General features: G+C 45.2%; 3 long non-coding RNA genes across 3 annotated transcripts; 1 reads left to right on the top strand and 2 right to left on the bottom strand.

Annotated features, from left to right (window-relative positions):
* The first annotated feature begins 26151 nt into the window (after positions 1-26151).
* Positions 26152-28371, top strand: LOC146184848 (uncharacterized). The gene is made up of 3 exons (XR_014708602.1): positions 26152-26193; positions 26291-26453; positions 28256-28371. It is a non-coding gene; the product is annotated as an uncharacterized LOC146184848 (long non-coding RNA).
* Positions 28372-38048: 9677 nt separating this feature from the next.
* LOC146184847 (uncharacterized) lies at positions 38049-39656 on the bottom strand. Its single transcript, XR_014708601.1, has 3 exons — positions 39589-39656; positions 39315-39448; positions 38049-38178 (listed from the first exon to the last, which is right to left on the bottom strand). It is a non-coding gene; the product is annotated as an uncharacterized LOC146184847 (long non-coding RNA).
* Positions 39657-39695: 39 nt separating this feature from the next.
* On the bottom strand, positions 39696-40304 carry LOC146184846 (uncharacterized). The gene is made up of 3 exons (XR_014708600.1): positions 40197-40304; positions 39881-40027; positions 39696-39738 (listed from the first exon to the last, which is right to left on the bottom strand). It is a non-coding gene; the product is annotated as an uncharacterized LOC146184846 (long non-coding RNA).
* Between the last annotated feature and the right edge of the window lie 31785 nt (positions 40305-72089).

The following is a 72089-nucleotide window of genomic DNA, read 5'->3' as shown; positions in this document are numbered from 1 at the left end:
GGTACCTAATCTGTGGTGCATCCTTTCTTTGTGAAGCATACAGTGTGAGGTCATATCATTTGGTTTCCATCATCCTACAGTAAAATTGAAGGCTAGTTATATAAGCACCTTAGAGTAGTGCAGGTGTCCAATGGAAGCTGCACACGACATTGTGCCTACCTCTCGGTTAAGCAGGTTGAGCACAGAATACAAAAGTTTTTGTGGAATGAACAAGTAGTTTTAAAGGCCCTTTGCAACTGTTTCCAGGTCGACGTTTGCTGCGATGGTTGCTCTGCTATAGTGTTCCTCCTAATATTGATTCCCCTAGTGATTTCTTCCTGTCTCAAGAGGCAGCACCACTAATGGAGGGGCTACTTTAGCCATTCTTTAGGCTAGAGGCACGTTCCTTCAGTGCCGCGAGTTTCGAAAGCCATCTTTAAGGAGGTGTGCTGGACACGGATACCTTAAGCTTGATGGACACGTAGTCCTGACTCCAGCGACATACACAACATGCCTTTCATAAAAAATGCCATGTTTAAAAAAATTCATCCTAAATATTTTTGGTCTCCGAAGTGAACATTTTCACCGGAGCCACTTTTTCGTGCAGGTAATTGCGACCAACTACCGGGCAATGCCTTATGGGGACTGAGAAAGCGAGAAGCAACACAAAACCGGAACTTATGCACGAGCAGTGGAAGATGAGCGGCTAAGCCTCCGGCAGAAAAGGAGCACCATGCTTTTGACAAAACAAAAACAAGGTAAGAAAGCCTTGCATGATTGTGCTCGAGTGCGCTATCAATGGCACTAGTCGTCGCGGCGAGCAGCCATCTTTGCTTTTTAGTATGTAGTATCTTTGCAGTATGCTTAATATTTAGAAAGGAAGCGTAATAGAAGGGAACGCGAGTATTTTAGACTGACAGATCTGGAAGTTGTTTTCGTGGATATGGACTAACAAGCAGTTGGGTTTATCCACGAAACATCAAACAAAGCATGGTCGGTCTACCTTTTATATTTACTTCAAAATTTTATATCTTTGTCCTGTTAGGACTGGAAAGAGGAGATATGCAATTAATTGGTTTTGCTGAGAAAAATTGTTTCTAGGCACGGGCAATTAACGTGACGAAGAGGTTGTGTGTCGCGCTTATCTTTTTGCGGTTTTGGCCAGCTTTGTTAGGGATCACCCAAGATATATAAACTAAGAGAGCTGAAAATTTTCCAAATATTGTAAAAGAAGGCTAGGTCGAGACGGTGAGGTCGTGACGCCAAGGACAGCCAAGCCTTGTCTATCGTTTTAATCCGATCACGATCTCAGGCGCGCGCCGGAGCCGGCGCCGCGGGACGATGATGATGGTATGTACAAATGAAAGAAGAAGATCATGGCATGTACAAATGAAAGAAGGTCCACAGAAGGCTCACAATATTTGTATGTTTTTTTTGTATTGTCCTAGGAATGTTGGTCGAGGAAACGGAATTTTTACCGTCAGTTTAAGCCTTTGTCTCAAGAAAGCTTTGCGGCAAAGCAGCAGTAATACCGCAGGATGTTGGCAGAATACTTAATCTGTCAATTTGCTAAAGCATATATTTATATGTCGTTTTAATACAGAGATACTATCGCGCCAATATCAAGCAAACAGCGAACAATGAAAGGCTCTGAGGACAGTTAAAAAAAGACCTCATATTATCTGATGCTGGAGCTATCCCGGGCTTCTTCTGTTACTAGGCCGATAGTAATTGAGCAAGAAGCAAGTGGACACTTCTGCTTGCTTGCAGTGCGACATATTACAGGCCCAGCAAACCGTTTTGTTAACTCCTGCTGTTCTCCTTAGCACAGAAATTATGGTTCAGCATTAACACCATGCTTTATGCAAATCGACAGTCATACCTAGCACAAGCGAGTGTGAAGGACTGGTCCAGGCCGGTTAAAAATGGGGCCAAGATCAATATACCCACACTGAAATAATACATGTAAGCGGGGGCTCTTTTTTCACATGCGTAATGCTCTTGCAAAACCTTCCTGTTTCAGTGAATTGTACGCGGTTTGGGCGTTTGTATGTTTACAGAGGGCAGTGTGGGGGTTCTATACCTGTGTTATTCTAGGGTGCTCAGCTAAAGATATTTATTTCTTTGGTAGTGTTTACAGTATTTGATAGCCTTTCAGGGGGATTGCATCATGAGACTGTGCAATCTTTTTCAGCCAGAGCTATATTACGCCAGGTTTTCAAGCCGTCAGCGTGGTTGCGCGGTCTCAGTGCTGGTAGGCTGTAGCTATCAATAGACATTATCTAGCACCTGGTTGCTTGACAAAACGTTTGGCAGGAGCTACCAAATCGGGCCTCTTTCCTAAGGGAGGATATCTGAACTAGGTTGTCAGGGCTGTTGCATTCACCTTGCCCCTAGGCCACGCCGACACATTTACAGTGCTTGGTGGAAGGGGTACTTTATATATCTGTGTTGGTAGCCTACGATCTCGTGTCATACCCTTTTAGGCGGAGATTGTGTCCCCCATATTTAAACAAATGTTTCCGACTTGGATGAGGACAATGTTCGCTGTGAAAAATTGCAGATAGTGTAGATTCAATAGCAGATTTCAGCTAAATGAAAACAATCCGGAAATCATTTGGGATGGCCTAATATAGGCGAGGATACTCCTCAGGCAGATTGTTACCAAAAAGCCTTTTTAGGCAGTTATAAATGTTTTAATGTCAAACATAGGCGAGGACACTCCTCAGGCAGATTGTCACCAAAGAGCCTTTTTAGGCAGTTCTAAATGTTTTAATGTAGATAAATCGAGACCTTTCATGCATACATTTTTTGGGCAACTTTGCGCATGAGCGAAGCCAGCCAATAAGTCAATAAAATAATATATGTACAGTGAATGATTTATGTTTCTTGACGTCAGTGAATTGCCATTTGTGGTGCTGTGACCTCCAGCAGTTAAAGTGCAGCATTAAAGTTCGTTTCTTTTGCTTTGAATTGTTTTTGACCAACAGATGCTGCAGTGCTGGACGTTGGTAAAACACCATAATTATGGTTAACCGCTCCTTCTTGCATAAAACATGGTTGAACCATGCACAGGTTTCATAATAACACGTCTTTGACAGATAGTGGTGACTGTAGTCTGGTCGGTGTCTTTCTTCGGGAAACAGCACAGTTGGCACAGTACTAGCTTCGATTGTTAACAGCGACTGTGACGTAGTGTCCTCCTGCTCGAAGGCAGCACGAAAGAGGATGCAAACAATGCAGCCACTGGACATAGCAGAGCACACTTATCACAGCTGTATGGTTTGCGCGTTGTTGAGGAGCCAGCAACTGATGCGTGGTCGAAGGGAGTCACAAAATTATTTGAGAGACCACTTTCTCGAGCAGTGAGAGGTGGGTCGATAAGGTAGAGGTGTGATGGACCAATGATTTAGAATGAGTGCAGGTTAATGTCGTTGTTATTTTACCATCTTTGGAGGTACATTTCGAGGAATTGTGCACCGTCTTCAGTTTTCAAATCCGAAAGCAAAGTGAAACATGTTACACACTGCTACACTGATTCTCGTATCTTCATAAATATTGATCTAACTTTGCAACTGGTTGGGGTGAAATACGCATGGAAGGCATGCATTGCAGCTGTAGCTGGCTAGCAAATCTTGTGTCTGTAAAGTGACGCAGTCTTCACGGCTCTTTGCGTACAGCCAAACACCAGCTTCCTGGGGAAGAAAACTGCGTTTCTATGGTGGATCCCTGATTCGCCACCCTCACATCGGTTCAGGACTCGCAGCAGAAGTGCATCTTACGGTGAGTATTCCCTTCATACGAGCACTTCTCACCGAAGATGGTGCACAAAGAGCAAATGCTGACGGAAAGTGGGAGTCGCATTGCACTAATGCGCACATTTTAGAACACAAGCCAGTTAAGTGGAAACCGGGAACATTTTTTCAACGGTGCTGGAACTGGAGCGGAGCGAAAATAATCTCTAAGGGAAAAGGCCCCGGTGCAGCTAAAGTCACAAATAAAGGACAATGTCGGTTGAAAATTACAGGACGGAAATAAGCTGAATCATTTCTTTAAGAGCTCCTGTACGACTTGGCTCATCTTAACTTATGACATTGCTCCTCAGCACCAAATTGTTCTCTGTGCAGTTGCTAACCATTTGGTCAGAATAATTTCAATGTGCACAGTCATCTTCAAGCACCCTGCAGCGATGGAGAATATTTAGTATTTTATTCCCTTTACGCTCAATTCTGGTTCTACTGTGTTAATAACGTGGAATGGTTAAATCGATTTATTGAAAATCTTAGGATACAGTGTAGCAGTATGCACTCATATACCAAACCCCACCGAGCTCCCATAAACAAAATATTCATTATGTTAAATGGCACTCCATGCCCGTGTAAGAGATGGTCGTCCTCATAAAATTGCCGCATTCATCGCAAGCGGGAGCAGTGCCATGTGCATCCTTGAGTGACAGTGCTAACCACGTGGGGATATAATAAAAGGCTTTGAACGTCCGCCTCGCGTGCAAGAGGACCATGGTACGAATCTGGTTGCGAGCAATTTTCTGCAAGATTGCAAAAAAAATACGGGTGTCGGAGGCGTTGTGTATCTGGTCTGGGGTGGGACTTCATCTCTGCGGACAAGTCCGAAAACGTCCTTTGTCACTAAAACTTGACTTACAACAGCCTCATTATGAATTACCGATTGAAGGTAGTTCCATTCTGAAATGTTCTTGTTTGCGAGTGCCTTCAGATGCTTTCTTGGCTCGTAATTAGTGTACCACCTGTGTGTGGAGATTTTATCCTTTTTTGCTGATAAGCATCAGTAATATCCGTATAGCTTCCTAGACTGTCCCTCTTCAAAGTGTATTGATAATCACAGCATACCCGGAAGGTGAAAGAATGGGCAAGCTTATGAGCTCCCTCATTTCACTGGAGCTTTGATGGGCTGGTGCCCATATTAGCCGGATTATTCTGTCATCCGGACATGTTTCCAGTACAATTTTTGCGAGACAGACACTTCCATTGACAAAATTGCCTATTGCTGCTTTTGATTCACTTCTAATTTTAGTATATCGGAGGAGCTATGGCCAACTATTTAGCTGTGTCAACTAAGCTCGTCCTGATCAAACCACTTATTCCTAGGTTTTGTTGATCATCTGTTAGTACCGTAACCATAACATGCCTGTCATCTTGTTCGCGGTGTCGACATATACCACATCTTGTCTTCCTTGATATATCTTCTTTAGCGTTTTCGCCCTTCTCTTCTTTCATTCCGGATGATGCTCTGGATACATGTTCCGTGGCAGCGGAGGGATCTTTTGTCGCCTCCTCGCTTTAATTAGGTTATCCGCTTTCTGGGCCCCATGGCTTTCATACTGTCACTTGGCGGTGACAAGACCGATGACAATAGATGAAGAGTCTGGGAGTGCACTGAAGACACTGTATCGAGCTGACGTGCGTCCGCAAAAGAACTAAGCAACTCGGCTGCGGCGATAGCAACAATCGTGCTCGACGGTCGTCGAGCTAAGAATGCAGTTTTAGTCGTCAGTGCTCAATTTAAAGGCGTCGAAGAAAGATGTAGATAAAACAGCGAGTAATGACGAGCATACTCTGGAACATTGTACAAGCGCACGTGCGTGGCTGGAGTATTTCCAGATAAATCTCAAATTATCTGCCGCAACAAGAAAACAAGGCCGCATCTCGCGACGAGCATGACAAAGAATACAGAAGTGACCCGTGCGCTATGTTCGCAACGATAACAACGCATGCCGGTGGCTGTCGGAAAATAACAAATATTTTAATGGTTGGAGGCAATATCGAATGTCTAGTCTTAGTAGTATGCTTCTTGCCGTGCCAGTCGTTGCCAATCTTGCTATCGGGAGATTTGTTTGGCCTATATCACTTCTGCCAGCATATTGGCGCGAACCATTCAAAGCCCTATTAGTCGTTTTTTTAGTACCGGCCAACAAGTGGCCTTACCAGTGTGATTGTAGTGTGCGGACCGTATATTTTTTTGTTTGTTCATAGCCTTTGTCGCAAGATGCAGCGTTATAACGTCTTTGTTTCGGACGGTGCTTCGAGATGCATCTCAAAGGATTCGAGCCACGTTGTTTTGTTTCTAATCTCTACCAGGTTATGCTAGTTGTCATTCACGGATTTATCCACATCTTTCTTTGCCGCCTATAAATTGAGTGCTGACAAGTGAAACAGGCATTCTCTCTTCGACGACCAGCGAGCATGTTTGCAGTTACTGCCGCCGCCAAATCTCGCAGTTATTTTGCGGGCGCCAATCAACCCAATAAAGGGTTATTAGAAAGGCTGTCACCAACAAAATAAAGCGAATGCTGCAGGATACACGCGTGCCGCATATAGCAAAACTCTGCAACTTATTGCGTATTGGTTCCCACAGATGGAATAAAATTTCGCTGCACCAATCTGCGCCGAACACACCAAACAAAACTCTCCGAGCACAGCTGACTTCTCTTAAAGAAAGGTGGATTGCAAAACGCGAATCAGAAAGAATTTGTGGACACAAAAGTGGGAAGAATTTCGGGAGTGCGCATCACCAATGCAGTTAGCCTATATTTTGCCCGAATTTACAAACACTATTATCCAACCTTTTTGAAATCAATAAACCAAAAATACCTTTTCTAGAATAGAAAAATGACTACATGTGATTCAAAGTCAGCAGCAATAGCACGCAACCAGTTATAATTACGGGAGCCCCAGTTACCGTAGTTAATTATTTGAATAGCATTTATTGCATATTTAAACATTTGTGTAAAGCAAATTTTGCAATTATATATGAAGAGCATCGGCGTTAATGTTTTTTATGCCTAGTGAAATAACTTATCGACATCAAGCAGTTAACTTAAACATCACTTTCAAGATTCGGGAGAGAGTTGAAAATTGTCTTGCGCCAAATAAATGCTCCTCAGTTCAGTTCAGTTCAGTCGTTCAGTCATGTCCGACTCTTTGTGACCCTATGGACCATATCACTCCACGCGTCTCTTCCTGCTTGAAGGCAGCGTGAAAGAGGATGCACACAATATAGCCATTGGACATAGCAGAGTCCACTTATCGCTACTAAATTGTTGTTTGTGTGTTGTTGAGGAGCCGGTAAAAGATGCTTGGTTGAAGGGGCCGGATCACGAAATAAGTTACGAGTGCATTTTCAAGAGCAGTGAGGGCTGGGTAGACAATATAGAGGTGTGATGACCAATGATTTGGACAGAATGAGGGCAGTGTTAACTTCAGTCTCCTTGTACCACCTTTGGAGGAAGATTTCAACTAATTGTGCACAAGCTTTTTCAGAGCTCTAAAAGTGGAAAGTAGAGTGGAATAGAGTACACCCTGCTCATTTAGTTAGTCCACGCAAGTTTTTCTGAATATATTTCATGCAAATAGCGTTTTCTTTAAACGTTGCCCAATCCACTAAAGGCAGGTTTCAGCATTGTGGTTTCATTGGAAATGCTGGAGCGGTGATGATAAGTTAATAAATGCTGGTAAGTGATCACTCCCGTATGGATTATCTAAAAAGCATCCATGTAAAATCGACAAAAACAGATGGTGAACTAAACGACAGGTCTAAACAGCTCATTTCCCCGGATGATGCAGAGCAGTACGTGGGTTTACCGAAATTTCGCAAAAGTCATTGGAAATTGTATATTCCTCTAAAATTTTACATCTGCTTTTAGGTTTTTCACTTCACCAAAAGGCAGAATGCGCGTTAATATCTCCACCTATCAAGTATGGTTCTGGTAGCTGGTCTAAAATGCCATCCAATTATTGTAGTTATTTTCATATGGGTTGTAGATGGTTTCAGACCTGTGCAAACTTACTTCAAGAAAGCAAGAGCAGTAGCGTGATACGCCTGAAGGAATGCCGAAAATACCCTTGGAAAAGTTAAGTGTCGTCTCAAATACGTCAAAAAATATGGGGGTGGGTACAGAAGCTAAATTGCAGCTTCTCACCATTTAAAGTTTCTCTTATTATCCTGTATTCAAACAACTCTACAATAGCAACCAAGCATATTAGGCGAATACTTTCCAGCAGCTTATATATCTTCGCATTGCACTCAGTCATTTTTAAAACACAAAAACATCACTGAAAAATAGACTTCCAACAGCTGGTTGACGTACAAAGCTTATAACAGCCAAATTACTGTCCATGAAATCAACAGAGTATTATCTGCTGGAAAACAAACTGCCCCAAGGCCTGAAAAAATACAATATGAAAGGTTGGCCCATCTTTCAGATTCTGCTGTACATGCACTTTTGAAATTAACAAAATGTGCATCTCACAAATGTTACTACTGAAAGCTTGGTAAACAGCTGTTGCAGTTCCATTTCTTAAACCGGGAAAGCTGGCAACTTCCCCTAGTAGCTCCTGGTCTGTAGCCCTCACAGTTGCCTCAATAAATCTTTTAAACCACTTCTAAAACGTGGCACTCTGAGTGCCAATGCTGCATTTGTGTTTGCACCTTTGCATTTGTGCATTTGGTCAATGTAGGTGTGTCAGGCATAGATAAACTGTGGAGAATTCATTCGTGCCAACTCCCATTGTTTTTTGCAGCAGGTGGTGAAAGGGATTCTTGTGCTGAAACCCAGGCACCCTTAAATCTTCCGGACATGTATGTTAATTTTTCTTCCTCCTTGCGACCTGTTTTCTGCGTTTGACATTAGGTCAACCTTTGTTTTTGATTCACGTAATATTCTGAACATTGATCAGTGTGGTTTTAAAAAAGCATGCGCAACGACAGACCATCCTCTTAGACTTTAAAATGCTGTCCAAGAGGCATGTATACATAAACACTGTCTTGCCATCTCCTTCAACATGAAAAAAACCGTATGACACAACATAGAGGTTCGGCGTACTGCGTGACCTGGCAGACTTGGTTCGAGGCCAGATGTTAAACTGCCTGAAGGAATTCCTATCAAGCAGTTCACTTAAAGTACATGTGGGCTCAATCCTTTTGGGGGACTTTGTTCAAGAGAACAAAAATCATGGTGTATTTAAGTACTACTTTCTTTGTGGTAAACCTTCAAACAATAGCCGTGGAGATCCTCAAATTGATTATGCACTCACTTTGTGTGGATGATCTCCAGATTGCAATACATCCAAACAACATGCGAGTGGCAAGTACAGTAAACCATAGATAGACTACCTACATGGGCATTCTATATCTTGGCACCATTGTATTCTAAATGCATTTGACTGTAGGTATTGTGACATGGTATTCGGGTAAATTTACTATTAGTCCCATTAAACTGATTATTAGTCCCAGGTCCTGTTTGTCTTAGCTGTGATTTGAGGAGTACATGGACAGGAGATCATTGTTTCAATACTGTACTGATCACTTTCTTTGTCTTTAATTTGTATGCAACTGACGGGAAATATTCTCAGATGCTGAAGTAGTGTCCGGCTAGAGGCAGGTACCTTTCAGAAAGTTATTCTAGAATCACTGTATCGGGAGGCTAATGACCCAGTTTTGTTTTATAGCTACAGCAAAATTTCTCTCAGCAGTGTCACAAGTAACTGTGTGCAAATTGCATGGCTCTTAGTAAAGTATGACAACCAAACACTAATTTAGAGAAAATATGTGTACTTGCTGCTTTCAGTGCATATTCGATTTCAAGCCAAGCCCAAACAATTTGTGTGAGCAGAATTTTAAAATGGTTGTAGAGATAGCTTTAAATTGACGCAGCTAATACCTTTGGAGTGGAACGCTGTATGATTTTTTTTTGTGTTCAGAGCGAGTAGACTGTTAGTGATCATCTCAACACTCATGTCCTTGTTTATTATGCCGTCTAGTTCCTGTATTGTATCCTATATTGTATAGTAACATTCCGTATCCTAGAGCATGAGAATAGGTCAAAGATGATAGATAGCAATTCATTACACATTTACAGAAAGAGCGGAGTCAAAGTGCTGAGCCTTGAGGTACACCAAGTAGGATTTTTGGGGGGACTGATGTGTAATTTTCAAATGCAATGCATTGTGACTGTTGAGATAACTAAATCGTGTTTCCCCTTAGCTCCTAAGTTATGTTTCCTCTAATAATATAAATTGCTGGACTGTATTTATTGTCGGTTTATTCAAAAACACGTGTTTATATGGCTGCAGAATAAACTAAGATGACTGCAGTGAAATACTATATTAAAAAAACTGTGCTGGTTCAACTATCCGAGAAATCTGCAGTCGCTCCTGCAAACACCTTTGTTACACAAGAATTACACAATGCCCATCTAGGGCACTGTTTATTAATAAGCCTCAAGCAGTCAAGCCACTCCTACTTCGTTTTGAAGGGAAGTGCACAGAATTAAACTTACTCAATACACTACCAGATGTTGCACATTGCCCCCACCCACTGCCACCCTGGTACAGTTTCTCCGATGTATGTGGCTTAATACTTAAAAATTCCACAAAAAACGGACATCACATGAACACCTGTTACAAGAATTTTTGACCCTCAGTGATAAATGCAGAAATTATAAATCATTTTACACTGATGGCTCTAAAACAGTATATTATATAGGCAGTGCCATAGTGAAAGACAAAAAAGAAAAATAGTAAGGTTACCTCAGGGCGCTTGCATTTTCACTGCTGAGTGCTACGCGATCGCCGTGGCAGTAGAAAAAGCAATAAACGAGAACTTGAAGAAAAGTGTCATTTACACTGATTTCTTAAGTGTACTCACAGCACTTCCTCTTACACCATTGATTGGAAATATCATACAAAACATAGTAAAAGCCACAGCACAATGACAGAGCATAATACTGTGTTGGGTTCTATGTCATGTAATTAAAAATACATCCTTGGTGTACTTGAGTGCAGTTTTATATTCAAGGGCCGCGGCCTGATGAGCAGTCCAACGCTCTTGGGAACCGGTTAGTTTTGCAGAGCGGAAAATGCGTTTTTTCTTATTGCAAAGCAGTTTTAACGATTGAGTGAACCATGGTGATTGTCGATTACAGGTGATGACTAAACGTGGAACATATTTTTCAGTGAGCGCAGCAACTTTTTCTTTAAACAAGCTCCAGTTTGTATTCACGCAACGATCGTGAAAGCTTGGTAAGTAATCATCTAGAAAAACAGAGTTCATGGTTAATGGCATCAAAATTAGCATTTTTATAGTTGCGGATACATTTTTTGTGGTTACTCTGATGAGGTACGGTGCAAGATAAAGAAAAATGAAGCAGGAAGTGATCACTTAGCCCTGGTAGGAACGATGAAGGCTGAAAAAGATCGGGCGAAGTAGTAAGAATTAAATCAAGGATGTTAGAAGTAGTCGACATGATCGAGTTGGCTGCATCACAAGCTGGGACAAGTTGAAATCGCTGCACAAACTCAAAAATCTATCGCCTTCACTGGAAAAAGGATTACAATAAGAATTTACATCACACCACACAATGTTAGGTAAATTGAAGTCGCCTAGTAAAGTGAAGGGACTGTTTGGATACTGCACAGTAATCATGGATGACATCATGAAGGTCGTCGGCAAAGGTTGGTGAACTGGAAGGCGGACGATAGCAAGTACCCAATATCAATTTCTTGGAGCACGTGTGAATTTCAACCAAGACTAGTTCTAAATCGGTTGTACAAAGGATAGGAAAAGACAAAATAGCATCACAGATGGCGATAAGCACGCCTCCACTACACCGAGCACCCCTGTCACATCGATAAATGTTGTAGCGCTTTTGACAGTCAGAGTTCACTGCTATCAACCTTCGCAGACAGCCAGGTTTCAGTAAGACACTATGTCGGCATCACAAGCATTGATAACAGAGCAAAGATTGTCGCGTTTTGGAAGTATGCTCCGTATATTTGTGAATAAAAATGAAAGTTGGTTACTGACGGGTAACTTTATTCCACTGCCCCTCGCGTAGTGCTAATCAGTGATGGGCTGAGCGGATGAGGTGGAAGGAATAGATAGTGCATGCATGTCATCAGAAGATTCGACCAGTGGCGTAGAGACACTGGAAAGTACATGCACGCAATCATCAAAGGGATTGTAGGTGTAACACGTTTTGTTTATGTACAATTTATTGAAGTGAAGTTTGAAGGTTAATTGTTGGGTTTTGCCAAGTTCAGCCAGTTTCTTCCTAGCAAGACGAGTAGCGACGGAATAGTCTTCACTAACTCCAATTTTTTCTTCCTTCAGCTTAGAACTAGCGAAGAGTATTTTCTGCTTAAACTTGTAAGACGAAAATTTAGCAATAAGTGGCCTGCATATATTCGGAGTACAGTAGAATCTCGATGATACGAATTGCAAGGGAGCACGCAAAATATTCGTATCATCCCGAATTCATATGATTCAAAACAAGTCAACATCCACATGGGAATGAATTGAAAATGAACCAAAGTTTATTATGGTGAACAACTTGCGGCCGAAAAAGTCCGTAATGCTTGTCTGCACTTTTTTGCTGTTGATGTCGCGGACAAGCTCCGCTTGAAAGGCATAAAACCGTGCCGCGGTTTCGTCGCTCACGCTGCTGGCACTTACGGTGCGGCGCAGAACGTCCAAAGCGTGAAGAGTATCTGCCTTTGATGGTGGCTGATCACACTCGTCATCAGCGTCACCATCGCTGTCAGGCTCACTTTCGCAATCATTCGCTTCATTGACCAAGTCTTCAATAGACCGCAGCCCACAGGTCGCGACGTTGTCGTCCGCGGTAACGAAGTCCCGAACCGAAGCTTCAGTTTCCAGATTGTCCCAGCTATCAATCATGAGGTCTTCGTCTGGCTCTTGACAATCTCCTGCCGAAGCCGCAGCAAGTCCGATGGCAAATCCGCACTTTCTAAAACAGTTCGAGATTGTGTCTGAAGTTACACTATCCCACGACATGGCTAGAAAGTGCAAAGCATCTAAGAGACTGATCCGCAAGTTTGCTTCTTTACGGTCAATTTTTGCCAGCAGACGCCTCACTAGAAGTCCTTTGAAATGATGTTTCACATTTCTAATTATCCCAGCGTCCAGTGGCTGAAGATGGCTGGTAGCGTTCGCCGGCAGGAACCTGACTTTCACGTTATTGAATGTCATTTCCTTTGGGTGGGCAGAGCACTGGTCCACGAAAAGCAAAATTTTCCGGTTTCTTGACGCCATTTTTTGATCAAGGCTTGTCAAGAACTCGCGGAAAAAATCTCGTCATCCACGTCTTTCGGTTGCCTTTGTAAAAGACAGGCAAACGCTCCGCCGATCGGAAACACCTCGGTTTCTTCGACTTACCGATGACTGTAAGCTGGAGTTTCTCGGATCCATCCGAGTTGCAGCAAAAGAGTACTGTTACTCTCTCCTAGCTTTTCTGGCCGCCCTGGCATGCCTGGCCTTTTACGCACAAACTTCTTTCTAGTTGAAGGTTGAAAAAGAGGCCCGCCTCGTCGGCATTAAATATGTCACGTGGCGCGTACTCCGAAATCAGCGCCGGCAGCGTGTTCAGCCACTCATCTACAGCTGACTGATCCACTTTCTTGCCTTCACCTGAGACGACCCGGCAGACAAGTCCGTGCCGCTCCTTAAACCGGTGCAGCCATCCCCCAGACGCTTGGAAATTTTCAATTCCAAGCGAAAGCGCGACGGTGTCTGCTTTTTCACGTAGCACCTTGCTGTCCACGTTGACGCCGGCCGCTGTCACTTCGCGGAACCAAGTCAGCAGAACCTCTTCCAGCTTGACATGGGTCGCTGTTTTAGCCTGCTTCACGTTCGCACCGAAGTGCTGCACATTCTTCAAGATGACATCTCGCTACCCAACAATGGTGCAGAGTGTTGACGGTGCCAACCCTAGCTCTTTTGCTAAGTCGACACTCTTCTTCTTAGGGTTTTCGTCGACCCTCTTCAGCACTTCAAGCTTTTCCTTAAAAGAAAGGGCTTTACGCTTCCGCGACATTTCGGCAGCAGCAAACGCTTGCGTCTTTCTAACGTTTGGGCAGTTCACGTCACAGCGAACGACAGAAAAAAGCGGCGAACGGAGAACCGGAGAACTACTGTAGCGGCAGCCAGCGTCACAGTACTCCTGGGAACAGCCGGCGAGACAACTTTTCGATAGACCAATGAGCTGCCAGCGAATGAGTGACGTACACGACTGGGCACGTGTTTCGCCTTGGCCGTCCTTCTCTAGTGCTCGTCGGTTTGCGGGTTTGCTACGAAAGGGAGGGGGGAGTAGGGTGGCTAGTGGGGTGAGAGGCGTTGGAGAGGAGAGGCAGCGGCCGCGGTGGGTACCCTCTCCCCCTGTGAGCTCTTGCGCTGAGCTGCTCGGTGGCTTTGTGCGTTTGTACAACGTTCGTTCCTATCATTCGCGGCGGGGGGAAGGGGGGGGGGGGAGGGAGTTAGCGGCGGCCGCGTCGGTTATGTTACCCTCTTGAGGCCAGCCGCGCCGGCCCGCTCGCATGCACGACTGGTTTGCACGTTCGTATCAACCGCGGCAGGTTCAGAAACTCTTCGTATCACCCCGAATCTTAACGTATTCTATACAATGTAGTCCGTTCAAAGCATTCTTAAAATTCGTATCATCCCGAAATTCGTACCAGCCGTAATCGTATCATCGAGATTCTACTGTATACACGCCGAGCCTGTCTGCTCTTTCGACCAGAATTTCGGTGGGTGGAATTTTCAAACAGGACGAAAGCATGCTAACCAGTTTTTCCTCTGACTGAGCCTAGGATTCAGATTGTGTGTCTGATAGGCCGTAGAAAAGAAGGTTGTCTCGCCGCTGCCTGTCTTCAAACTCGGCCTGCTTAGACAGTTGAGAGTTTTCAGTTGAAAGACGATCAATCGACTGGCGAAGACGCTGTAGCTCCTCCTCAACTGCCTCAAGGGTGATGGTTTTGCGTTCAACCCCTGTTAGCCTTCTTTCTATATCTGCCAGATTTTCTTGAAATTTAGCCTGTGTTTTTTTAAGATCGTCAACAGACTTATTAAATCATTCTGATCCCTTTCCATTTTTTCAGTCCTTGTGTTCACAGTTTGCAATATTGCAAGTATATTGTCCATATGCGTAGAACCAGAATCTGACGGAGACTCCTGCGCCCTCGATTTCGTGTTCAGCGAAGGCCCAGGGTTGAGCTCAACATCACCGGACAACATAAACAGATGGGTCGTAACATCAAAGCATTCACTGAAAGCAAAACTCCCGGGCTTGGGAACAGCAGCAGACAAACGTTATTCGATTTCTTAGCGTATAGAGGTGTAACAGGACTAACCTTGACGAGGAAGCAGAGCGGGTTAGATAACCGCATTGTCGTGCTGTTCACACGCCCACTAAAGGCGCCGTGATCCCACCAGCTCTTCATATAGGCAGCAGAGGGTGATGTTGCCGTCGATCCGGATCTTTGAAATGATGGAGGGATGACCGTGAAAATCCGGGTGTCGTGAGGCCAGGCGGATCCAATTCCGTTGTTGAAATGACAGGGCTTGCTGGCGTCAGTGGTGGGTGAAGATAGCGGTACGGCGCTGAAGTGAGCCCATGCGGTAACCTGGACGAGGAAGCAGAGTGGGTTATGAAACCGCATCGTCGTGCTGTTCACACGCCCACTAAAGGCGCCGTGATCTCACCAGCTCTTCATATAGGCAGCAGAGGGTGATGTTGCCGTCGATCCGGATCTTTGAAATGATGGAGGGATGACCGTGAAAATCCGGGTGTCGTGAGGCCAGGCGGATCCAATTCCGTTGTTGAAATGACAGGGGCGGATCCAATTCCGTTGTTGAAATGACAGGGCTTGCTGGCGTCAGTGGTGGGTGAATGGGTGAAGATAGCGGTACGGCGCTGAAGTGAGCCCATGCGGTAACCTGGACGAGGAAGCAGAGCGGGCTAGAAAACCGCATCGTTGTGCTGTTCACACGCCCACTCCCAGTTATAGATTTTTTAACCAACTTTTTAGACCCATCACATGCATAACAGCACATAGTCGTGCTGCATGTTTCATTTTGTTTATTTTTTTTCATTTTACTTTGTGCCTTTGTATTTGTATTATCCACTTATGTATTTGTTCTGCTTGGATCTGTACATGATCTGCAGTATGAAATAAATAAATAAATAAAATAAGACTAAACCTCGCGCCTGGCGCCTGATGGCCTTCGTAGCCTATGTGCCATTAAACCACACTAAACTAAGCAATCTTGTCTCACTTCTGCTTTTGTTAAGCTTCTCGGTCATAAACATTACAAACCAAAGTTTATTACCAACATGTGCGCAACAAATCAACAAATCGTTTAATGCTATCCATAACCTAATGCATAAAATGGTTAAGCCACAATGGCCATTTGAAGAATCATTGGAGGTATATGCAAAGGTCATGGGTGTGAATCCGGAGCGTATGCTATGACTGAACTAGTACTTTTGTGCTCTGTAACATGTTGAATCGTTTGAAGCACTCCGAACATTCTGCGCACGGTGTTCCACAAATTTGTTTATAGAAATGGTGGTGCTAAGTGGTCCAACAGCAATGGTTCACAAACCGGAGTATGTATCGCGGAATGAAAGTGCGAGCAGTAGAGCTAACAATCTGAACCTCTTTCTCCAGCTATCCAAGATGAAACCTGCCACTGCTTTGGCCCAACCAACCACTAGCAATCAAGAGGAGACAGGACTAACGCGCACATTCAAGATGAACACTGTACCTTTTCTTTCTCATATCACAGAAATGTAAATAAATGTAAATATGTAAATACATTTCTGGCCACGTTTCCACATTGCTTATGTCTCCACGTTATAAATACTTCCACCGCAAGTATTTTGTAACTTGGTCCAAAAAGAATTGTCCATCAAATTCCACATACTGCGTTTCATATTGATTGCATCGTATTAGCCGCTGCTTTTCTTGATGACTTGCTTGCACTCTCGCGTAATGACTCGCATGATGCATGCCATAATAAATGCATCGGGTGGCACAGACGCATGCCACTGCATTTACTCGTCTGGAGCTTAGTGGACAGAGTACAGAAGAAAAACACTGACAAAGGGCCTTGTGTTATGTTGGCAAAAGGCTCAGGGGTAAGAGAAGACAGTCTTGCAGTTGAAGCTGTGTGCGCCACATTGTCGGTCGAAAGTCAGAACAGCGACAGTTGACAAGAAAAAACCTTAGGCCATTTTAAATCACCAATGAGTGTCCTGTGTCAATTGCCAAGCTCGTTCCACGTCTTGTAGCCAGATAGTCGGTTAAATCTTCTACCAAACACTTAATGCCATATCAGGCCAGGTTATAAAAGACGCCCGTAACCGAATTGATTGATTGACCTATCGCGTTGAGCGCCTGTCACAAAATTGGCGGACGGCCGTTGAGGCCACCGGGTGAGCGAAGCTGCAAAACTGACCATGCCAGTAAGGTTTGCTTCTCCCAATAAAATGGGAGCTTGGCATGAAGGAAGCCTCCTCAGGACTATGAAAATGAGCCGCTTCATGAAGCGATATGAATGTAACTGCCGAATGTGCATCCCTGACCCGCTCCCACCAAAAGCCAGCCGCAGCAGCTGCGGATGAAGCATCTTGCCATACTGAAATGCGATAAAATTATGCATATGTGGCGGAGAAGGGTAACGAAAAACCACTAATATTAGTTACACACTTTTAAGGCAATAAAAAAAACGAATGTGTGTATAGGCCAGAATTATTTGCTTTTATTTGGTCTGTCCGGTAGCTGGTGCGATGTCAGTGCACATTACAGAACCCCAGGTGGCCGAAATTTCCGGAGCCCTCCGCTACGGCGTCTCTCAGCCTGAGTCACTTTGGGACATTAAACCCCACAACCCAACTCAACCAGTTAGTCAAAACTAATTAAAATTTTCTACCCTTGCCAACGCTACCAAACGTACTGAAATACCTCCAAGGAGAGAATATTAAATATTGCATGGCGGGTTTCTGCTGCACTTCCCTGTTAGCTTTTACAACTGACCACGAAGTATGAATAAATTGCGATGCGTAAATGTGAACGGCCATCACGAAATCTGCGCACATTTTTAGGCCGGTGAGGCGCGGGCCTCGCGCCTCGCCGCATGATAAATTCCTCAAGATCAAGAAAAACCCTTCCCCGCGCGAGAGAGCGCCTAGCTTTGTACGCGTCACCGTCGCCCTCTTTCTCACCACCCGGCGTTGAAGGTGACTCACCGTCTGGAATACGCCAGAACTATCCAGAAATTTCTAGGGGTCCTAGCCAACAACAACGCGCGGCTCGACGGGAGGAAAAGGGAGCGCTCTAACCAGCGAAGCTAAGTGTGTGCATGCGCTAACTTTGGCGCGTGTTAACAGACGCGGCGAGCCTTATTTAAAGAGACCACGCCGCTTGTGTAGTAAGTCTGTCAGTCAGTCAGTCAGTGGTTGCGGCGTGTTCGCCAGTGCTTCGGCTGGACTCCCGGGGATCACCCGCTGCTGGCAAGTCCACGGACCTGCGAGGGAGCGGCGCTCGTCTTGCATGGCAGCCACATCGTGACTCTCGAGGCGTTGGGCTGCAGCAGTGCCCGGTGAACAATTTGGTGTTTGTTTTGTGACTCTTGTGTTTGATCTGTTGTAAATCCTCTGCGTTATTGAATACCTCTGTAATTGCATGCTTAGCATTCGTATTGTGTGAACCTCTCGTCTGTGCATTTCAAATGTTCTTGTGTATTCCTTTGTATCGTCTCTTGCTGTGCATAAATTGTGTTTTGTTTGTTACTTCTGACTCCGAACCTTACTCTGGTTTGAACCAGTGACAGCTGGGCACCAAACGGCCACCCCCTTCTGTCACTACAAGGTAGTTGAATTCCGGCTGAGCTTGCCACGCAAGTCGAGGGCATCTCCTTTGCGACTGGAACAGCTACCCCCACTCACTCTAAGAGTGTCTGGGAGTGTGAGCGCCGTAAAGGGTGCATCGTTAATAATACCTTCTAATTATTAATGGGTGACAACGGCATGCCGTTTGTAAACGTAGGCCGGAAACGCATTAATGCATGAGAGCTTTTTAACTGATTTATAATAAATGCTCCACCAAAACCTTCCTCAAATTTGTTGCGCATTTCTTCGTCGATTTTTTTACGATTCGCGAAATAGTCGAACAGGTCAACTACCACTGAACCGAGCTGTCGCTGATTTTTCTGTTTCTCAGTCTGCCATTGCGGCTATTAGTGCTTATTTCGTCGCCCGTAACAGCAAACGTCCGGATGCTAAAAAAAAGGACTGCATTTATTGCCAGAAATTTGCCTTTGGAGCTCTTGCCAAAAAAGCGAAAGCCTTCGAAGGTTAATATTTCAGACTGCGGTAGGACCGTTTTGCTAGTGCTTTACACGATGGTTGGACGTAACACACAGAAAATAAAGCTTTTTTCCTTCACTGTTTGATAATTATGCAAATTTACACTCTAACAACAACAATTTCAGTTGCATTTTTCTCAGTGGCGCAAGAGAGGCCACAATGCACTGAGTCCCTGTTTCATCAAAAGTTTTTGAATAAGGGAAAATGTACACCGAAAACGACCAGTTTGATAGATGCCAGTAATTTCAGTGTCCTTATATCTCGGCTTATATGCCTCTTTCTGGCCAGTTCAAATCTACAGCTAAATCTGTGCTGCAAGAGGTGCAATTCTTTCTGCTTGCGCTGGAGTTTTCCGCGTACCGCCAGCGCCGTCTATTGGCCGTCTCGCCACTACCTTGGTAGGACAGCTGAGACTGCCGCGCCTGGAGGCGCTGAAGAGCGTCTACTTTATTGTGAAACTAAAGGCATGCTGCTGCGTTTAAAAGCGCTCGGTTACAATAAAAAGATTGCTATGTGCTCTATTCCACCGCAGCTGTACAAAACACAGTGGCGGTAGAACTTAACTGAATTTGGGAGACATGGGGGATTGTTGAGTTTCTCGTTTGTGCGCTGCTCATTGCACTTCATCAATACATCAATTGCGGAACCTGATGAGAATGTTTTGTGAAAGGCGCCTTTTAGAACTGGGCGTGAGTGGAGCCATTGCAAGATGGACGACAATTTAAAGTTAACAAAGGGCGAGCATAAGTGGCATCCCGACATGCATATTGCGATCATCTAGATGAGAAATCGAGAGTTAACAACCTATCCGAATACGCAGTGTTTTGTCAGAATTGAGTTGCATAATGCATTAACCGGCACGCTTTCACACTTCTTCCTGCACTAAACTATCGGAACTCACCTAGTAACCGTTCTACAATTTTTCAATGGGTCAGTAACTGAGTTGTGATTTAAAAACGCCCCACAATTAGAGAATTAATCTTTTGTTGTTTGCTTCGAATAAAAGACTTAAGAGAAAGCGCTTTTTGTTTTAAGTTGGATTATTTATTTTGCTGGCTTGAAGCACAGCCGAAAATATTCATGCACTATTTGTTTTAGCACACCTACAAATTAATAGGTAGATATTCTACATAATCAATCAAGAACATACCTATTGTAAATATCGCGCTGTACGATCTAGCTGCCTCACCATGAATGATTGCTCTAAGGCACGCATACTGCTAGCTGACCATGATTGCTTGAGTCGTTTATTTGAGCACGGAATAGTAGATACGCTGATCTCCAGTCGCAGTCGGTGCACGGGGAGGATGGAAGGGGAGGGGATAGGTCAGTGCATAACTGCTAAATAGTGCCTGTTACAATTAATTCTGTCATCATCGATACTAATCCCATCCTTCGGTGTAGTTCATTCTTGGCTCTTAAGATAGAGTGCGGGTATAGACTAAAGAGATTCAAGGCATGAAAACTCTCCCTCACGCTCTTGCATTGTAGGGCACCGTTAATATCCGTCCAACGTTTATGACTAGGAAAGTTATGGCCACTTAACTTTTTACAGTGCTAGCAGTGTGAGCCTTCAAGATGCATGCTTCGCAGCAGATCTCGGCATTATTCGCTTCGAAGAATAAGACAAACCCATCAGTTGCTTGTCGTTCATTGACGTAAATAGGCAAGTGCAGAAACGCGACTGCATGCCTTTGTTTCTCTACAGATGCGTTCAACGGCATCGCCCTAAAAACCGTGCATTATATATATTTCGCGACGCATGAGGCACCATTTTAATCGGAAAACTTTCTCATCGCGAAGCTAGGTGAATCATTACTGTTCCTCAAATGGGGAGTAGAAGTACTTCACATGTTCAATGCTCTTAACTGTTAATACAGCAGTGAGGTCGTTTCATTTTGCTGTGATATATTTACCCTCCACTAGTGATGCTTCATCGCAGGAGAATCTTATTTGATAGAAAGTGTGCCCGTAATTCACCGTGCAAAGGCGCTGTACTTTGCAAGCGCCCCATAATAAGGAAAAAAGAAAGACAACTCACAACCGTTTCAAATCTACGCTTAGAGACCGTCGCTTCCACAAGGCAGCAGCGGTGCAGCTTGTAGCCAAATTGGCATGCAGCTGAAGAGGTCAGGTTGCACCTTCAAGCAATTAAAAAGGAAATTCCAAGTTTTTCAGAACAATAAACTTGCGATAAAAGTATTAGGCACGAAATAGAAAGCGTCAAATCCTCCGATGGGCGTAGCCACGGCACGAGTGGCGTGCTCCGTCCTACTATACGCTTGCTCATTTTAAAACCAGGCGGCGCTGGGTGTCAGACTTCAAGCGCGCCCCCTGGTCAGCGCAGCATCTTACAGTCCGAGGCGAACTAGCAGATAGAGAAAAAGATTCAGTTCACTTCTCTTTCCGTTGCGGAATAAGATATCAGTGTTCTGGACTTACCACTGTTTTTAATACCCTGCCGTCATCATCACCACAGCTGTCATGCTGAATAAAGCGTCCAGTTTTGGCTTAAATTGTTTCGGGGCCATTTTATTACAGGCACAGGGATATAGATATCTGCCATCGCATGACAAGAAATATTAAAATGGTGCAGAATATCAATACGGTGGCGAAACGTATGTGTAGGGTTAGTTGTATAGGAAGAGCTTGTCATCTCCAGTTCTCTCGGACTGTGCCTTCTTCTCTGCTCCCGAAATTAAAAACAAAAGTATGGCGAAAGAAAGTCGCACATATCAGCGACAGAATAGATAAAGTTAGTATCTTGAAAGAAGAATATCACCAAACTTCAACACTCATACAATAGCTACCCCGCCGGGTTGGCGCAGTGGTTACGGCGTTCGACTCCTGTTCCCAAGGATGCGGGATCGAGTCCTGGCCTCGGCGGTCGCTTTTCATTGGAGGCGAAAAGCAAGGCGCCCGTGTAAAGTGCACGTTAAAGATCCCTAGCTGGTATAAATTTTAGGAGTCCTCAGTTACGGCATCTCTCATAGCCTGAGTCGCTTTGGGACGTTAATCCTAGAAACCAAAACATCATGCAATAACTCAAGTTATGCAGAAAATTGCTATTCTATAAGAGTTGGACAAAAGAAATTCAGAGAAATGAAACCAGTGTTTAAGGGGAGATGCTCCTCGAAGATACTTTTTTCTTAATATTCAACCTATGATTATGAAACTTATATCATTGATAAGGATTTTAATGCAGATTCCAAATATGGTTTTGGTTTTTATGTAGCATGCATAGTTTCTGTGTAATAGAGTCTTCAAAAGTAAAATATAGGGCTTTTTGTGCACACTTTTTTGAGGATTAAATTTATGTTTAGAGTAGCTTGCAATAGCTCATTTTGCATCTTGAGTTTAGTAGTATGAGCAAAACTACTTGAAATTTGATTACAATATCCTGTATTTGCAAAAAAATTCACTAACATCAAAAGTGTACATTCTGGGTGCTGCTAGTCAACATTTTGAATTTTTGCCAAAAAATGTAGAAAAGATATTGACAATCCAGATAGATATGCCCATTCTGCATACTTTGAAGAACCTGTGTGCAAAATTTTATCCAAATCTGAGAATTCTACGCACTTGAAAGTTTGTGCACAAAATGTAAAAAATGCTGAAAATTAGAATTGGAGAAAAACGCATCTGAAAGTTTGAAACATCTGCATTCTTAAAAAACATGACACAAGCACATGAAATTTATTCACAAAATACAAAAATAAAAAATACAAAAATACGAAACTGCAGGAGATGCTGTCGGAGAGAAGAAGGCTTACTCTTCCTCTCCAGGCAGACGGCAATGGCGGGCGCTCCAGCGTTCTCGAGAGGCAGGCGCGCGAAAGTTGACGATGTGCGCGAAAAATTGCAGTTTCTCGAGTCACCTTGGCTCAATAAAATGGATTTTTTATTAACTTCGCGTTCGAATTTAGCCTTGATTTTTGGGGGGATTGTAGCTGAATGCCCAAAGATAATTTTGCAGTAAAAAACCGAAAATTGAAAAATGTCGCGAAAAACTTGCTTTATCGACGTGCATCTCCCCTTAATAAAGAAAACTGCTAATACAGCTCAGCTGTCGCAACACTAAAATTGGGATGTAACAAACCTCGTAATGAATAAGAGGAGCTCAGAATGGTAAAATTTCAAACCACAGCTCAAAATATTTGCGATGGGGTCTGAAAATGTTCACATGCATGGCAGAAATAGCTCTGAATTCCTTACGTCGCCTGTAAGAATTGCCATAAGTGCCGTAAGAGGCACATCACCCAATGGCTTGCTATACTGAAACAGGATAAAGGAGGGGCTTTGAGCTCTTAGTTAGTCACTGTTAAGGATCTGGTAGGCAAAAATATATCAGGAAATGTCGGTGCTTCATAGACCATTCGTTCCGCAGGCTGTAATTGGGATCGTGTCTTCTTTGTGCACAATCAGCTCTTCCTCCTCGATGCCAAAAAAATAGGAAGAAAGTGGATCTGGTATAGGTCCCGGCCTACTATGGTCTCTCGGGTAACGAGGCCACTCACTAATATGCGCGAGGTTGTGTCAGCCGAGCTGTGAAGGTGTCTCGGACGTGGGTGCCTCAAGAAGTGAAGCACTGGATACGTATCAGGCGATTGCCAACCCTTACAGAGAGCTTAGAGCGAGCCTGCCTCTTCTGCTTGATTCGCTCAGCCAAGGACAGGCTACACGTGGCAGCGCCTCCGAACTCATTCGCAGCCACACCCCTGGACTTAAAATATATTTCCTGAGCTAGTAAACCCGTTCTGCCAAACGTGCAGCAAGCCTCCCACCTTAGACCATGTAATCTGGGACTGTACGAAAGATCCCCCTCGGGCAGGTCTGGCAACATATCTCTCGCTTGAAAAATGGGAAGCAACCCTCGCCAGTCAGGACACAGACATCCAGTTCCGGGCCACGGCAAGAGCGCAGCAATTCGCTGACAGACTTCAACTGCCAGCCACTTGGAACCGCTGTGAAACTATCATTTCACTGACAAAGATTTCTCTCTCTCTCCTCATATACTTGACGAGCTCATCATAGAGTGCAGAACCGGTATCACTGATAAGGCGGGACAGATACTGAAGTTTTGATATAATTCGTCATTTGGCGCTGCGCATTACGAGGTATAATTTTTGTCATGCCGTGAAATTTACTTTTGACAACGTAATTACAATCTCACTGATATCTATCTGCTTTGCACTCTCTATGGATATGGAATCTGTGCATGTACTAGCAAAGTGGCCAAAGCTTGTTGAAACTCTTAAAGGAACAAAGGTATACTAGCAATTCAGCACAGCGTTCTGGCTGATATGCTCCGTTGGTGTGGAGAGTGCAAGTTCGTTGTTTTCAACCATCCTTTCAAACAGATTGCACGCTTTCCAGAGCGTATTGTTTCCATACACACCTCATTTTATAGTCACTGGCAATTCAAGAGCAACGCGGACTGAACTGCCATCCAGCAAATGTGCTTGAGTCAAGTATGTAGTGTCACGTTTACTCCCTTTTGCCGTGTTTTAAGTGCTTATTCGAATAGGGATGCATACGGAGGCGCTAAATCCCGTCGGCATCATAAGCCATTCATAATTATATGCATCGACCAAATATCGACCTTCCTTGTACCCTTTACAGAAAAGATGGAACTGTTCCAAAGCGACAGCCGCTGTTCCTACGATGCGAAACAATCTAGGTCTGTCGACTAAGGGGAAATAGCGCACGGTCAGAGCGACATCGTCCGCCCCACATACGTGCGGCATCTTTAGCGTGAAGGTCTGGGCAACCGCTGCTGCAAGCATTAGCAACATGTCCTAAAAATTTCCTGACACGTCTGGGGGCGCTCCTGCTAAATGACCACTTAACAGCACCCTAAATGAACCAACAATGCTGTCACAACCCTAAACATATCCAGAAGTTCGTGCAACAAGGCCCGCGAGAGACCTTACTGCTCAGCTACAACCTGGAAATTCAACTCGAGGCCGTGGCCCAAGATGTCGCCGCCAGCATCGACTGACGGTCAGCTAGCAAGCTATAGATATACAAGCCCACCATCCATTAAGTGCCAATAATATTCTTACAGTCCAAATCCAAGACGAAAACGGACTGCCATAAATTGTTCCCGGCTTTCTGTTCGTCATCGCATGAAACTATGCGTTATCTATTCCTCTTAAAGGGCCCATGAAAAGCTTGAAGCCGTGCTTAAAGGGCCCATGAAAAGCTTGAAGCCGTGCTTAAGAAAGGCGCACGAGCGGTCGGCGTGCCTTCACTAGTCAGCAAAGCGCAAAAAAAATTTAGGCTAACATCTTTAATAGCGCAGATATTCCATATTAAAAATGACGCTCCTCCTCTCCCGTCACTGTAGCCCTCAACTCATACACGCCGATGCGCCGGCAAAAAAAAGAAAATGTCCGGGCCGACGCCCCGCCCATAATGCATCACGAAGTGACGCCACCGACTCTCGGTTTGTTTACTTCCGGTAGTGCTCCGATTTCTTCCCCTTCGTGTTTGCGGGTTTGCGGCGGTTCGCGTGTCGGTCGCCATGGATCGCATGGATCCCAAGCTCGAAGCGAGGCTGCGTGAAGCCGCTGCCGAGCTGGACTTTGATCCATATGATTATACTCCGTTTCGTGATCCGCTAGACAGCGACGACAGCACCACGCCATCGACTGGCCCTTCTGAACCACCCGCTGGCAACGGAGACGACGGCCTACCATGGTGCGTTCCGTGGCGCACGCGCCACTGCACATAAGTTATTACAACTTTCTTATTTCACGAAATGCCGTTTCGTGTTTGCTTCGCGGCCTTTTCACATTTTACTTATGCGCAGGTGCCGCTGCGAAAGCATGCCCACACCTGAAGAAGATGCGTACTGCCGCAGCATGCCGGAGGTGCTGGCGGTGTGCCAGCAGGACGGCGGCTGCAATACGATCCACCCAGCGTTCCAAAGCGTCCGAAGTCCTTCGGGCTGTGCACATTGCACTAGAGGAGGAGGGAGCGAACATCGATGGAGACGGAGATGTAAACAAGTAGGTAGTGCGGAAGCGTCAGGTGACAGATTCGCATTATTATTATTTTGTGTGTGTGTGTGTATGATCCGTTTACTGTAAAGTGTGGTATTTTCAGGCAGCACCGCTTCATAGCCTACCGCTTGTTTACCAAGTGGATTTGGGGCAGGCTGGGCGAAGGCAACAGGGTGGTCCTGCCAGCCTGCGTCGTTTACCGGGTTCGGCGTGAATTTCCGTCGGCGAGCTACGTGGGATTCAGGCACCCTCCCCTTTAATCTCAGGTGATTGTCGCTTCACTGAATGCTGTATTCTAAACTTTATCACGTGTGCCAGGCGCACTGCTTCGAGTGGTGCATGGAAGTGCGTTTATTTTTAAGGTGGAAAAATAGAGTATGCTATTTTATGAACGCCAAGTTATGCACTGCGTCAATTGTCTGTTTTGTGGTACTGTTTAAGAACAGACATCTCATTCCTCTAAAGTGCCAGAACTTGTAGATATCTAATCAAGAAAGGTGTAGAACTGTTAGTTAGTGAAAAATAAAGCCTGGGAAGAAAATTCAAATCCTAGTAAAAAAAAAGATACACATCCAAAAGCAATCCAGAATGGAGACAATTCTGAGCATCACCAAGTCTGCTTGAGCACATGCTTCCAAGCATCTACCATAAACATTCATTTATTTGGAATGGAATTTTATAGAAAAAAAAAATTAAAATCGAAACACAGAATGCTTGTGCCGAGGCAGCGCAAGCATTCTGTGTTTTGAATCATACCGAGTGTGTGAGTGCTCGATACTGACACAATGAAATGAGTGCTTGAAGGTTTGTTTATTGATACTTCTAGCCGTGAATACATGACAACAGATCGCAGAATACATCCATTCTAGCAGTGGAGTAATACAGGTGAAGCACAGATCAAACCACAACTCTTGTTCCTGCATTTGCTGATCTGAATTATTAATTTGAATTTATTTACAGTCTAATACGCTTTCAGAGTGTTACATTTATCTCCAAGCTGCAGTAATAGCTGGTCCCTTTCAGGTGTGTTTGCCAAAGTGTAGGGGCAGCACTGCATTTTTCAAAACGTTGTGCAGGTTCAACCGTCCTTGAACCAAATTTCATGAGCGTTAGCCATTGGCCGCAGTCACAGTTGCTGCTGCCACTTCGATCTTGGCTCGCTTGCACTCTTGCTCAGCTTTTTGGCAATGGGCTAGTCTGGCTTCTCTGTTCAATGGTCTCGGCAGGCTGTCTGGCACGGTTGCAACCTCCGTCTATAGTGAGGTGGCGTATGTGCATGGTGTATTTCCGTAAGTTTAATGAAGGAGAAGGAGTAGATGAAACATTAAGACGATGATCATTGTAGCACACGAAAATGTCTTGCAATTAGAAATTGATGGAGGCGATGTTTACTGACAGTGCGAGTGTTGTAGTTTTACTACGAGGTGTGATAGGTTGTGGCAATAGCATAGTGCTCTCATGTCAAAGCTATAAAGATGACATTGTTTGCTGCACAGCGTGAGAGTTCAAAGTCAACATTGCATTCACTTTGAGGTTTGTGCACGGGAGAAGTCGAGCGAATGCTCTAAAAACCTTATTTTAGCTGTCTCGGCTATCACCAGCTGTCATGCCTGGACATAATCCCCTATTTCTTGATTATCAGCTGTATCTAACTGTGCATTACATCGCTCTCCTTTCACAGTGAATATATGTGCACGAATTCTGCCAGCTAAGGTAGCCACTGCTTCTCATTTTGTGGCCTGTACCGCAGGAATCACTTAGTTGGGCCGGGAGACCTTGTCATTGCCTGTTCTAATATTTATCCCTCGGGCATTTTATAGAGTGAGGAGCTTCTTTCATAATTCATTCATTTGACACTGTTGATAAGGATGTTTTTAACTTGTTCTCTTGCAATTTCTAGGGCCTGAACTTTGTCGACAGCTTGGCTTATAATCTTGCTTCTTTGAGATCTGTGAATATGTTTCTAGTTTTTACTGTCGCTTTTCTATCCGCATATCTCCTCTTCTGTGGCTTCTTTTCATGGTCGCTTTTTCCAGTGTTGGTGTTTACATTTTATTCATCTGTGCAGGATAGTCAAAGGAAAACGAAAGGCAGTATAGAACAGAGCACCAGATAGAAGGAACAGAACTGAAGAATTTACAGCTTTGCAGAAAAAGACCACGATGAAATTTGCAAGGAGAGAAGACGGGAGCACTTATCCAAGGTGAAGAGGTCACCTGCCTTGGGGCAGAGCATTCCGACCAGTTACGTGGGTGTGTGATGGTGGGCAGTCGGCTTTGACGGTTCCAAGCAGCCTCCACTGGCTTCTGCTTTGGTTATGTGGGCTGAGGCATTCCCCGTCTACGGTACGAGCAATGCACTTTGCAACACACTCTCATGCTGTGCAGTAAGCATCATTCTCTTCATCAAGTTCAAACTACAACATACTGTTCAGCTGTGTGGCAAACATTGTGATCTTCATGAAGTACCATCTGCACCACTCCTTCATTTAACCTGGGTAAATATGGCATACACGTACGCCATCTGGACAAGTGCGGCCGAGGTTTGCTAGCGTAATGTCGGACCAATTTAAGCAGTGTGACATAATTCGCAGTGCTTTCACATTACTGCACCTAAGCAGAATTGAGTGCACTCGTGCAATTTCTTTTGGAGGGGGGGGGGGGAGGGAGCAGTTCTTTTCACTGCACTAGAGTATGCAGGTTGTGCCACAAATTTTTCTCAAAGTTGGCAAATCCCATGAATCCTTGCAGCTCATTGACCTTTTTGTAATTTTTTAGCATATGTAATACCTTTCCTGCAGTTTTGGTCTGTTCTATATTGTCACAAACCACGCCTTAACGATTAACAGAGGCGCAGCATCCCCTTTATGGTTACCCATCGTCCCTCTATGAGGTTTGAGAACACAGTTAAAAGTTAGGCTGGTCAACCAGTGAAGTGCGTGTGTTGGTGTGTGATCAAGGAATAAATTTATACGTCACTTTTTTAACACACAATGGGAACATATATAGGTAGTAGTCCAAATTACACTGCATAAAAAAAGTTAATAACACACCAGGACATGATAGTAATAAAAAACGACTCAATAAATGACAAGAGAAAAAACCGACAATGAACAAACGCTGCGATAAAGAAGACTATAAAATAACAAAGCAAGTATTCCAGAGATAGTAAGTAAGGGCGAGAGTTACACAAAAACACAGCGTAAAATACTAAGCCAGGTCAAGGTTTAAACAAAGGCAAAAAGAATATTCAATTAACCAACAGTCTGTAGAAAAACAGATTCTCACAGCCTTCTTATCTAATGAGGTATCGTAATCGCAGAGTTGGTCGGTAGCGGCGGCCATACAGGGAGTGCGGACGACAAGTTGGTTGTGGGCTCGGTGAAAAAAACGACACTTTCCTGGAGCAAGCAGCCACGAGAGTAAACTTTTTTGTATAGCAGGCCATCACATAGGCATAGGCAAAACTGGCTGTTCGAGGTGGGTCTTGAGCAGCAGCTAAGAACGACTCCAGATGCTGATCGGTGTGTTCCTCGGTGCAAAAGGTATGAGTATTTGGAAATCTCTGAGATAAAGCAGTGACGTAATGATCAAAGTTGTCCGCGTCGCATTCCGTCGTGGCAGGTGGCAACCAGGAGAGGCAGTCTCCATCTGCGTGCCGTCGGCCACTTTTGTATGAAATGCTGTAGTCGTATTCTTGCAAGCGAAGTGCCCAGCGGTCTAGGCGACTAGACGGATCACAGAGATTGAGTAGCCAGCATAGGGAATGGTGATCGGTTACTACTACGAAAGGCTCTCCGTACAGGTAGCAGCGAAACCGCTGCACGGCGAAAACAACCGCGAGACATTCCTGCTCGGTGATGGTGTAGTTGTGCTCAGTCTTGCTTAGAGTCCGACTGGCGTAAGCAATCACATGTTCACAGTCGTCATAGCGCTAAACGAGGACAGCACTGAGGCCTATGCCACTTGCGTCCGTGTGCACTGAAGTTGGAGCAGAAGGGTTGAAATGCCGTAAGATAGGATGTGATGTTAGGAGGAACCTCAGTTGTCGGAAGGGATGAGTCGCATTACCTCACCGACTTGAACTTGTGCAGTGTGCAAAATGGCTCCATTCTGCACAGCTAGTACACTGCAAGTCATGTACTTTGTGCTGTAGCCTGGCGAGTCACAGCGATCATCCCCTGCCAGGTCTGTTGTTGTCCCTACAAGCTTACTAGCAAGTTCTGCTTCCCTTTGCTGAAAAAGCTGCAAAGAAGGAGATGTTCAATTTAGAGGCTACAAACTTGCAGTCATGTGGTTGCCTTAATGCATGTTAGGATGAGGGGGGCAGGTTTCAAATGCTGCATTGCTTTTCACTTTTCTCACAGCACATTTACAAAAAAAAATATGCAAAAATTATGCCTTCAGTACTAAAGCATGCAGCTGGTCTATTAAACATGTAGCCAAAGGCAACAGAGATGTGCAGTAGCAGGTGCATTGCACTGCAATGCCTCCGCTGTTGCATATATGCTGCATTTTATATGTTTTATATCTTTCATTGTAGCTTCAAGTTGTCATGAAAGGATGCGACATCTAGTTATCGAGTTAATGACATATACTTTGACTTGAATGTTGTATGAGAGATATCCTTATTGTCAAACCTCATTTCTGGCAGGTAGCAAGTATGCCCGTTGGTAGTTGTAGTAGGTCCTCTCTGTGATGCCTTGCACCCCAATGGATTGCAGGAACCGAAGAACTGAAGCTATACCGCAGCCAGAGAACAAGATGCCTGCAGTCAGGAGGACATTTCTTGCTGCCTTTCCTTCAACCAGTGGTTGGCTTTTCCAGAGGAAAGAATGCTGCAGTGAGCATGTCCCCTTCACAGTCACAAGGCTTCCCGCTATGCTAAAGTAAAGGGTTATTGTTTGCCCGCACATTGTTCTGGTCTCAAGAAGCTGCCGCAGGCAACCCTCGAACACAAGGAATTTTCGCTCTTTGTAGAGGGGTTCCTCAATCGCTGACTGGGCCGTTTCATCCTGATGGTCGCTGAAAAAGAAGTGCAGTGATGTCAGCGATTGGTGTCATGTGATTGTTAATATTATGAACTAATATGTAGCAGCCGTGAATGTTCATCTCGGTATGTCTTGGCTGTAAAATGTGCTAAATAAAGCTGCTCTCAAAGCTTATAGTAGGTATGCATTCTTTTTTTTTCATTCTATCAACAGGGAACAGAAAAATGCCATGGCAAATTAGGTACACTTTAGGGCTACGCAACTTATATTTTTTTCACAACAGAATCAAATATCCTTGTGCATCTTAGTGACTTGTTCAAATATTTGCGCAAAATTAAACTTCAAAGTGCATGTGATGGCTCCACAGTAGCTCTAAAGACAGCACTAATGTACACTAGGCAGACACAGCATGACCATATTATGTAAGGAAAAATTGCCCTTTTGCTACCTGACGCAACTGTGAATATCCTAACACCACGTCCGAGATTAGTGGTGTGCAAGGTATGTATGAGGCATGGTCTCTATAGACTCATCAAGGCAATATTTGTTGACCCATTGTGAGTATTACCACATCCTTAATCATGTCAAGCCATGCATGAGAGTTATGAATGCTATCATTCGAATGGACTGTGTCACAGGGAGGGTATATTTGCAGGTTTGAATGAGTGAATATGTGACACATAGGTGAGTTATTTCGTCACATTTTCTTTTTTTTTTGCCTAATGAACAGTGGTTAAATGACAAATTTTCTTGCCTGCCATAGCCAGCAAATGCACAAAAGTGGATGAAAGAAGTTCTGTTCTAACGAGTGGCCAATGATAGCAGTAACTGGCCAGTGATAGCAGCCTGCCACTGACTTCTCTGGTGGCAGGCTTCTCTGCTAGAACCTTGGTGCTGACTAGAAATTTAAATCCAGTAGACAACTGTGTGCCTGGAAAAATTTCATATATTTAAAATTAATCGCAAGCACCCCATCTACGTTTAATGTAATCAATCATAATAATAAGCTCTTTAATACATTTTCACAACACTACAACATCTTTATCAATAATGACTTACCAACAGAATGGCACTCCCACATTGTGTTGCCACAGTATGCATGCGAGTAGTTGAAGGCCCCGCTGGTGATGCTTCCTGCAGACAGATATTCATAATTATAATGATGGTTGCTGATTTGAAATTTTTCATGCTTTCATTTTCAGGTGCTGTATAGAGTGAACTGCCCGTAACAAAATGCAAACATTGTCAACTTGCTACACATACACAAATATTCTGAAAGTGGAGAACTGATATGACTAAAAAATTTGCACAGACAAGCTGTAGTTTGTGGAGTTTCAAGAGCCCTGAAAAATTTGGAGGCATGTTAGCAGCACAAACAAGACACAGTGCAGGACAGTCGACTAATATACACTGTTCCATGAACCAATCCAGCAGCTCATTATTTTTGAACGTCGGGTCTCCCATATTAATCCAGTTAATATATGCTCCGAGTTTCTTGTTTTGGTGCGCCAGTGCACACCAAAGCCTTGCATCATCCACTAAACAAAATTAACTATTTGAACTCCAAAATAATCTCATCTCTACAAGGAGAGCTACATTTTAATTGCTTCCAGAAGGTGCCTCAAGCGGTGATTGAGCTTGTGCATGGAAGCAGACATAACATTTGCACTAATTTGCATAGCTTACTTACTCGGGCAATAGAGCCATCATATGCAATATAATACAAAGCTGTTCAGTACAGTTGAAAATTAAGCATGTACATATGTCAAAAGACTTGCATCATCCACTAGACAAAATGACCTATCCAAAATATTCTCACCTCTACACGAAGAGATGTGGTATTTGGATCACCTCTGGTAGGTGCCTGAAGCAATGGTTGGACACATAACTGCATGAAAGCATAATGACATAGCAACATTTGTGCTAGTTTATATAGCTTCTAGCAATAGAGCCATCATATATGAGTGCAACATATTCCAAAGTTATATATGTTGCCTAAATATACATAAATATAAATATAAAAGTATATATACATTGTTATTAATACCATGATAACAGTACTAATACCTGTCCAGAGGAAACCTGTGTAGTGCTGAGGTCTTTCGGGCTCCCTGGCGATGATGGTTTGCCATGCTAGGAAAAGAAAGGAAATTTGTGTGTAATCAACATTGTGTTAATGGCAGTTTTATTATTCTGCACATGAATGAGAATGAAAGGAGACAACAGTTTGCAAGTGCAAGGTAAACATAGGGGATACTTTCTTTCTTTTTAACTATATACCACATGTTATTTTTCCTTCCACTTGGTATTTAATTATCTTTCTGCCTAAAATCGTTACAGGACTAACTCTGATCAATATCAACCACAAAAGTATTAAAAAACAACCTACATTTACCTTGGACTCAACTGTTGGCTCCTTTCATTAATTGTATCATAACGAGCCAATTTCCCCTTCAATTTTCCTTTTCATGAATGGGAAAGACATGCATGTACAGGTGCTAAAAGGCAAAGATCAAGAGTAGACTAAACGCACTGTAAAATAAGCATATCTTTGGGTGGATGGGGGGGGGGGGAATGCAGTTGGTCTGTATTGTTATTAGTGGGCTGGTATTTTTTTATTACAAGTCAGGCTTGGTTTATGGGGTTCAACGCCCCAAATTCGACTCAAACGAGGCGCCACACAGCACTGACCCAAGCAAAAAAAAGTGTGTGGCAAAAGGTAGGGCCGACCTTTCTCGCCGACCAAAAAGTGGCCGGCCGACCTTCGGCACCCGAATGAGGGCCGGCGTCGGGGATTGACACTGACCTAACGTCGGTCGATTTTCGGCAATCGACTACCCCAGACAACCATATCAGATCCAGGAGATGTCCATAAAATGCACCCCTCAAAATATTTAATATTCAGAGGATCTCCACAAATACCCACAATTGGTCCAGTGGATATTCCAGAGATGTCCCTATTGCCTCACAGTGGACGTCCACATGGACATTCATTATGATGTCTAGAGGACATTGCCAAATCAGTCTCTGGACATTGCATGGACATTGCCAAGATGTACAAGCATGCACTTTCAACGGAGCTAGGGATAGCTGTTGAGCAAAACACATAGCGTGAATTATAGTTTTATTCACAAAAGAACTCCAAGCTTTCAAACACCTTCCCGTCTTCATGGGTTTCAGTTTGCGTCCGTGCTTTTGCCTCCTGGAAAATATGACAGATGAAGTGAACAATAAAGTGGGGCATTAAGAAATTTACAGGTAACAGAAAATAAATAGTCACAAAAAAAAGGCCGCATGCACAAAACAAACTTGTCTGAAAGCTGGCAACAGAACTTACAGCTATATAACAGTGAAAAAAAAATGGATGTAAAACCTGTACGTGCGAAGAAAATAAGCCTATTAACATGCCCGTAGTTAAAGGAATGTAAAAATTTCACAACTTGTTGTCTCTGTAACAAGGATAGTTAACAATTTGTGTTCACTTCTTTTTCAATTAAGGTTGGAAGTTGTTTTCGATTGTAAGCTGCACTATTCAGGCTGCATTTTCAGATTTCACCTCGCTGGGACTGAATGACTTCAACCTAATTAAGCATAAGTGTCCACTAAAAACTGAGACATACTGTGCCTTCCTTTCCCCAAAAACCAACCAAATAAAAGTTTAAACAATAGCGGAATGAAAAGGTGGTGTTAAGGCACTCTCGCATCCACTTTTTATTAGAAGTTTGGCTGCCCCACCTAATTCAAACCGTGTACAGCCTTGGTAAACCATGCAAAATCACGCTTGAGCTTTCGCTCATTTAAATTTGTTAAAGCCATGCTTAAACAGGCATCTAGCTGGTATGTACACACACAGTTTTGTACAAAATAGTGGCTAAATTTTCATACCTTGTTTTGCAAGCCTTTCCTGTTGCTGTTTAAGACGGCATGGAGCATGTTGGAGCCATTTCTTTATAACTGCTTGCACATTATCCCCTGTTCCAACATACCGCATGTTTGACCTTGCAACCACTGAAACAAATACAGCAGTATAGTAGCTGTGGTTCATTATTAAAATACTAAAAAGAAGGAAAAATTGTTGCCAGCCGCTGCAATTGCTATTTAATAACTTAAGCAACTGAGTACTGAGCTGCAGCCAGTGGAAATAAAGGAACAGGGAGAGGAAAACAAGGACAAGTAGAGCGTAATGACAGCAAGAAAGGAAGAGAGTTTCATACACTCTTCATAATATCCAGAAAAATATACAGTGTGAACAAGCTAGCACCGCACGCATGGCAAGACAACAATCTTATTCTCTGAAGTGAGCTAATAAAAGCCCAGTCGAGCTTTTCTGAAAAAATCTTGAACAAAAAATGTCAAAGCAGCAACCCATTTTGCGATGAAGGCATGCAAAAAGTGATGTTCGCAGCAAGTGCTGCTGACCTGGGCGTGTTTAGGAGGCTTCTCCAGTCGCGCGGCAAATCAAAGCAGCTATGCTTTGACAGCTTTTTAAGCAGGGAGGTCGCGGCCTTCTGCGTAATGTTCTCTTCTAGTATCCACTCCCACAAAATGCACTTTATGTCAATATCAGCAATGTCACTCGCACATTTGCTAGGCGTTGGACGCGCGCAAAATGGCTCGCCGCTTAAAGAAAAAGCTAGAGGTTCCGATGACGCAGGCGATCCTTGCGCGGCGGGAATAAACTCTGGGTCAAACATGGCAGAGGTGAACTCCGGGCTGTCATTGCGGGCTAGCTCTCCAACTACCATTTCTGGTTTATGCACTTCTGCACACTCGTTGGGTTCCCCAAGAGCAGAAAACATGGCACGAGTATTCCTCGCAGCTGCGCGTGCTGCCCATGTCTTCGCTTGTGCTTTAGGTATAGCTGATGGTGATGCTGAAACGTACGTACCTTTGAAGAAGCGTACTTCACGAACAAGGCAATGCACAGGGCGATTAACAACTTGAAATGACTGCTGCTGTCAACTTCGTCAGCGAAGATGTGGCCATGTGACGCGCGTGCGACGATATGCGGCTGCCAGCAACTCGGAGAGCGGTTGAGGCGATGTGAGCTTGTGTCAGCCATGCAACATATGCATGCCAGGCACAATGACACTTCCGGCTTCCGGGGATCGCTTCCGGTTGTACAGGAATGTACTGGTTGTGTGCATAACTATTACACCAAGCGCGAGCTGCAATACTCGGAAGCGCCAAGATTAGCAAACGTTCCCAAAATACGACGACGCCACTCGCGACCGCTGAGTGTATTGCAATAGGCATGTACTACGGCATGAGTCATCTGTGGACACACGTCCGCGTTGCACTTAAATTGACCGCGTCTTCTCGCTCGCAGGGACAACACGTGCATTGTGTTATTGTGTTGTGGTGGCTGTGCAGCGGAGGCAGGGAAGGGAACGAGACGAACGCCGCGGACGCCATGAAAGAAAAAAAAAAAAAGGCGTGCTACTCCGCGCTAATTTTGTGGTAGAGTTGCCGAGATATCATGAAAGGGACAGCGCGTCGCCCAATAAACGCATTTTTCATGTTCATAACAAATGTATCATACAACAAGCCTGCAGGTAAAGCATTTAATATTTCTCGCTCGCCACAAAGAATGCACTATTTCTTGATCGCGAATTTAGGCAGGCAGCAAGTCTCTCCAACGTCCTCCTCAACCTCTCCGGCACGAGCAACGAGCTGCCTACGTTTTTATCATGCACTACGACATGAGTCATCTGCGGACCGCGTTTTTTCGGTCGCAGTGGGGAGGGGGCTGTGCAGAGGAGGCAGAGAAGGGACAACAGGGTCTTGAAGATGAAATTGAAGGGCTTTACTTGAAGACTGCCTGCCTTTCCACTTACCTCTATCCGGTCCGCACAACGAGCTACCCCCACGTTTTTCTCCGGTAGCGCCCGGAGACAATGAACCACATCAAAATGGTCAAATTTCCAGGAAGCTCGACTCACGGGCACGTGCTCACGCACAGTACGCTACGCAAACACGATCCAACACCACGGCGCGAAAAATAAACTGCATTAAAATGCAATTAAATTACTGGATATTTCGATTATTTAATTTCTTACGGCAATTTAAATTTCGCACCTTGTGACATTTTTGCAATAGCATATATTCATGTAGTCGACAATTTGAATATGACAGTCAGATCTACTTGATATTTACCAGCGGAATTCGGTAGCTAAAGAAAAAAAAAAGTTTAGTAGGCCGGCGCGGTAACATTCACGTTTGGCTAGTGCGCGATGCCTGAAATTGCAGCGAACCGCTAGAAACACAATCTAGATGTGTCAGCAAAACAATGTTTCATTAGTCCGAATCAAAATTTAAAGTAAAAATCTGCTGAACTATGCATGTCCACTGAAAGTCACATTATAACATCGAAGTTGTGTACACTGTGTGATATCTTCACGACCACGCAAAGGTAAGGTCATGAGGATATCCACTAAAAGATGATCTTTTAATAATGGACGCATGGACATCTCATGGGTGTACAAAAAATGACGTTTGATATTGAGACCTTTTGTGAAGATCCTATGGATATTGCTGGTTGTGGGGGACGGCCCGACCTTTTGGCCCGACGTGATCGACCACCTGCCGCACGTGGGCCTGCCGTCTGCCAGCGTTACTGAATGGTCGGCCGCTCGTCTGCCCTAGCATTTTGCTGACGAAAGACCGTACGTCGGCCGGTTGCTTCCCGACGCCGGTTAGTGGCCGGCATCGCCCCTCGTGCAGGTATCATGCCATGCATTTAATATATCGTGGCCCATGCATATATAACGGGGTAGCACATACAAATGCATCAAGAAAAGCAGTAGCTTTTCTGATGCCATGAAGAAACAAGCTGCAGTATTTGGTGAAAAATTTATTTGTCAACAGCGTTGTGGATATATGACTGCGCGTGTGCCACATATGGAAGATGGGCTTGAGGCTTGGTCTCCTTCTTTTGGCAGCCTGTCGATCACTTGATGTCTGCGACTGGTCGGATCTGCGGCAGGTTCCATCTTGGTCAGCTGTATGAAGAAAAGTGTTTTAAATAAATATTTCCTTTTCGCTTAGACTTTCACATTGCAGGCAAATATAGGGTGAAAAGGTAGAAAAAATAATGTCTGCGCACTGCCACCAACTGCACTATCACATTAATATATTTTATGCGCTTGACTTCATGCGACCCTACTGAAAACGCATTAGCGCAAAGCCGCAATAGGTAATCAGGATTACAATAGGTAATCAGGATACGTGAATCCGCGAGAAAGGCGCGATCACTTTGTTTTGCTGGAGTCATGATGTTGCAATTTGCAACCGTAGCGCACTCAAACCTTATCCTCCCGAAGTGCGTTCTTGCATGCTAATGCTGCAATTTAATAATTCTAGCAAAACCAAGTGTCCGCGCTTGTCATAGAGCGCGTATGAGGGATTCCAACGCGGCAGAACAAACAGTTTCCGCGATATTTACATGAAACCTAAAATAAGTTTATTCCGTAGAATACAGCTTAATTTTCTCAAACTAGATGGAACTTTTACAGCAAAAGCGACCGGATATTTAACGATAAGTCATCTGATTTATTTTCGTTATTTAACAACCGAGCATTATTTTAAAAATTGTCTCATCAGCCAAGACGGCTATTTAGACAGCCTAACTCTTAGAAGCTTATAGAACCCGTTCTAAATTTTTTAAGCTTGAAACAAGTTAGCTGAACACCTCATGAGCATGTAAGCACCAGGAAATAATCCGCACGATGAAAATACAACTGCTTGCCCAGAAAGCAAGCGCACAGAGCAAAATCAATGTGAAACGGCTCAGATCTGTGTGCATCACATATATAATTCCAAAATCCACAAAATGAACGCACTGGCTCACTTACCTTGCCAGCATACCGCATCACTCAATCATCAATTTTCACGTATATACATCATTACAGCAGCAAAAAAAATAATAATAATAAACATGGCATAAATCTTGTACTCAGTCCTGGCACGAGCTTGCTTGGCAGTAGCGATGATGCTAGTACAGCTTCTGATCACTCCTATGGCGAGGGGTGCTGCAATATTTATATCAGTGATAGCATTTGACATTTAACTGGGTTGCATGCGTCCCATCGATGTGAGTCGGATAATCGAATTTTCCGAACAAAATCAGCGCTAATACCTGTCCGGCAAGTGCACCGCCATGAAGAAGCGAAAGACCAGCGTTTTAGTGTAGAGGAGACCAAGGACTTCGGGCTTCGGCGAAACGAGCTTCCACTGTCGAAGCCAGTTTCCAGATCAGCTGATATCGCCTCCCTGCACGGTCAGCGCAAGGCGCGCACACCAATTACAAAATATGCATTTACAGTAACAAGATGCGCATAAGTCTCAAAACAATAGATAATTAGTTGCAGTACATTATCGTATAGAAGAAAATCAGCGATAATTTGACTTACCTGGTCGGTATACATGTCAGTGCATGCACTTCGATGTGAAGAAGTGAAAGACGGGCGTTTTGGGGCAGAGGAAATCGGACCTCGGACTGCAGCGAAAAGAGCTAAATCCACCGCCGCAGCATCGTTTCCAAGTCGGCTCAGCACGTCTTCCTGCGCAATCAGAGCGAAATGCGCACACATCGATTATAAAAAAAAAATGTACGTAGTAATAAGATGCGCATATATATACGCGCTCCAGAAACAGTTGCAGTATATTGTCGTATCGAACAAAATATGTGCTAATTGGACTTACCTGATCGGTATAGTGAGTGTCCCTCCATATTAAAAGGCGAGCATTTTGGGACAGGAGATACCCAAGGACCCAGACTGCAGCAAAATGAGCCAATTCTGCCACCGCAGCCAGCCGCAGCCTTGTTTCCAAACGGCTCAGCAAGTCTTCCTGCGCGATCAGCGCCCACACCAATTATATATATATATATATGAAGAAAGATGCAAGGAGTATATAACAAGACGAACATATGCTCCAAAACAATAAATTATTATGTTCAGTATAATATCGAATCTAGCAAAAAGCTCCTCTGATCAAGACCGAAAGATCATGTACTTACGCATGTTTTGGTGAACTTCGGCACGAAGAATCTGTACAGAGCGGCTGCAATCATCAGCTGCATATATGGGCTGTTCTTTTCAAACGCTGACTGCTGCAGGAGGTTGAGACAGGTTGAATTTGCGCGAAATAAAAGCGGACGATAAAATTAGGCACTAGGCACCGCGCGCGCCCACACGGACTCACGGAGGCTGGCCATCGACTGAGTGGCGCCGCGCATCTTAGCTCGCGCGGGATGTGTTTTCCCGCCTTTTGGCCACGTGACCTCAAGAAGGGAGGAGGGGGGGGGGAGAGAAGCTCCAAAAGCAGCGAGAATCTCCCTGTGTGCGGTGCATGCAATTCTTTTTTTTTTCGCCGCTATTTCTCTCTGCTTCGGCATTCCTGTCGCCCCCCGCGGTAGGGTGCCTCGATGCCTTTCGCCTCCCCGTGGTTCTTTCCGCTTTGCCGCAGGGAGAAGAGATGGACCGATGGGGGGCAGCGGGTCCCGCGCAGCGAGAAGCAGTTTTCTTTCTTTTTCACGCCCCCCCCCCCCTCCCTCGTCGTTCAAGAAGCGTCGAGGTAGTTTCTTTTCTTTTCCTTTTTCTACGGCTTCTGTAGAGCCCCCGTCTTGATACCAGCGGCTGTAGTTCTTTGCATGAAAAAAATATGGCTTGGAGTGAATGTATGTAATGTTCTTTTAACCGAATATCTTCCACATAAACCAAGTGTGGGGCAGTAGAAGACCTGCAGCTTCATTTAGCCAAAATAGCAAGACCTGGCTACGTATATAGTGTTCAGCAACTTTATCGGAACCGTCTTTTCCAAGACGGTTAAGTTGCAGAACACTGTATATTATGAGTGCTTTTGCAGAGATCACATAGTCCATGCGGATTTATACTTCCCAAAGCAGTACGTGAGTTATTTAGAGTCCCTCGGGCTGTCATATTAATCGCAAACCACATTTCCGTTTTCGCGTTTGGTTTCCATCATAATGCGGCTTCTGCAGCTCGACTAAAGCCCGTGACCTCGAGCTCAAGCTGGTAAATACCGATTGAACCACATAGTAACTGCTGCAAGTTTCTGACAAAAATATATTTTGTCCATTTGTTTTAGGGATGCATGAAAATCAGTAGAAGGTCGCAGGGCAAAGTGCACCGGATCCGGATGAAAGCTCATAAAAGATCACCGCCTCTTTTCTTGACCCCGTACGAAATGTAAACTCACGGAGTCTGCGAAACGAATTTAAGGGCGTTTAGGATTGATAGGTTTCGAGGGCACTGGCAAAAGTAATTGACGGTTAACATATAAACCTCAAAGGCACGTGATCTCTTCGGTTTACCGTGGATTTGCTTAGGGTTACGTTATAGGTTAACTTTATGATGAGGTTGTTTAAATTCAGGGGTTACCATTTAACCATAAAAAAAAATGGACAATTACATTCGTAGGTTCATAGCAGTTACCGCGCAAATCTTAGGCACTTAATACTAAGTATGCTTCAAACAGACAATCAGCGCCTACCAGTTCACAAATTCAAGCATAAGTTCACGACAACTCGCGATCAACTACAGAGTGTACCATACCCGCCGCGGCTCAATTAGCGCGCGGTTAAAGCTTTATTTCAAAATATATATAAATAACAGTTAATTTCACATTCTGTTGCGCAATGTATAATTCTATCAGCAGGCTCAAATGATATAGTGTGAATATATATCATGCACGCGGTATAACTCAATGTTGCATAAAAATGGCTGTTTCAATGATACGAATTTTCCACTTTTCTCCTGCTAAGCCGACTTCCTCATGGAACGTAGAGGGGAAACCTGCTGTATTGCAGGAGCTAGACTTTACTTTGATATGCACAATGTTATCTATTGATATATTATAGCAGCAGTGAATACGCAGCTGGGAAAAAGGGGATTCGAGGAACTTTATATATATTCTGGCATTTCATACCATATTTCTGCGTGTGAGGCTGACGTTGAAGAATTTAACAATGTAGACCGCCACTGGTGCAGGAGCCGATCGATCCTCGTCATGTTGCGCGGGATTCTCAAAACGCAATCCCTTTGAATTTCCTAAAAAAAACCAAAGGTTACTTCTTGCACAATGCTTGTGTTCGCAGGAAGTATACGTTCGACAGGCGAATCGGCCGGGCGATCGGCTCTTTGCGTGCCTTTCATTTTTATTTGAAAACTATCAGGACCACATTTGTGTTCTGGATAAAGACAGTCGGCCTCGGCATATTGATATATAAGGAATAAAGCTTTCCTAATCCCCGTGTTTTAACTGAGGCGGGCAAATATTTGTCCCAAGCTGTTCCATTTATCCTCATGTCGGCAATATACTCGAGTTTCGTCTATCGAGAGTGCAGCATATATGTATATATGCGGAGCGCTACAGCTCATTTGGTCCAAAAGCCACCTCGCTAACCCGGTTTTCGCTTGAGTATCGTCGGGTTTTGTCTGAAATATTCGGAATGTGGTAGTAAATATGGAGATGCGGTCCAGGTTCCCACCGGGATCTGTGACAGATGCTGCGCCTTTACTTTCCTATAACCAATTTACAATTAACTGCTGTTGTCCACCGAAATAGAGAGATAGAGAGAAGAATGAGAAGGCGTTGTATCCCGTCGAATGTTAAGGGGAAGCTTGAGCGTCCCCCTAATTTTTATTTCCTTCTTTCAAATATTATTAACTATTCCATCGTACCACTGTGTAAGGTCGTGGAACAATTTACTCTGTGCGACTGCAGACGTGCGTAAGTGCGTGCGTGCGTACGTGCATGCGTCACACACGGCTTCGTGCCGATGTCGCGATAGACTATTAACTCAATAATCTCGGACATCTTGTTCATCCTAAAGTTATAGCTAATTAACGTATGCGCGAAACTTCCGATAAAGCCTAGTGCACACAGGTGCCAACTTTCCCACATCTGTGCTCCTTGATTGTTTATTGATCCAGCCTCCCAATGATACGACCCTGCATGGCTTAGCACGTGTTTTCTTGTGGATTCCTCTTGCAAAGTCAATCTACTTTGATTATATTTTCACTATAGCTAGGTGGTGGCGCCTATCTGGGTTTCGCCTTGTCTTCATTATGCCCTTTGTTGTGCGGATCACATAGGGTGTTGGAGTGGATCACATAGGTTAAGTTGGGCGGCCTTAACTTTTATACTGGCTTGGAAGTAGAAGGCAGATGCTTGTAGTGCATGGTCAGGGGAAGCAGGCGCACGTGTTCGCATAGTTAGAGGAGATGTTTGTAGACGGAGCATGGATAGCCATAGCAGTATCTAATCTCTGCGAAGCGCTCTGCTATTCAGCGCCCCTATACATATGTGCCAAACGTATGCGAAGTGGGAGACGCCTGTTGCACCCAATCTCCCGCATGCTCTAAGAGACTTTCGGTGGCGCACTGAGTGTGTCGTATTCGATCCCCACCAAATTAAGACAGGCTTTACAACTGGCATATTGATCCGCACAGTATCAACTTTGGTCAGGTCGAGTCTCACACACGTGTCCTTAAGGACTGCGTCGCAGCTTGGACATTCCACTGCCTAGCGCCGTGAGCTTTTTCGTCGCACAGTGGAAGGCCGCGCGAAGCGTTCGAACAACGTGTAGTGAAGTCCGTAGGATTGATCATTTGGCAGAATAGGAACGCGGTCGATCGTATTCTTTCGGTAACCCCGTTGTCTACTGTTCCCCATGCTAGTGCGTCTCACCTAGATATAGCCAGCTGTTAGTTCTTGGAGAGCAAAGCTTTATCCGGAGGTTGTTGACGCGGCACATCCACCTCAGGAAGGTCACTTGTATATCGAAGTGATTTGAACTGGGTTCTTGTCTTGAAAGACGCAGGCCTGCGGCTCACGCGTATATGTGTGAGCACAAAGGATCGAGCAATCGACTGTCTGGAAATTTGTTAGGGGGTCAGAGCTCCCGAGGGAGTCTTGTTGCAGCTGCGCATTATTGATATACAACGTGTGACCAGAAACTCACTGCATTATATATTTCTTGCCGCTACCTTATATGTTCGGTACTGTTTGCTGTTTTACTGAAACATTATTTATTGTCCCAGTGTGCTTTGCTATTTCCATGTTTATCAATAAGATTTCTTTGGTTCCCTGCTATGTAAATGGTTGAAGTTCACGCCTATGACGTCATGATCGTTTCTACTCTCTTATCCCGGTACTTTTCAAGCAGAAGTCTTAAGTCTCTGGACCTATGCAGCATTCCTTAAATATGCAGGGCTATTCTACAAGCGATCTCTCGGCTTAGTACGTACTACAGATAATTCGCTTTAATCACTTCCGATACATGTTCACGCCTTAAAACTAAAAGTTCTCCATATTATTAGTCGTCAAGCCACAACAAAAAACCCGAAATTGCGGCAGCTGCTTCAGGAAAGAATTCTTTTCAATTAGCTTCTTTTATTGCGCGTACATCGTGTAGCTCTCAATAAATATTCTTAATTTTCAATCACTCTGTCTAACATAGGGGTCTCAAACTCATATTGATACGCAGGATGCGTTGAGAAAATATGTCTCTCGCGGACCAGGAGGGGACAGTAACAAGCAAGAAAATATAGAAGCCATAATTCAAAACAATCTGCAAAACAAAAGCGAAATACTAATAAAATAAATAAAAATCAACTGTTTCGTTCCTATGAAACCACACTCCCATTCTTTGAGCAAAAAGAAAAAAGGAACAAAAAAAAAAACAGAAAAAGCGGAGCATCTTCGATTTTTTGTGTCCAAACGCGCCGGAGGAGCGCGTTACTTCAGGATGGCTTGGCGGAGTTACTGAAAGGATACAGCGTTTGAAAACTACTACAGTCACTTGTCCTGACAGTATATAAATGCGAATGAAAAAGAGGTCTAGTTGTCCAGCGCCTAGTTATTGAAGGTAACAAAGTTGACTGTCTTGTAATTTTAACTAATAACGCGCAACTTTGGGAAACGCGCTTACATTTCCAACATTTCGTTCGCACGTACAGCGTCCTCGTGCGCTCGAGATCGTCTCTTGGTCGCGCTCTACACTTCTGCAATGAACTTGAAAGCACGCACGCACCCACGAGCACAAGCTGCCGAGTCTTCCAAGAACTGTTGACAAGAAGCGGGGGAGGAGAGGGGGGTAGTTTCCGGTGTAGAATCGGACCGCTCGCTGCGAAAATGCGCCCCTCCGACTTCCGAAAAAAAATGAAAAGAGCCGCCCGTCCCACCCCGGCAGGTCGTAAAAGAGGATGAATGGGCCACACGCAAAGAAACAAAACCAAATGACAAGGACGCTGGCCCGTTTTCTCGCGGCTCTTAGCTTTACCAGACTGTTTTGAGAAAAAAAGTATGGGATTAATAACCTGGACAATAATCATTTTCCTTCGTTTTTTTTTCTTCATGTATTTGATCGTAAGACAACTTTGTTCGAAAAGAGCTCCTTCAAAAATAGTATACAAATACCACAAAACTGCATGCTCTCTTCAAAGTCGGCGTGTATACATCTCTTCTCTCGCCCAGTCAGGAACGCTCGCCACCAACTTTCGAGCTGCGGGGGTGACACAGTTGCACCGCCCTTCCCACCATTTCCCCCCTCTTTTCCGCCCTTCCTTCGAAACGTCCGAGCGTGAGGTCGGTTTTGTTTCGTCCGGGTCTCCCTCCGTGTACGCATTTCTCTTCTCCTGCTGCGAAGTAGTGTTTTTAGAATTTGTCTCTTTGCTTGCCTGCCGGAGCGTTCGCCGCGGCCAAGGCTTGCCAGTGCCCTACGCATAATTTCTGCCCCCGTGTGCTTTTTCTCTTCTGTCCGCTTCTTTTATTTTACACAATAGCCTCCTCCTTCACAATGAGAAGTTGCGTCTACTCAAGTGCCCTGCCATATAGCGGACGCATTTCAGTGAGTGATACGGGCTAAATGGGGTGTACGGGAGCTTGTGCGCCGAAATATAACTGATGTTACAGCACCTACAGCTGCGCTTCGTATTAAGCAAACAGTATAATGACATGATCTACACATGAAATCGCGGCCACCTTGTGGCTTGCTGTTTATCAGAACTCGGTAAATAATTTTACTAACAGCTATAAGGTTCACTAAAAATGTGAGCAACAAGTTAAACAAACAATAGCATTAATTAATGTAACAAAACATTTACACTGAATAGCATGTATCATTTTGCTCCATACTAAGCGCAAATTACATAACATCGCGAAAAACCAAAGCCAAGTAAAAGGCAAATAAAAAAAAGTAGCAGTCGTGCTCTTCATAACTTTTTTTCAAGGTACCGCCTCAACAGTCGGGCCAACGCATTGCCGCACTCTTGCCATTAACCTGGCGCCGTGCCCGGCATTTAGTCCGCCCAAAAAGTCGGGCCAAAGGCCGCTGCGAACTACTTGCCGAAATGGCTGGCGGCTACCTCCGGGCCGACCGCTTGCCGTGGTTTACTAGCCGACTAAGTAGGCTGCCGACTATTTTCCGAACGTCGGCCACACGTAAATGGTCGGCCAAGGATGCTTGGGGAGCGACATCGCACAGCACATGTACAGGTGCGGACGTAAGTAAACGGAGCAGCTAGGCTTTTTCAGTCAAATTAAAATAACACCTTCCTCACTGGAGATCAGGAAATATTTGTCCGTGAAAGGGCACTTGCGTCTACTACCGGTCCACGCATACCACGACTACCAGTTTCAAATATGCCGAGACTCCGAGCCATGCTACGCGTGTTTCCACAATAACTCGCAACCCAGAAACGTACCATTCCACGGAGAAACTGCGTCGGCAAAGCGTCGGACTTGAGGCGTTGACGTCTCACGTTGAAGCCAGTTTGCTGCGCCAAACTGGGATTATACTGGTATGCGTCACGGGAAAAGTGGCGGCCACAAACTCTGAGCTCCTGGCGCTTGTCCGACGATGACAGCCCGACGCGTTGGAGCCAGCTTTCCCGCGTGACACCTTGCTTTGTAGGGACACGATGTCGCATTATAACATCTTTCCTGTCCTCGGCTTTACAGCCAACTACACAGCAATGGTGGTCCATTGCAGACCAGAAAAAAAGCAGCAGCAGTTGGGATCGCGAGATTTCAAGACTGACAACCGGGCAACACGTGCTTTTGCGAGCAGACGGATCTCTCTCGGCCGGAAGTGTTCCGCTTCTATCAAGATGTGCGCAGAATTCTTACCTTTCTTTAATGTACAATAATAACTAACGAATAAAATACTACTTTCAGGAAGAATAGGGCTAATTTTAAAATCTGTAATTGCAAAAATTACACGTGACGTCATATGGCCATGGCCAATGATAACGCTAACCCCAATGACATCGCATGGGCTGGGCGGCTGAAAACGCACGGTGGTGAGTCGCCCAAATCGGCTGCGAGCGGCAATTTTCCAAAATTATTTGTAAATTACAGCTAACACGCAGAGCTTTTTGAATGTGATCTCGATGCTCACTAAGACCACCTCTAAACACATGTAGCATCAAAATACGGCCTTAAATGGCGTTTCAGGGGCCCTTTAAGAAAGGTGCACAAGCGGTCGGCGTGCCTTCACTGGTCAGCAAAGCGCAAAAAATTTTAGGCTAACATCTTTAATAGCGCAGATATTCTATATTAAAAATGACGCTCCTCCTCTCCCGTCGCTGTAGCCCTCAACTCATACACGCCGATGCGCCGGCCAAGAAAAAAAAGAAAATGTCCAGGCCGACGCCCCGCCCATAATGCGTCACGAAGTGACGCCAGGCCGCGGAAAGTCAGGACCACTTCCGTCCCGTCTAATTCTCCCAAGCGGGGGCGAAAGGAGGAAAGAAAAAGCTGGGAGGAGGACTTCTCCCTCGCGCGTAAATTTTCCCCTCGCACTGACGGCGCCGCCGACAGCGCTGCGTGGCTTGCTCCGTCCTCGCGTGAACCGCTGTAGCCGTTACGACTCCGCTCGTTTTGAATTAGAACAGTCGTTTGCTTCGGTCGTCGGCGTAGCCTAGCGCTGTGAATTCTCTGCGTGTTGGCTTATCGGCCAAAGTCGCGATTTTTCGTCGCGGTTCTTTTACTCTGTGCATCTCATTCCTGCTGGCTCTTCGCCCCTTCGTGTGACGAGAGACTTGTCTGCGTGCACCTCCAGTTCCGTGGACCCATCTCGTCTGCTGATTGTGCTGGCCATTACAGTCGGCGATACCCGCTGTGTTTCGTGTTGTTGAACTTGTTACCTTCATGTACTGTGGAGAGACGTGCGTTTCGAAGAAGACGGTTCTTCCAGGAAGGGTATTGTAATTTTTAATCATGCATTTTGGTTATGTATAGAACAGTGACATGTGATTACTTGCATCAAATACCAAACACCAAACTAGGTAACTAGAACGCAGGTATTTGCTCATGTTTCTACATTGTTTTGATGGTATGGAATGCGTAGGATGAATATGTGCATCATTTATTTAATTTCATATCAACTGTACACATGCTGACAGAAGCAGTGCCGGCAAACTGGGTTCTTTTGTAGTGATAAAGCAAGCATGCAAGATTACAATGTTAGCGCAGAACACATAACACTACTGTAAACTGTTAGCTATGTAAAGTGCGTGTGTGTGAGGGATACCTTGTCGCATCTTTTCATTTTCTGTTTCACGTGCACTTAATAAAAATGGGAAACGATATCTGCTGTTCTCTGTGCTATTTCTATACTGCGGTCGGGTACGCTCGCGAGCGAGCGCCCCACCCTCTTGTGGTTTTTCTTTCCATCACACTGTTCCTGCTGCGAGCCGGTCGCGCCGCGGCAGAACGATGATGCGGTAGAAAATCCACGGGCAGAGCGTTTTCCCGGGCACGGGCGCACGCGAGCGCGCGACCCGTGCTGCTTGAAGCAACCTACCGACACCCCTTTCAGCGCACCGTTTTTTTGGACCAGTCCGCTATACGGCCTCCCCCGTCAAGTCCATTTTTCACGCGCCCCCTCCCGCTATAATCCTATAATGGGGAGTTTGGCGCTAGCGTCTGTAATTCGTGGCCGCTGGGAGGTATAGGGAGTTTCACACCCCTGGTGACGCCACCGACCCTCGGTTTGTTTACTTCCGGTGGTGCTCCGATTTCTTCCCCTTCGGGCTTGCGGTGGTTCGCGTGTTGGGCGCCATGGATCGCATGGATCCCGAGCTCGAAGCGAGGCTGCGGGAAGCCGCTGCCGAGCTGGACTTTGATCCATATGATTATACTCCGTTTCGTGATCCGCTAGACAGCGACGACAACAGTGACAGCAGCACGCCATCGACTGGCCCTTCTGAACCACCCGCTGGAGACGACGGCCTAGCATGGTGCGTTCCGTGGCGCGTGCGCCACTGCACATAAGTTATTACAACTTTCTTATTTCACGAAATGCCGTTTCGTGTTTGCTTCGCGGCCTTTTCACATTTTACTTATGCGCAGGTGCCGCTGCGAAAGCATGCCCACACCTGAAGAAGATGCGTACTGCCGCAGCATGCCGGAGGTGCTGGCGGTGTGCCAGCAGGACGGCGGCTGCATTACGATCCACCCAGCGTTCCAAAGCGTCCGAAGTCCTTCGGGCTGTGCACATTGCACTAGAGGAGGAGGGAGCGAACATCGATGGAGACGGAGATGTAAACAAGTAGGTAGTGCGGAAGCGTCAGGTGACAGATTCGCATTATTATTATTTTGTGTGTGTGTGTGTATGATCCGTTTACTGTAAAGTGTGGTATTTTCAGGCAGCACCGCTTCATAGCCTACCGCTTGTTTACCAAGTGGATTTGGGGCAGGCTGGGCGAAGGCAACAGGGTGGTCCTGCCAGCCTGCGTCGTTTACCGGGTTCGGCGTGAATTTCCGTCGGCGAGCTACGTGGGATTCAGGCACCCTCCCCTTTAATCTCAGGTGATTGTCGCTTCACTGAATGCTGTATTCTAAACTTTATCACGTGTGCCAGGCGCACTGCTTCGAGTGGTGCATGGAAGTGCGTTTATTTTTAAGGTGGAAAAATAGAGTATGCTATTTTATGAACGCCAAGTTATGCACTGCGTCAATTGTCTGTTTTGTGGTACTGTTTAAGAACAGACATCTCATTCCTCTAAAGTGCCAGAACTTGTAGATATCTAATCAAGAAAGGTGTAGAACTGTTAGTTAGTGAAAAATAAAGCCTGGGAAGAAAATTCAAATCCTAGTAAAAAAAAAGATACACATCCAAAAGCAATCCAGAATGGAGACAATTCTGAGCATCACCAAGTCTGCTTGAGCACATGCTTCCAAGCATCTACCATAAACATTCATTTATTTGGAATGGAATTTTATAGAAAAAAAAATTAAAATAGAAACACAGAATGCTTGTGCCGAGGCAGCGCAAGCATTCTGTGTTTTGATTCTGTGTGAGTGCTCGATACTGACACAATGAAATGAGTGCTTGAAGGTTTGTTTATTGATACTCCTAGCCGTTAATACATGACAACAGATCGCAGAATACATCCATTCCAGCAGTGGAGTAATACAGGTGAAGCACAGATCAAACCACAACTCTTGCTCCTGCATTTGCTGATCTGAATTATTAATTTGAATTTATTTACAGTCTAATACGCTTGCAGAGTGTTACATTTCTTATCTCCAAGCTGCAGTAATAGCTGGTCCCTTTGAGGTGTGTTTGCCAAAGTGTAGGGGCAGCACTGCATATTTTCAAAAAGTTGTGCAGGTTCAACCGTCCTTGAACCAAATTTCATGAGCATTAGCCATTGGCCGCAGTCACAGTTGCTGCTGCCACTTCGATCTTGGCTCGCTTGCACTCTTGCTCAGCTTTTTGGCAATGGGCTAGTCTGGCTTCTCTTTGTTCAATGGTCTCGGCAGGCTGTCTAGCACGGTTGCAACCTCAGTCTTTAGTGAGGTGGCGTATGTGCATGGTGTATTTCTGTAAGTTTAATGAAGGAGAAGGAGTAGATGAAACATTAAGACGATCATTGTAGCGCACGAAAATGTCTTGCAATTAGAAATTGATGGAGGCGATGTTTACTGCACAGTGCAAGAGTGTGTTGTAGTTTTACTACGAGGTGTGATAGGTTGTGGCAATAGCATAGTGCTCTCATGTCTAAGCTATAAAGATGACATTGTTTGCTGCACAGCATGAGAGTTCAAAGTCAACATTGCATTCACTTTGAGTTTTGTGCACGGGAGAAGTAGAGCGAATGCTCTAAAAGCCTTATTTTAGCTGTCTCTGCTATCACCAGCTCTCATGCCTGGACATAATCCCCTATTTCTTGATTATCAGCTGTATCTAACTGTGCATTACATCGCTCTCCTTTCACAGTGAATATATGTACACAAATTCTGCCAGCTAAGGTAGCCACTGCTTCTCATTTTGTGGCCTGTACCGCAGGAATCACTTAGTTGGGCTGGGAGACCTTGTCATTGCCTATTCTAATATTTATCCCTCGGGCATTTTATAGAGCGAGGAGCTTCTTTCATAATTCATTCATTTGACACTGTTGATAAGGATGTTTTTAACTTGTTCTCTTGCAATTTCTAGGGCCTGAACTTTGTCGACAGCTTGGCTTGTTATCTAGCTTCTTTGAGATCTGTGAATATGTTTCTAGTTTTTACTGTCGCTTTTCTATCCGCATATCTCCTCTTCTGTGGCTTCTTTTCATGGTCGCTTTTTCCAGTGTTGGTGTTTACATTTTATTCATCTGTGCAGGATTGTCAAAGGAAAACGAAAGGCAGTAGAACAGAGCACCAGAAAGAAGGAACAGAACGGAAGAATTTACAGCTTTGCAGAAAAAGACCACGATGAAATTTGCAAGGAGAGAAGAAGGGAGCACTTATCCAAGGGGAAGAGGTCACCTGCCTTGGGGCAGAGCATTCCGACCAGTTACGCGGGTGTGTGATGGTGGGCTGTCGGCTTTGACGGTTCCAAGCGGCCTCCACTGGCTTCTGCTTTGGTTATGTGGGCTGAGGCATTCCCTGTCTACGGTACGAGCAATGCACTTTGCAACACACTCTCATGCTGTGCAGTAAGCATCGTTCTCTTCATCAAGTTCAAACTACAACATACTGTTCAGCTGTGCGGCAAGCATTGTGATCTTCATGAAGTTCCATCTGCACCACTCCTTCATTTAACTTGGGTAAATATGGCATACACATACGCCATCTGGACGAGGGCGGCCGAGGTTTTCTAGCGTAGTGTCGGACCAATTTAAGTAGTGTGACATAATTCGCAGTGCTTTCACATTACTGCACCTAAGCAGAATTGAGTGCGCTCGTGCAATTTCTTTTGGGGGGGGGGGAGCAGTTCTTTTCACTGCACTAGAGTATGCAGGTTGTGCCACAAATTTTTCTCAAAGTTGGCAAATCCCATGAACCCTTGCAGCTCATTGACCTTTTTGTAACTTTTGTAATTTTTTAGCATATGTAATACCTTTCCCGCAGTTTTGGTCTGTTCTATATTGTCACAAACCCCGCCTTAACGATTAACAGAGGCGCGGGATCCCCTTTACGGTTACCCGTCATCCCTCTATGAGGTTTGAGAACACAGTTAAAAGTTAGGCCGGTCAACCAGTGAAGTGCGTGTGTTGGTGTGTGATCAAGGAATAAATTTTGCGTCACTTTTTTAACACACAACGGGAACATATATAGGTAGTAGTCCAAATTACACTGCACAAGAAAAATTAATAAAACACCAGGACATGATAGTAATAAAAAATGACTCAATAAATGACAAGAGAAAAAACCAATGAACAAACACTGCGATAAAGAAGACTAAAATAACAAAGCAAGTATTCCAGAGATAGTAAGTAAGGGCGAGAGTTACACAAAAACACAGCGTAAAATACTAAGCCAGGTCAAACTTTAAACAAGGCTGTGGCTAAAGGTACGTCCGACGGACCCGATCAGTGGTCTTAAAGGTACGTCCGACGGACCCGGTGCGTTTTTCTTCGGGATCCGTCGTACGGATCCGGGAAATATTTTTCAGAGGTACGGCGGACGGACCCGATCGGTAGGGTTCTTCCGACGGACCCAACGCATTTTTCTCCGATATGGGCCTTGGGATCCGTCGGGAAAGCCGGACGGATCCGAGATCCCCAGATGTGGTTGTAGCAACTAACATTGGTAGCAACAACATGGTAGCCATATGTAGCCAAATCGAAGTTGGTATGAGGTGTACGCATGGTCATGGTGTACATACGTACGAGGTGCAAGAAGTATGTATACATACTGCATGCGTGAAATGTGAAATTACAAAGAATAGTACAGTGGCAAGAATAGTGCCTAGAATGGGTGATATACTACGTGATGGCATGATGATAGGTTTACGTGAGTTGGACCGCGGCAGGGTGGCAAGCACGACCAGAGCGCAAGCGCATGTAATCGCGGTGTTGACGGCCAGCCCGTGGCCCGCACGCCCGCTCATTTGGTCCTCGTTATCATGTGGATTAACGTCTACGACGGTCGTTATGTAATTATGTAGTTTTGATTCTTCAAAGTTTCCTCACTTCCATATGTGATGAGATGCGTCACGTAACACATCGCTTTCTGCTCGCATTGAGGTTTGGTGCTGCAAGTTCTACGTAGTACAAGCGGCGCTGAAAAAGCTGGGCACCGCCGGCCTGTCTCTAGCCCAAGCATCGCGTCATTCATGTTTGTTGTACAACTGGAGGTGTGGTTTGTGCTTACCGTGAGATGCTGTGATTACGGATTACGTCCTACTAGAGTGCTGTGCGAGACTACGAAGAGTGCTGTGATGAGTGCGCCGATGCCCGGACGGACATCAGTGTGTCCGTTTATGATCGGCGATGTTGCACGTGCATGTCAGTGTTTATTAGGTGCAGTAGTAATTTATTTACACGCGCTGTGCAACAATCAGACGAAAATAAGTCATCGACAATTTGTTAGCCTGTACTACAGAGCTCAAAACTCGGAAAATGGGAATGCACATGATGCAGTTTTCGCATGTTGGAGTGGACCGAAAAATAAGTGCCCAGCCCACACCGCCGGGATGCGCATTCCTACAGGCGAAATCGTTCAGGTTTCTGTAAAATAGCTGCCTGGCACAGCACCTTTCGAAATTTTCAGGCTTTGTACTATTGTTGAAGGCCACTTTATCATTAATAAAGGAACGAATATGCTTTATGTGTTAATGACTAGTGTTTTTTCAACATATTATGTTCATTTTTTTCGCTTTTCCTTAATTTCCTTTGTTTTTCATGCTAGAAAAACACAAATAGTACACTTTTAAACTTGTCAGTCCAAAGCTGAACATGAATATCTGCCATGCATCTGACAGCTTTAATGCTAGAAAGGTTGACATGTATAGCATGTACGTACACGCTGCGACATCTTAGTGGCACGTTCGGCTACTTGCCCCAAGGTCGTGATGTTTAATACCAGTGATGGCAGTCGCACTTTGGTGCAGGTGAAATGCAAATGCTTCTGTTTTCTGCAAGATGTCAATGCAAAGTACAAAGCCTGGGCAGTCAAATTAGTCTGGAGCTCTCCACTACGGTATTCTTCATAGCTACATATGTCACTTTAGGATGTGAAACCCTACATGCCACAGGTAGGCCGCATTGTTTTTTAGATTTTGTAACCTCTCATCTATGTTTTGCAACATTTGGCTAATTTTAGTTCCCAAACAGTTGCTAAAGATGAAACCGAAGCAGTTCTTGGCATGGTTTGCTGCTTAGATTAATTTTCTAATTGCAGTTCTTTGAAACTTGCATCAATGCTGGACAGTTCAAATAGCAAGCAGTTGAATTACAGAAATGATCTGGATCATGCATTTCAGTTCTGACAAGTGGAAAGTAATGGTCCCCTCCTTGCATGCATAGGTGCCTTTAGACAAATACATACTCGGGTGTGTGATTGTGACGCATATCAAGGGCCAACAGAAAGCCATGTGGAGCCAGTGTGATATTCTTCATGAAGGCTCAAGTAAAATTGTACAACAGCTGCTGTACCATGCAGAAAAAAATTGATCATTTAGTGTATGATTAACTGACCATGAATAGCATCTTACTCAGAGTATGATGTGATATATATCTGGTTTAGCATCCCAAAATAACTACGGCTATGAGGAACACAATAGTTGAGGGCTCCGGTATAAGTTCGACCACCTGGGGTTCTTTTACATGCACTGACACCGCACGGTGCATGACAGCCTATTGTTTCGCCTCTATTGAAATGCCTCTGCTGTGGCTGGAACCAAATCTGCATCTTTGGGTTCAGCAGCCAAGCACTCTAACTACTGAGCCAGCACAACGGGGCCAAGTATCAAAATGCATGCCATTACATTTCCTTCTAGCCTGTGGTTTTCTTCACAGAACTAATGTATACAAGAAAAAGTAAATAGCAATAAAACATTAGTTTTATTGCACACTATATTCACATTTCAGCAAACATTCTCTAGGAAAAAATTTCTCATAATGTTTGCATGGAAACCATGAACATCTTACAAAAACAAAACAATGCACTTACTCCACTCCAATTATTAATGGGCAAGGTTGCATCTATGCTACTACACTGCACTTATCACAAAACCACAAGCCCCATCTGCTTTGGCCAATCACTTGATGAAACTAACGGAGACAGATGTCGCACACCACAGACTGGTCGTCTCGCAACATATCTCTGCATATGTTACATTTCAATTTCATGCCTTTCCACTTAGTTTCAACTGTTGCCAGCATTACTAGTTACCCATCTTTTCTGAAATTCCTTTTTTACGCTGTTGGGATGAGCATCCTTGTTAACGATGGTCTCTGGAATTTTCGATGCTATCATTTTCACATCTTCCTCATCTGGAAGAACGAAGGAAATGACAAGCGTTGAGCAGAAAAAAAACTAGGGAGACTCCTAATCTCCACTGTAAGGGTATGGTGTGCCAGCATTAATGGTTCTTGTCTGCAGATCCCACTGTGGATTCCCGTTAATCTACATGCCCTTTGCTACAAACATAATTACTAATTCCTTAATTCATGTCTCTGTTATCTCAGATATACTCATTAGCATACGGCCGTAGGCTGCCCTGTTAGGTGATAGACAACCTGGCATAGACCTCTGTAAGCCTCAACCTTTCTTAATTGGAGCTGAAACGTCGCAGAACATATTTTAAATATAACTTTGTAAGCTTGACTTAACAGCTCCTGCCATGTCGTGTGGCCTCGTGACATTTGGCTCGTGGCACTTTTGGCTTGTGCACAGGGGTCATCTGTTAAATACTGGTTAACATGCATGACAAATACATTTTCACACAAACTGGTGGCAAATGGTCAAGTGGTGCACTGCAGATTCTGAAATGTATACCTAATATGCATGCAAGGATCGCACCATCACATAACATGATCAAGAGTTCTATCAGTACCTGTAGTTACATAGCATTTCAATGCCCATTAAAGGACCACCTCAGACAATGGTTGTTGTTACCACAAGACCTGTTCTAACAGCGTACTGACACCATTCCACTGAGCGATGGACATGTATATGCACACCCTAGATAGCTCATGATTGTGGATCTCATTTATTTCTACGACTTCCAAGGAGTTCCTGTCGTCAGAAACCCTACACTTTATGAAATCGGGACAGTTGTCTTGAAAGGTGATGAAAAGAAATAACTAGGTTACCTTGACGCAATGCTAAATTACAGAGGGTGAATATGCTGCATGAAAATACCAAGAAGCTTGTACAAAGAAAAGTGAGAGTGAAATGGCAGGATTTTTGAAACAATGAAATAAACTACAAACTATACTTGTCAAACCTGTCATTAAGGAATGGAAATCATGCAGTAATCAAAAACACAACATGGAGGCCATTTTAGGTCATCTTCACAAAACACATATCCACACCTCACACACAGCTTCATACTTATGAAAGAGGACAAACCAATATGCAAGGAGTGTGGAGATGAACTAACAATAAACCATATCTTACACGTGCGCCAGAGTCAAGCAAATAAGAGGAAACATTTTGTACAATTTTGCAACAGATCCTTTTCCATACCAGCATGATTCTAGGAGAGACGTGCAAATTTCCTGCATTTTTGGTTTCCTAAAATGTTCCTAAACAAGCTACATCCTAAAGAACATTTTAGTCATTACACACAAAATAAATACATTACACCTTGTTCTTGGTGCATGGCAGCATTAGTTGCTTATGCACCATAAAAATCAATACAATGCTGTAAGGTATACCTTGGTTAGCTATGTTATATGAGACAAGCTTTCGGTCTGGTGTGGTCCTTATTCACGTGACAGCGCTGTCATGAGGGTCTATGTCCCAGCGATCGGAAAGTGACCTATTCCAATAATTCTACAAACTGAAGGCGATTCTACAGATTTCTAAAGACTGGAGTGCTCAACTGTTTTATCAACGTCCGCCTGCTTTGACAGCCTGGAGTGAAACTGTTGAAGAGAATACATTTTTTACATTTAACGCGTTTCTGAAGGCGTTGCTTTCAATTACGGGGCCCACAAAAAGCAGCTGAATGTCAAACGCCGCTTAGGTAGGCTTTCTAGCTAGACAGCGGTGTAACGTGGATAATCGCTCCGCCGGTCCATCGCTGGCGCCGCTGACTTGACAGGCGAACTGTTCAAACTTATAGCTACAGACCACACTTGAAACACTGAATTGCGCATGATCAAGACAGAATTTCTCAAACACTGAGCACTGGTAGCTATCGATTTCGCGCCCAATATTGTGAAAATCTGTCCTCTCTTCGATCATTGATACGTCCACGGTTGAACATTTATGCGCCTCGGGGTAGGCCAGCCGTTGGAACATGGATGCGTGGTTGTAGCAACGATCACTTGCATGGCACACTCTGCAAAATTCCAAGAGTCAGCTTCTGCAACGAAATGTGCAGCGCACATTTTCTACCGCGTACCTAAGTCCGGCGATGCATGCATATCGATCCCGATCGTTTCAAAGCTGCGCGGCCGTTCAGTCGGGTCACGCTAACCTCGAGCATGCGGAGGTTTAAACTACATGTACGCAAAATTCAACGACAAGAAAAAGATGCAGGCTAAGCTCAAAGAACATTGCTGTTCACATGGAAATCGGATCATTCGCGCTTCCGTCTTTCCGGTTGTGCACTCTTGCGGTGCGGTGCAGTAGGTCTTCGCCTCGACGAGTCGATGTGCAGCTCGCCGCAGTAGCAGCGCAGGCCTCTAGTAGATTCGGCATGTCTTCTGCCACGACTCTGAGGTAGAATTTAAACGAAGAATTTAGCTAGAAACATCATGTTTCCTCGGTCTGCATGTGAGGAACAAGCATAATGCCATTTCACATACATACTTTGGACTGCTGAATGTTCTGCACGGCGAGGTGCGTGTGTGTTGTGCCAGCGCTAGATCTTCGGAGGTCGATGCACGACCTAAAACAGCGTAAATGCTAGGAATAGCTCGCTCGCATTACGGGCGATCGAGGTGATAGTTTAGTGCGAAGCGAAAGCTGCTCGTGAATGTGCGTATCTCGATGCCAGCTGGTGGAGCTGGTGCAGTACGTAGCATCGCCTGCAGCAATGTGCGTGACAGCGATGCTTGCCGTACACAACCCTAAGTGAAGACCGTATTCTATGTTAGAACGGATGCACTCTTCGTAGCACCTCATCGAGAGTCCGGCTAGCTGATATCATAGAGGATAAGATCATTCACGCGTAGCAAGCGGAATGTGGCCGCGTTCGACGTGCATATAGCCATGAGCCTGTATATCGACGTCCGCCGTATCTTTACGAAAATCGAATGGATACGTCGGACGTACCTTTAGACACTTCGTTTAAACAAAGGCGAAAAGAATATTCAATTAACCGACAGTCTGTAGCAAAACGGATTCTCACAGCCTTCTTATCTATTGAGGTATCGTAGTTGCAGAGTTGGTCGGTAGCAGTAAGATTTCAGGTATTACCAGCAGGAAGCGAAGGCCAGTGTCTGAGTAAACTTTTTTGTATAGCAGGCCATCACATAGGCATAGGCAAAACTGGCTGTTCGAGGTTGGGTCTTGAGCAGCAGCTAAGAACGACTCCAGATGCTGATCGGTGTGTTCCTCGGTTCAAAAGGTATGAGTATCTGGAAATCTCTGAGATAGACGTAATGATCAAAGTTGTCCGCGTTGCATTCCGTCGTGGCAGGTGGCAACCAGGAGAGGCAGTCTCCATCTGCGTGCCGTCGGCCACTTTTGTATGAAATGCTGTAGTCGTATTCTTGCAAGCGAAGTGCCCAGCGGGCTAGGCGACTAGACGGATCACAGAGATTGAGTAGCCAGCATAGGGAATGGTGATCGGTTACTACTACGAACAGGTAGCAGCGAAACCGCCGCACGGCGAAAACAACCGCGAGACATTCCTGCTCGGTGATGGTGTAGTTGTGCTCACTCTTGCTTAGAGTCCGACTGGCGTAAGCAATCACATGTTCACAGTCGTCATAGCGCTAAACGAGGACAGCACTGAGGCCTATGCCACTTGCATCCGTGTGCACTGAAGTTGGAGCAGAAGGGTTGAAATGCCGTAAGATAGGATGTGATGTTAGTGGAACCTCAGTTGTTGGAAACTGATGAGTTGCATTACCTCACTGACTTGAACTTGTGCAGTGTGCAAAATGGCTCCATTCTGCACAGCTAGTACACTGTAAGTCATGTACTTTGCACTGTAGCCTGGCGAGACACAGCGACCGTCCCCTGCCAGGTCTGTTGTCCCTACAAGCTCACTAGCAAGTTCTGCTTGCCTTTGCTGAAAAAGCTGCAAAGAAGATGTTCAATTTAGAGGCTACAAACTTGCAGTCATGTGGTTGCCTTAATGCATATTAGGATGAGGGGGGCAGGTTTCAAATGCTGCATTGCTTTTCACTTTTCTCACAGCACATTTACTAAAAAAAATATTGCAAAAATTATGCCTTCAGTACTAGAGCATGCAGCTGGTCTATTATACATGTAGCCAAAGGCAACAGAGATGTGCAATAGCAGGTGCATTGCACTGCAATGCCTCCGCTGTTGCATATATGCTCCATTTTATATGTTTTATATGTTGCATTGTAGCTTCAAGTTGTCATGAAAGGATGCGACATCTAGTTATCGAGTTAATAACGTATACTTTGACTTGAATGTTGTAAGAGAGATATCCTTATTTCTGGCAACAAACTTCATTTCTGGCAGGTAGCAAGTATGCCCGTTGGTAGTTGTAGTTGTGATGCCTTGCACCCCGATGGATTGCAGGAACTGAAGAACTGAAGCTATACCGCAGCCAGAGAACAAGATGCCTGCAGCCAGGAGGACATTTCTTGCTGCCTTTCCTTCAACCAGTGGTTGGCTTTTCCAGAGGAAAGAATGCTGCAGTGAGCATGTCCCCTTCACAGTCACAAGGCTTCCCGCTATGCTAAAGTAAAGGGTTCTTGTTTGCCGCACATTGTTCAGGTCTCAAGAAGCTGCCGCAGGCAACCCTCGAACACAAGGAATTTTCGCTCTTTGTAGAGGGGTCCTCAATCGCTGACTGGGCCATTTCATCCTGATGGTCGCTGAAAAAGAAGTGCAGTGACGTCAGTGATTGGTGCCATGTGATTGTTAATATTATGAACTAATACGTAGCAGCCGTGGATGTTCATCTCGGAATGTCTTGGCTGTAAAATGTGCTAAATAAAGCTGCTGTCAAAGTTTATAGAAGGTATGCATTTTTTTTTTTCGTTCTATCAACAGGGAACAGAAAAATGCCATGGCAAATTAGATACACTTTAGGGCTACGCAACTTATATTTTTTTCACAACGGAATCAAATATCCTTGTGCATCTTAGTGACTTGTTCAAATATTTGTGCAAAATTAAATGGCAAAGTGCATGTGATGGCTCCGTAGTAGTCTAAAGACAGCACTAATGTACACTAGGCAGACACAGCATGACCATATTATGTAAGGAAAAATTGCCCTTTTGCTACCTGACGCAACTGTGAATATCCTAACACCACGTCCGAGATTAGTGGTGTGCAAGGTATGTATGAGGCATGGTCTCTATAGACTCATCAAGGCAATATTTGTTGACTCATTGTGAGTATTACCACATCCTTAATCATGTCAAGCCATGCATGAGAGTTATGAACGCTATCATTCGAATGGACTGTGTCACAGGGAGGGTATATTTGCAGGTTTGAATGAGTGGATATGTGACACATAGGTGACGTATTTCGTCAAGTTTTCTTTTTTTTTTGCCTAATTAACGGTGCTGAAATGACAAATTTTCTTGCCTGCCTTAGCCAGCAAATGCACAAACGTGGATGAAAGAAGTTCTGTTCTAATGAGCGGCCAGTGATAGCAGTAACTGGCCAGTGATAGCAGCCTGCCACCGACTTCTCTGGTGGCAGGCTTCTCTGTTTGAACCTTGGTGCTGACTAGAGATTTAAGTCCAATAGATACCTGTGTCCCTGGAAAAATTTCATATATTTAAAATTATTGGCAAGCACCCCATCTATGTTTAATGTAATCAATCATATAGCTCTTTTAATACATTTTCACAACACTACAACATCTTTATCAATAATGCCTTACCAACAGAATGGCACTCCCACATTGTGTTGCCACAGTATGCGTGCGAGTAGTTGAAGGCCCCGCTTGTGATGCTTCCTGCAGACAGATACTCATAATTATAATGATGGTTGCAGATTTGAAATTTTTCATGCTTTCATTTTCAGGTGCTGTAGAGAGTGAACTGCCCGTAACAAAATGCAACCATTGTCAACTTGCTACACATACACAAATATTCTGAAAGTGGAGAACTGATATGACTAAAAAATTTGCACGGACAAGCTGTAGTTTGTGGAGTTTCAAGAGCCCTGAAAAATTTGGAGGCATGTTAGCAGCACAAACAAAATACACAGTGCTGGACAGTCGACTAATATACTGTTCCATGAACCAATCCAGCAGCTCATTATTTTTGAACGTCGGGTCTCCCATATTAATCCAGTTAATATATGTGCTCCGAGTTTCTTGTTTTGGTGCGCCAGTGCACACCAAAGCCTTGCATCATCCACTAAACAAAATTAACTATTTGAACTCCAAAATAATCTCATCTCTACAAGGAGAGCTACATTTTAATTGCTTCCAGAAGGTGCCTCAAGCGATGGTCGAGCTTGTGCATGGAAGCAGACATAACATTTGCACTAATTTGCATAGCTTACTTACTCGGGCAATAGAGCCATCATATGCAATATAATACAAAGCTGTTCAGTACAGTTGAAAATTAAGCATGTACATATGTCAAAAGACTTGCATCATCCACTAGACAAAATGACCTATCCAAAATATTCTCACCTCTACACGAAGAGATGTGGTATTTGGATCACCTCTGGTAGGTGCCTGAAGCAATGGTTGAACACATAACTGCATGAAAGCATAATGACATAGCAACATTTGTGCTAGTTTATATAGCTTCTAGCAATAGAGCCATCATATCTGAGTGCAACATATTTCAAAGTTATATATGTCGCCTAAATATACATAAATATAAATATAAAAGTATATATACATTGTTATTAATACCATGATAACAGTACTAATACCTGTCCAGAGGAAACCTGTGTAGTGCTGAGGTCTTTCGGGCTCCCTAGCGATGATGGTTTGCCATGCTAGGAAAAGAAAGGAAATTTGTGTGTAATCAACATTGTGTTAATGGCAGTTTTATTATTCTGCACATGAATGAGAATGAAAGGAGACAACAGTTTGCAAGTGCAAGGTAAACATAGGGGATACTTTCTTTCTTTTTAACTATATACCACATGTTATTTTTCCTTCCACTTGGTATTTAATTATCTTTCTGCCTAAAATCGTTACAGGATTAACTCTGATCAATATCAACCACAAAAGTATTAAAAAACAAAAACCTACCTTGGACTCAACTGTTGGCTCCTTTCATTAATTGTATCATAACGAGCCAATTTCCCCTTCAATTTTCCTTTTCATGAATGGGAAAGACATGCATGTACAGGTGCTAAAAGGCAAAGATCAAGAGTAGACTAGATGCACTGTAAAATAAGCATATATTTAGGCGGATGGGGGGGGGGGATGCAGTCAGTCTGTTGTTATTAGTGTGCTGGTATTTTTTTATTACAAGTCAGGCTTGGTTTATGGGGTTCAACGCCCCAAATTCGACTCAGACGAGGCGCCGCACAGCACTGAGTGACATCGCACAGCACATGTAGAGGTGCGGACGTAAGTAAACAGAGCAGCTAGGCTTTTTTAGCCAAATTAAAATAACGCCTTCCTCACTGGAGATCAGGAAATATTTGTCCGTGAAAGGGCACTTGCGTCTACTACCGGTCCACGTATACCACGACTACCAGTTTCAAATACGCACCGAGTGAAAAAATGATAGAAGAAAAAGCGTGCTCCGTTTACTTTTGTCCGCACCGGTACGCGGGCACCTTGATTGCGCTTCCGTCGAAAAGCGGCCGCTGTGCCTAATTGGGCACAGCAGTCGACCACCCTAACCCACTGCACCACCCAGGCAAATTATACTGCGATTGTTGTGATCGCGTACACGTTAGTGTATGTTAATTCATGGTTCCATGTGCGCAGGTCACCTTATCTTTTTTTTTCCTTATCCGCGCGCCGCAGGGCGAGAGCTCCCTTTCATACATTTTCAGCGCCTTAACTTGTTGTGGTCCTCTCGCAAGAGCGGTTTGCGCGCAAGGAATCTGCGCCTGAAAAACTTGCGTTAGGCTTCACGCACTTCCATGCGAGACTCCGAGCCATGCTACGCGTGTTTCCGCAATAACTGGCAACCCAGAAAACTTACCATTCCAGGGAGAAACTGCGTCGGCACAGCGTCGGACTTGAGGCGTTGACGTCTCACGTTGAGGCCAGTTTGCTGCGCCAAGCTGGGATTATACTGGTATGCATCAGGAGAAAAGTGGCGGCCACAAACTCTGTGGTCCTGGCTCTTGTCCGACGATGACAGCCAGACGCGTTGGAGCCAACTTCCCGCGTGACACCTTGCTTTGTACGGATACGATGTCACATTATAACATCTTTCCTGTCCTCGGCTTTACAGCCAACTACACAGCAATGGTGGTCCATTGCAGACCAGAAAAAAAGCAGCAGCAGTTGGGATCGCGAGATTTCAAGACTGACAACCGGGCAATACGCGCTTTTGCGAGCAGACGGATCTCTCTCGGCCGGAAGTGTTCCGCTACTATCAAGATGCGCGCAGAATTACCTTCCTTATGTTTAACCTATGTGTTGCTGCTGAAATGTTATTTAATACGTACGTCGTTGATGCGGGCCAGCTTGCAGGCCTTTCGCACTTGACGCCGACACGAACTTCCGCCTGCCGGCACCGCGATTAATCTCGGTTAACCGCCCAATCAATCCAAGGTTCGGGGCTCGATAACTTCGTTTTGAAACGCCGTGTAATATGGGCTAACCACGAGTTTTCGTTGCACTAGTCGAGTATACTTAACCCATCATGAGCTTCTTTCTCCTCCCCTTCCCCTTTCCCAGTGCAGAGTAGCAGGCCAGATTTGAATAATTCTGGCCAACCTCTCTGCCTTTCCTTTCAATAAATCTGTCTATCTATGGTCGCTCATGCAGCCGACCTTATAAAAAGTAACAATCATTAAAAAAAATTAACTGAGAGTTAAATAATATAATCGGGAAGTAAAAACAAGTGCAAGTTTAATCTTAAAAACAGCGGTGTCATGTCATCATTTGGTTGTTGTGATGTATTCACGAAGAGGGCGATGAAGGCGTCACTATACGGACAACTGGCATAGTAATATGCTGACAATTATCTGTATTTACATATCATGCGTGATGTCAGGAGCATGCTGACAACGTCAAGTAACGCGTGGGCGACGGAGATTACAAGTAGTAAAGAATTGTTACATTGCCCTGAGCTACAAAATTCGCGCTTAGCTTTATTTAGGGAAAGAATAAATAGGACGATTTGTACAGAAAACAAGGCCACACGGGCAGACATATTGAGAATAAAATATAAGCCCCTTAAGGAGATGCAACATGAATGACGACGCCCCGTCCTCGTTCCGGGAATCGTCGTTTTGAGCAAGTTTCGGATGAACGCTCGCAAACCTCGGTTCAGTACCAGCCACCACTGGCCTCCGCGCTGGTAGGTTTTATGCTATATAGGAACCGGGCGCCCATTTTATGGCGCCACCGTCGCCTCTAGGGTGCCTCGATGTCGCCTCGGCAAAACAGCGCTAAAAAGGCAAACAAGAGGCCGGTGTAAATGATGGAGAGTTACAAGGTCACAGAACTTCTCCAAATTTGTGAGGAGATTAGCATCAATTTGGGCTCAAAAAAAAAGAAAACAGGAAATTCCTGAGATCATGCAGGCAGAGGAAGTGACTGTTGAGGAAGCCGCAGAGGCATGGAAGGAGGAAGCCAAAAGGCTAGAACTCCAAAAGCGGGAGGAGCATGAAAAGCTTGAGCGCCCAAAGCACGAGGAGCGTGAAAAACTAGAACGCCAAGAGCGCGACGAGCGTGAAAGTCTTGAACGTCAAGAGCGCGATGAGCGTAAACGGTTAGAACACGAAAAGCGGTTTTCCCGCTTAAAGAAGCTTATGCAGCTCGAGCTTTCAGCACATGAAAAAAGTGTTGAACGGCATGAAACTTTAATTGTCATTCAAGGTAACAGCTCGAAGCCGCGAGAGGGACTGCAGCCGTTCCTCATCGCCGAGTATATGACAGAGTATTTGGAAGATTTCGAGTGTGTCTGCAAAAGTAAGTGCTTCGAGCAAAATACTTGGGCACAAAAATTGGTAGCTCTTCTCTCCGCTGAGGCGTCGGAAGAAATCAACCGCGTGTTAGACGTTGACTTGAAAAACTACGATTATCTGAAAGATTCATTGCTGAAAAGGTATTGGCTGTCACCGATGGAGTTTAGGGACAGGTATAAATGGGATACAAAACTGTGCCAAAACGTCTTTGGATTTGGCGTTCAATTGAAAGCCGCTATAACCGAATGGCTAGACAGTCAGGAAGTCCTGGAGCAAATTGTACTTGCATCAGATTATGAGACACATCTTGGGGAAGCGGCCGAGCAACGCGACTGCAGCAGCGAGCCGATCGAGCCTCGAACAGAAGTGTTTCGGGTTACCTTGTCGAGCCACTGGCAGCTGAGGCGGTTGGAGCCGGCTCCATCAGCGAGAAATCTGCAGTGACACCGTCCTGCACGCCGGCCCACGTGGCTGTAAGCAATCCGATTGTACCAAATGAAAGTGGGCATCTGACACTAAATGAACCACTTGTCGACTACGGGGCAGCTGTACAGCGTGGCGGGCAAGGACTCGCGCTAGGAGATGGCAAAAGGGCAATTATCGAAGTCAACGTTGCTATAGGTCATGACACGCAGAAAAACGAAGTGCCGTTCGTAAAAATTGCGCAGCCAACGAGTGTTGAACAGCGAAGGCAGACCCATGACGCGGATGCTGCCTAGAACCACACCTGTGAAGTCGACAGCGAGCATGGCAGCGAGCGACTAGACAGAAGCCATGGATATTCGTGCCCTGACGCGCTCAATCCGCCTTTTGCGGGAGGATGTGGCGCCATCATGCGGGAGCGGGCGAGAAACACAATGGACAGCAATTTAGCAGACGACGCGAAAGCACACCATACGAAATGGCCACGCCAACGCAGGTAGAAAGCGAAAGCTTCCCTCCTTTTTTGGCCTCGGGGCGGAAAGTAGTGACAGTGATTGCAGCATATCATGTTCACGCAGTATGGGGGAATGTAGAGCGTTTTCACAATCCACTCATAACGCACGTACGCATATACTATCTTCGTATTGTAATAAAGAGCGTGTAGCGCGGGCCGTGTTCGACGTGACAGAATGAGACGATCTCAGCATGCAGGTTTTCGGCAGACAGGAGAGCGCGGTGGCAGAAAGAGAGAGAGAGAGAGGGATCTCAAAGGGCAAAGCAGCCAAGGGTTTGTTGATGCTGCAGATCTATAGTCTCCTGTGACTTCGAGCGGCGCATATGCGCGGGGTGTCTTGAGTTATCGAGCACCGCGGCGCCGGCATGGTGCAATGGGCGTCGCTTCCTCCTCGCGTCATCTACAAGCGTGCAGCTATAGGATTTCATCTACGAAGCTCGGCAGAGAGGCACATATACACACCCCCTGAAAAGGGCATTGTCCCGGCTGGAATGCACACCTGCAGAAAAGCGCGGCATTTTTTCTTAAAACGAATGATTCAGCACTGTATCCGGTTTCTGCCCTCAGGAGTCAGAACGGATGTGGTCGCAGTGGTGAAAAGGTTCTCGGTGCACAGAGAATGGTCATTCTGTTGTGACAGGATCCACAACGTTCCTTTCTGCCGCCGCCGCGATTTCTGCGGAATCAACAACTTTGTGACACATGTACATCTCCTACATATCGGATGTGCATCTCGGTCAGGAACCAACCCTGTTCTACGTCCAGAGCGATCCACTCTGCACGTGAACGAGCATGAACCCTCCATGAGACTCATTTATTGTGCCGGGCGGTTTCCTTGCCGTTGCAAACGGTTGGACGAAGACGACAATTATCAAGCTCCCTAACGAAGTGCATCTGATTGCGTACACCAAAGCAACAAAATCCGGATGCTTTGGGGTGCACGAAGGCGAGCCTTTAATTAAAAAAAATACTGTGCGTCGTGCAAGAGTGTCAAGTGCGTCATATGCTCCGAGCGGCAAATACACAGATACTACAGGTATGTATACATCTAAACGAAATATGCATGATGAGAAGCACCTACTGGAGTTTTCACCCAGGCTGTAGCGCACCAGTAATGGCTGCAATGAGGATTTATTCGGTGCGTGATTGCTTTAGTTGCCCCGGGGCCTGAAGGCGATGTATTTTGTCGTTTCTTTTCTTTATGTGCGAAAGGGCTAGGTAGCTTAGATATCACAGGCGGCTGCGTGCGCTAGGCCGTACTATTTAGCATGTGTTATCGTGACTGCCACCTCACTAACAAGAAAAAAAAAACGGCGTTTTAATGCACTGCCATTCGCGAGCCTCATGACCAGCTCAACCACTCGGCTCACTAACGGCGGTGCATCACAACAAACGCCCAATTTTTCTTTTTAGTCAGGCGGCAGTCGTGATAAAACATGCTAAATATTACGGTCTAGCGCACACAGCCACCTGTGATATCTGCGCTATTCGGCCCCTTCGCACATAAAGAAAACAAACGACAAAATACATCGCCATCAGACGCGCCGAACAAATGCTCATTGCTGCTATCACTGGTATATGTTACAGGCTTGGTGCAAACTCCGGTGGATACTTTTCATCATGCACTTTTCTTTTAGATGCATACATACCTGTAACGAAGTGTTTTTCGCGCAGTCGAGAGTACGCAGTCGATTGCTAAGGTCGGCCATTACATCTTGACGCTTGGTGGCCCTAATTCAAGCTTCACGTCGTTATTGGCCGCGGCTCGCCGAAGGAAACCTGAAAAACCGCGTCTTGCATCTTGGCATGCTTAGAGAATGGCAACCGTACGCGGCTGATGTGGTTGGCATCGCTTTGCCAAGCCTGTGACGGCCACCGTGCCGCCCGGTGCCGCCAGCCCCCCTGCACTGGCGGCGCCGAGAAACGCTGTCGACGCCGTCCAATGTGTTTCCATCGGTCGCCGCTGCGACTTCGCGCATGCGCAGAAAACTCGCGCAAAAGGCGGATTGTATTGGCGAAAACAACAACCCTAGTGCGAACATGGACCTCACGCAATCCGAAGCGCCCCAGCTGTCGGATGAATTTGATCGTGCGCCGGTTAGCGCTGAGCGACACGGTACACCGGCGGATCCGGGTAACTTGGGTGGCGAGCCTGCAGAGGATATGTTTAGCCCGGGGGCTGGCGTGAGCGAGCCTTGTTTGGGCGCGACGTTCAGCGAGTCATGCGCTGCTGGCCGCGATGCAGGCGTGGCGCCACACTCCGACGATGCCGGCACCATAAGCTCCGGTTACCGGCAGCTTGAAAGAGCTGGCACCAAAAAAAGAAAGCAAGAATTCAAGTGCTGCTGCCGAAAAGAGCAGAAAGACAGGTGCATGAAAGAATGCTGTCATCGAAAGGTGAGAAAACGCAAACAATCGAAAAAGGAAAAGAAACGGCGATCCCAGCGGAATAAATGCACCCGTGTTGAGAAAATGCGCGATTGGTGCACAAAGCGTACGGAGCGCGACCGATTGTTCAACAAAGCGAGCAACTTGTGCTCGTCTGTTCTCTCAAGCACAAAGTAGAAAGAAAGGTCTCGTAGAGAAATGGACAGCCGAGGCTGTAGCGTAGGGAGGAGAGCCAAACCGCCCGAATATAGCTAGGCGTTCTGCCACTTATGGAAGAGAGCAGCACAGTGCGAACTCGGATGCTTTGAGTCATGCATTCGACAGATAGCTACCTTCGACGAGTGTTTCGTCGCTAACAGTAATGCTCTAGGCAGATCGGGGCAAAAATGAGTGACCTCCTTGCTTCCTCAGTTGTGGTTTACGGTCCAAGTGATTTCAAGGGGACTCTTTTCTATTACTAATTATTAATTTTCCCTGCTATTTGATGTGTCGTTAATGTGCAAAATTGTTGTTTGAAACTTGTTTATTGCATTCTATACACTTGTCTCTTGTAGTGGGAGCAAAAAGGGGACAACAATTTAGCTAAGTGAATTTCAAATTTTGCCTCTGTCTGGTGGGTGACGGGTGACCGCGGGTACTTCTTGTGTTGGGTGTTGCCTGCTGTCGGTCGCTTTTGCAAGCCGCAGAACAGTCTACCACTACCAGTGGCGAGAGGCAAGGGCATCGAAGCGACCCGAGCGAAGTTGCTCGACGTGCTCCGGCAACAAGGCTGTCGGCAGTGATCCCGACCTGGCGAGTGGAACCCGAGGCACGTGAGGCTACCTGGCGTCCGGACACTGGAGCTGAGCTTGAGGGAATCTGGCAAATGAGTGCGGCCGGCATCCGAGCCGCATGCGAGCAGCTCGTCTTCCCGGCGCATTGTCTGATGTGCTGTTGTGCCCAGCCAATGCCGCCCAGAAATTCAGCCGGACGCCAAACTTCTCCGGCGAACGCCTCCTTCACAAAATTTGGATGCTGCTCTGCAAGACACTAGTGTACTGGAGGCGAGCCGTGCCAAGGGGAGAGAAGCGACATGTTTCACCATGAGCTGAGCATCCAGAGAGCTCGGCGCCGTGGCCCTGGCGATGGACCCCTTCTCGCCCCGCGGCATATTTGAAGCAAGAACGCAGCAAGCTCTCCCATTGGCCCTGCGAAAATGCTGCCGTTGGATTGGACCATTTGAGCGTCAACGGATTCTAGGTTACGGAGACTCAAGTGCTTCTGCTCGAGAGTAAGTTCGTCACTATAGAGTCCATCGGGAGCAGTTCGCCCCCTGAGAGAGCGGACGCGGCGGAATTTTCCCGGCCGTCGCAGTGCGAGAACAGTCGCGTATGGCTATGTTAGCTTTCGGTCCCAGAGCGGACCTCGTTGTGTAAATTCCTGTAAATAGTGTACAAAGCTTTTTCTTCATCTCACCAGCGCCGACTCGGGTCCATCGCTACCGCCCAGGGAGCTGACAGCCTTCGTTCACGAAACGGGTGACGAGAGCTACGCAACCAACTGCTTGGCACAACCCTGTTGATGGTGGGCTACTGTGTGATAACCTCATCGGCACAACAGTACGGAGGTTTGCGAGGTCGCATGCAGGGAATGGCAGTGCTGTTTGATGCGGTGTTGCACTGTCTTCAAGAACGGGCGTTCAGAATTTAAAGCCTCATGACTGTCGGTGTAGATGCGGATGGCACAACTCGTTGAAGAGCCTCGTGTATTGGTGTTAACTAAAGTCCATTTGAGGACCAGGGCATGCCACATGCAGTTGAGAACCCTCCTGGTAGAAGGAGGTGGTTGCAACCGTGATGGCTGTGTAGATGTCATGTTATCGGCCTTGTGTGCTTGTATCGTGCCGCCCATAGAGTTAATACAAAGACTCTAGAGGGAAAGCTGCCCGTTCAGCCAATGCATTCGAGTGGTGACCGCGTGATTGCCGCCATCATCACACTGTTTAATGGTTGCCAGATGAGTTTTACTTGCTAAATCGGGCACATGAAGATGGTTTGAAGCTCCACGTAGATCGTGGGAAGATGGCGGCGTGCAGTTAATTGGCGGCTACTGTGCTACTGTAGAGTAGGTGCTGTAAACAACGGCAGAATCGTCGCGTCTGGAGCATTTCTGGTGGTATGTTGCGTCGCATACCTACTGTAACATCACATAGGTTCATCCTTCCAAGCTGTAGCGCACACAAGACGAGGGACTGAGAACGAGAGGACACACACAGCGCGAACTTCCAACAACTTTATTTGGAAAAAAAGCGGCATCTCTATGTATACACAGTACATCGTCGTGATCTCACAAGTCACGCACGGAATCAGCAGGAACGAAGGTAATCTATTCCTTATTTTGAAAGATTAGCAGAGGGGGTACTCCAAAAGTTTAAGCTGTGTGTGTCCGCTCGTTCTCAGTCACTCGTCTTGTGTGCGCTAAAGCTTGGAAGTATGAACCAACAAGCCCAAATTTCTACATCACATAGGTGTCCTGCCTCTTCCGAGTTGTTATCGTAAGACGGGCTATCCCTGCGATTGTTACGCGCTTCGCATGCATTTTGTCTGTCGAGGACACATGCATCTCCTCTTTTCCCGATCACCTGAAAACACGTCAGAAATTTGCTTTGGCGCAAGACGGCGACCACAGTATATTAAAAAAAAAAAACAGTGACGAATTGCACAGCAACGGCCCTTCTTGGTCTATCCGGGATGGCTAGTGCTGCATACAGTAAATGTCAAAGGGTGCTCGTGTGTGTTTACTGTTGATTTGCCTTGTGTGCGTATTTTTTATTTTGTTTCCTTTTATAAATTTCAAAAGCTTCTTAACTCCTGTGGATCTTGTGCATTTTTTTTACCTTGCGTTTCGCATAGGATGAAGTTGACGTATCTTTTCTGGCGCGGGACGATGTCGCAACGGGATTAT

This window comes from Amblyomma maculatum, chromosome 7, assembly GCF_055883805.1.
Source record: "Amblyomma maculatum isolate TAMU_Amacu chromosome 7, ASM5588380v1, whole genome shotgun sequence".
Lineage (NCBI taxonomy): Eukaryota > Metazoa > Arthropoda > Arachnida > Ixodida > Ixodidae > Amblyomma > Amblyomma maculatum.
The sequence above is the reverse complement of the archived record's forward strand: the minus strand, read 5'-3'. Positions and strand labels throughout refer to the sequence as shown.